The sequence below is a fragment of the Polypterus senegalus genome, chromosome 12, assembly GCF_016835505.1.
Source record: "Polypterus senegalus isolate Bchr_013 chromosome 12, ASM1683550v1, whole genome shotgun sequence".
In the NCBI taxonomy this organism is placed as follows: Eukaryota; Metazoa; Chordata; class Cladistia; order Polypteriformes; family Polypteridae; genus Polypterus; species Polypterus senegalus.
Window position 1 is genome coordinate 118,287,380 of NC_053165.1, and position 72,089 is coordinate 118,359,468.

Genomic DNA, 72,089 nt, shown 5'->3' on the forward strand with positions numbered 1-72,089 from the left:
CTCATTTCTGTTTGACTACCACTTAATGAAGAAAAGAATAAATTCAGAGGACTGAATCCTTAAAAACAGGACTATTAAAATGAAGGGAAAATAAGATAATTATCAGTGAAAACTGGTCACCGATTAAAAAAATTGTTAGAATGAAAACCTGTAGCCAATGCGGCCCTCCAGGACTTGATTCCGACACCCCTGAGTTAGGTGATGGGTGTCCAGAATTGTTTCTGATACAATACATATTACACCAACTACAGATGGACCATTTCCCTGTCTAGAGGAGTAGATGCATAGCACTTTGATTGGATGCGCCATAGGAAACCATTCTGACCCTGTATGACTCCATACCATGACACACATGTTCACTGTGCTCAAGCAGATGAGTCATCTCATATGTTAAATATGCCACTTTACCTAGTTGTATCCTGAGGTAGTTTTTCTCAATATATGACTATTCCATCACACTACATCTCCAATTCTGGATAATAAAGAAGATCTGACAATCTTACAAACTCTTCTCTAATATACAATCTTAAAAACTTCTCTAATATACAGTGTACTGCTCATTAGATTAACATTTAGCAAAATGTGCACTTCTGATTTATCCATTAAGTTTCAATTGCTTGTTTTTATCCTAAACAACCCAGCCCTTTGTTTGACAGACACAACTAAAGAACAACTGCTATACAAATGAGTTAACTGCTTAGCCACTACCTTCAGTGCAGACTTCAATAGCTACATTAGATAGATAGATAGATAGATAGATAGATAGATAGATAGATAGATAGATAGATAGATAGATAGATAGATACCCTAAAAAATGCATATATATTGTTAAATATAACACTAGTGAGATAGATAGATAGATAGATAGATAGATAGATAGATAGATAGATAGATCAAAGTGACTTTTATGTTAAAATTATTAAAAAATGTTTGTGATACAATTCTAGAAATATGCATTGTTTTACAAATTTTGCAGGTCATATTGTATATTCCAATAGTCATCCATTTTGATAAACATAGCTTAGATATGCTTATAAAATTTAATTTCGTATTGTGTTTTATGTATAACAAACAGCCATTCCTTCTTATAGTTATGGTCCTGTGAGGGCACTTTATTGGATTTTTTGGTACCTTGTAGAAGAATTGCATGACAAGGAACCATTTAATTCTGGGAAGGGTTCTTTGCATATGAAATTGGCAGCATGTATACTGTATACTATTTTAATACAGTATTGAGGATTACTTCTGTTCTGTTCTGTGTATTGTATTGTATTGTATTGACCCCCTTCTTTTTGACACCCACTGCACGCCCAGCCTACCTGGAAAGGGATCTCTCTTTGAACTGCCTTTCCCAAAGTTTCTTCCATTTTTTTCCTACAAGGGAGTTTTTTCCTTGTCTTCTTAGAGAGTCAAGGCTGGGGGGCTGTCAAGAGGCAGGGCCTGTTAAAGCCCATTGTGGCACTTCTTGTGTGTTTTTGGGTTATACATAAATAAATTCTATTGTATTAATTGTATAATCCTAAATGGAATACCTCCCCATCTGTCCATCTATATTCAAGCCACTGTATAGAATAAAGTTATAGAACCAAGGAAGGTGGCAGCTTATCCTAGTAGCATTATTTGTGAGTTGATACCAACACTGGATTTAGTGCCTGTCAATTGTAATGCATACACTTTTAAAAATAAAGGTTCTAAAACAGCGCTTTACTGGGTTGTGTGTTTCCTTTATATTGCTGGCCAAAGAACCATTTCATTTTCTGAAGGGCTCTTTGAATATGAAATTGTTTTTTTTTTTTGGGCGGGGGGATTGAAAAGGTCTCCAACATATGGATAAGACAGAACTCTTAAATGTATAGTAAGCTAATTAGGTGGACACTGACTGATCAGGAAAATATGACCTTAGCCTGTGCTATTGTATGCAGCGAGGGTCATTTAAAATCATGAACCAATTGATATTTTACACATATTTATGAAACCTGTTACGAATCCTTCATGTGAATGTTCTTTTAGGAACCAAAAAACTGCATTTCCTATGGCATCATTCTGAAGAACCACTTTGGTACTTTAATTTTTAAGAGTGCAGGCGCTGAGGTTCTGTGATCATTATTTCTACACAAGTCGGTTTTGTTTGCGCTGAACTTAAAACTACTCAAATTATAGTCACTTTGTTTCACAAATCTGCTTTTAAGTGTAGCAAATTAAAAGGAAATCCTACTTGCGTGCAGCTTTGTTTTAACGCATAATTAAGTCCGTATATACGATTAGCTGCTGTATTCTCCTCACTCTTTAACCACTTCCTGAGCAGTCTCCCCAACGATCATACATAAACGGTATACGGGCAGACAGCTGTTCTGTTCTGTAGTTTTTTTTTTCTCTTTTTTTCCTAAATTATCGTGCCAAACGACTAAACGGAGGTGTGTAGTCGTGCCCCGCTATGAATATTCTTAAAGACACTACGTCGGTAGCAGCTCATCAGGTTTGCAGTTTTCTCCCTATCCCGGGGGGCTGCCAGTCATCGCGTACCCCTGCAGCTTAGCATTCGGCGCTTTTACTATTGTGCTGCAAATGATGAGAGAGCAACGCGGTTACACCTCGCCTTAAACTTTGCATTTTAAGTACCCATTTCACTGCCTAAGCGGGTCGCTTATGACACAAATGGAGTGAGAGAGAAAAACTGAGAGTGAGAGAGCGCACCGCGGCCAGCTTTACAAGGCTCATTCTCGGCATGTAACATGCACAGCAACATGATTGGAAAGCTGACGATTTACTCATTAAAATCACGCCGCACCGCTGCATATCACGAACGAGGCGGCAACGTGGGCTGAATGAGTTGCGCAGTTGTGCCTGCTGTTTGTTTTTTGGGCAGCTGGGACCCCGCGATTTGTTCTGTCAGTGCAACAGATCAGAGCTGATAGTCCTGTCGTGTTCCAACACCTCGCGTAACTGAACCTGATCTGGGAAACCACTTTAATTTCACACCTAGCTGAAGAGACATTGCTTTGGACGAGAAATGCCACGAAGTGGCCGGTATTTTACACCTAGATGAAGAAGTCCACTTTTACGCTTGGGCTCTGGAATATCACATTTTTGCAGGGCATCTGTCATTCTTTTTCCTTTTCTGTCTGCCCTGGTGTATGAGGGTCCGATTGAACTACACCCACCCTAGATCGCGTAAGCAGCTGAGCACAGAGCGCAGCGGGAGTGGAGAGCCCCATGCAGCCGCCAAGGTAAGCGCACAGGAGGTACCAGTCAGTGAGCGCACCGATGCGGGCGAGACGAGCTCCGCTATGTGTGTTTGTGTGTGTGGGAGGGGAAAGAGGCACAACTTGGTCCATTTTCATTCCACCTTGTGTGCTTAGGTCTGAAAGTTCCGCGTTGACTTTGTACAGTTATTTTACTGTGACCCCATTCCTTACAGATTGGTACTATACGTCTTCTATAAATAAACGACTTCTCCACTGTCTTGCTGGGCTCCCTCGGCGAACGCAGGCGGCACTATACAGGCCGTTTAGAACGAAATGTGTAATTACAGATTATCCTTACAGATAATCGTGCATGATAAATAAGGGTATTGCAAGCTCTGGAAAGAAATCTAATAATTAATGGTGACATGTAAAGTGAAATTTTTATGTGATTAATATAGCTGCGAATACTCGGTTTGCTTTACACATAACATTTAATTGCCCATTAAAAATAAGATCTTTCACTTTTTAACCGATTAAATCCAAATGTTACATTTAACAAACGGGGAAGTGCACGCGAAGTGCCGAACGAGTATTAACAGCCTCGCACATATACACAACCTGCATAAACGAATAAAAAAAGGACAAAACAGTAAATTAAAAAAAAAACCTTGCGGAAATCATTTGAGTTGTCAACTTATAGTTTAAGGTTAGGACTGGGTGACATTTATTTGCACGTACGTAAATTTTTCACAGTATTCAGTGTCAATGCATTCGTACGTTTAATTTAGTTAGGTTTTAATCTGTGTTATGTCAGTCATTTTTATATCTGCACCATAGAAAAATATATAACTGAAAAAAGTTGAGAAAGGGTTAATATTGCAGTAGACAGAAGCACATAATTCTCTTAAGGGCAATGCAGTTGTTCAGTTTATTTAATATCGCAAAAGATAGTTTTGCTGGCAACAATTACAAGAAATACACTAGACACGTTTTTTCCCTCTCAGACTACAATAATCATAGATGGTCCACTTTTGTCCAACACGATCGCCATGAAATAAATTCTTCACCGCGTGAGAAATTCAAGCAAGCTGCAGATGATTTATGTCAGGTCACTAGCCATTATGTTTCAATTCCAATGCATGCATTGCTACTCTTCCGATAGACGTTCAGGATATTTTAGCGACTTTCTCGTTCCTTTCTTCTAATTGCAAGTGTAATAACGTGACGATTTAGTACATAAATTGCTTCTTTGTGGGTACAATGCAACAGATTAAACTCTAAAAGTGTTTTGATCCGGTTGGAATTGTTGTCGTAATTGCGATACAATTGCTCTGAGGTAGAATCAATTTCCCCAAATTGAGATTTTAATGTGAGCTCAAGTCGCTCCGCTGCAGAATGCCATGTGTATTTGTCATGGTGTTGAGTTTCACGATTTCAAAAATACAGGGGTAATCTTTATTTAACTGCAGATACCAAAAGCGCCACCTACTGAACAAAACTGGGCAGGTTGTCTGTTGTCTGATAAAATGTCTTTGTGTTGTCTTTCAATAAGCTTCACACGTCCCTCAGCCAGCGCCCTAACAAGTGAAGTGAATTGGCTTTACCTTACCGTGGGCGCTAAAACCTGGCATGACGTGAAGAAGAAGGCAGGCAGGCAGCCACCCGCGACTAATTTTGGTTCACACGCCCCTACCGCGCAGGTGCGTTCATTTGGCATCCAGCTGCAAGGACCAGTTTTGCATGGGAAGCAGTTTTGTCCTGATTTTCCTTAGGGACTTAAGCACGCCTGGGAAAAGAGCAGTTTCTAGACAAGAGTAATTTATTAACTATCTCACGAAGTATTGTTGTAATAATGCCCGATTTAGTCCAAGTGTCAGCTGCTCAAAATCTTTGATCTTCTTGCCGACATATAAAGTGGAATGTTCGAGGGCTTGACCGATAAAAAAAAGTCGAGTCAGAATTTCAAATTGGGTCCTCTATCGAAATTTGGAAGTTGTCTAATAAATCAAGTAAGGATCCCAATATGTCGGGATTATATCCCGGCAGCATTAGTTACAAGGCAGCACCGATCTGTGTCGAAGCGTCAGTCCATCGCAGAGTACACTCGCTCATTGTCTTTTAAAAACCAATCAACATGTCACAGAACTTTGTGTAATGGGACAGGAAAATAAAGATACGGGGAGAAAGGTGCAGATTCAGCGACGAAGCTGAGGTCGGAAGGTAGTCTCCACGAGGTGTGAGACAGTACGACAAGTCGCTGTTGCTTATGTTAATTTGAGAATGTCGTGCATATGAAAAAACGTAAACAGTTGTCTGTCTCAGTAAATGGTTTGTACTGGTTTTAACCTTATTTAGTCAGTATAGTTTTGCATTGGATCAGGGCTTATCTAAACCAGAGTGGATTCAAATTTAAAATCTAGCCGAGAATGTAATGTCCGTCCATTTCAATGCTCAGTCCCCAAGCGCATTAACTCAAGCACAGCCGGACTGCAGTTGCCAGTTAAGATGACAACCCACTAAGAATATGCGAACTCCACACAGAAAACCCTGTATTGCCTGGGAACGAAGAGTACAGGCCAAGGTCTGGACGAAAATATCAGTCAGGAAATTTAAAATCACAAGTTTTATAACTAAGGAAGAGTGGATGCTCGGCAAATTACTTAATCTTTCTTGTGTTTTGTTTTGACGCCTTTAACCAAGACAACTTGTGACATTTCAGAGTTGGTCCCATTTCTTTTGTTTTTATATGCGGAGCACAGGAAGGTGAAGTGAGTTGCTCACGGTCACACAGTGTCTGTAACAGGAATTGAACCTCAGGGTTTAAAATCCATAGATTTAACCACTATGTACACTGCTAGCTGGATTGGATGTTAATTTACCATGAACAGCTGTATAGTGCAAAGAATAAAAATGCAGTTTGATTAACGTCTCCAGAAATTTGTAATGCCCAGAAGCTGAGACTTTATATGAGTGTTTGTTGTGTATGTTATATAATTTTAGTCTATCAATATAATTTTCTCCAGTGAAATTAACAGATTTCCCATTTCCATTGGTGTACTTAAAAAATTAAACAAGCCAAATCCAATAATATACACTTTTATTGTTTTACATGATCTAATATTTTAAACATTCAAATTAATGACAGAAAAAACTTTCAAATTTCTAATCTGAATGTCATTTAGTTTTTTTCCTGGACAGTGTAGGGAATCAAAAAAAAAAAAGGAACAGTTTGACATTAGCATATATTTTTTACAAATATTTACTTTTTTGACATATAATTCTATATATATATTTCTATAGATAGATAGATAGATAGATCAATTTCAGAGTAGTGAACCATTGTGACATTCCTTATATCCTTATTATTTTTTGCTTTATTTGCTCCTATAATCTGTATAACATATTTTTAAAATATATGTGTGGTATTTTTAAGGCAAAATCATTACTAATATTTAATGGAGTTTCTAGGTGTACAACCACATTTTACAAAATCTACTTTATTCATGAACTCATTGCAAAATCTTTAAGGGAGTTAATAACAACATACCATATATTTTTAAAAAAAGCCAACTAAGGCTTTTACTCTTAAACATTACTGTGCTTCATTAATGTTTAAGAGTAAAAATGGTATTTATTCCCAATACCCTCATTCTTAATAGTGACACGTACTGTAAAGAGTTCTTCCTTTTGGTCACAATCTTAATTTACTAGTCTCTGCTATAAAAGAGTTACGTCAATTTAGCTTTATTTTATGTGATATATTTTATGATTTGCATGTTTACAAGCTTAATTGCAAACAAAGTAATGTTAAATTATAAGGTCATTTAACAACACACCAAATCTACATAGCAACAATGACACACAAAAAGGAGACAAATACAAAGATATATCACATTTTGCTGCTTCGCCACAGTATTTATTTATTAAAACGTTCCAGTTCCTCTACACTTCATTGACACATACTGTATCTGGAAGTTTGCACTCAGTAAAGAGACACAAGTTGCTAGGTTAATGGAGGAGTTGTCACTACTGGCAGTCTGGCACAGATGTTGATGGTGCTAAATCTGGCAGGCTGAGTGTCTGAAGGTGTTGGTGGTGGGACTCAGACTTTCCCGCCTTCTGGTTCTCAGTCCAAGCATTGTGTTCTTTATGGGGTCTGCTCAGGAGGTGTGTGTACGTGTGGGTGTGTGTGTGAGTGTGTGTGAAGTGTCCTTTCTCACAGCAGAATGGCATATAGGTACACTGATACACTGCAGCCTGCTAGGAACGCAGCCTGACTAGAGTCAGATATGCTTTGGGTGGGGCAGGAAAGGTTTTTATCGTACCTCCTTGGGGGAACAAACATGGTATCGGACTTTATTTTTCCACTTTATCACAGTTCAGTGTTCATTTGGGAGTTAACACACTTTTCTGTTGTTGTATTGAATACATTTTTATTTTACACTTTTGTACATCTGAGAGTTGTTTAAAACTTTGTTCTTTTGTGATCGCACAACTTTATTTCTTATTGAAATGAATGTAGTCCTTATGCACATACCATATTATTTATTTATTTCTATGCTATTATATTAAAATTGGGCCCAAAATGGGACAAGGAGGGACTGTACCTTTTAAGTGCGACATTACAATTTAATGGCCCATTGACCATTATCAGACTACAACACCGCTGCACTGAAATTGACTTGGTCTTTTTTTATATATGTACAGTATATGCTTAAACTTTTTGGCATTACTTAGGTAAGCAAAGCTTTGCATTCTCCGTGTCTGTTGTAGAGATGCTACTTCTCAAGTAACATTTTTATTGATTGTGTGTAGTGTGTTTATTTTAAATAAAAATGCCCTTACAAACTTTGAAGCATTACATGCATTCTTATGGCATTATCCATTTTTTATGTAATTTAATGGTATTAAATCTCATTATGCCCTCATTTGCAAAAATTCCTAATAAAAATGTATTCAACAGTGCAAAGTGTAACTGTAAGATTGTGTATGAGGCACAAAAACAACTCAAAAATTGTCAGTTTTCATGGCCTGAAGCTGGACTGCTGCCTCATCCAGCCTTGTCCACCTTCCTGTCAGGTTTGGCTGCAGCCTCTTTGATGCCAAATTGAATTAAATCAATTAAACCATTTAAGGTTTTCTCTGTCCTGCAACACATCCAATTTATTAACTGTGTTTGGTAGTACTAGGGTGTTGTACCGTGTTATCCATTATGAATGTAGTGAGAAGTCAAGCAAAATTACTCCTTTTATTGGTTAACTAAAAAGATTACAATATGCAAGCTTTCGAGGAAACTCGAGTTGTTTAGTTATCATTTTGCTTGACTTCGCACTACAATAACAGTGTTTGAAAAAATGATTAGTAGATGCCTGGTTCTTTTTGCAAATCAATTCCAGCAACAGTCATTTTTTCAGGCTAACAGCAGGATTTGAGTTTTAATTTATCTGTATATTGTACTAGACTTGAACAGAACAGATGTTACTGCTGTCACCTCACAGCTCCAGACTCCTGGTCGATTCTGCATACTCTTTATATGTCTGCATGGTATTTCTCTCAATACAACTGTTTTTCTCCCAGATTCCAGATATACTCAGGTTAGGTCATTTGTCAGTTCCTAATTATCTCAGTGTCAGTAAACGTGACCCAAGATGTACCAACATCCTTTTTGGGAATGGTTCATGCCTTGCACACAAAGCTGCTAAGGAACACGCCAGCCCCTGTAGCTCTGTAATCATGCAGTTGATACAAGGATGATAATACGGTCTTCTGTCTGGACACTTATTTTAGCAGAGAGTCATTGAGAGCCAGTGCCTGTCCTGGTAGTAAGAGACAAATAGCAAGAATTCATCTACACATGAATATATCAGTCCACCACGGGACACACTTGTCTCACCAAGCTAACTGTGAGTTGCCAATCAAATTAGCAAGGAGTTTTATCTGTGAGGACAAATCCAACAAACAACAAAAGAGGAATATGAAAACACCACAAAAATGGCATCTTATGATGTAATCAAATGCTATGTGATGAAGATGCTACCTACTACACCACAGTGCCAAGTTAATAGTGACAGTTTATAGTAATTAACGCTAAACTGTAGACCAACACAATCATCAAAAGATATGTAATAACAAAAAGAACATTATTTGCATTCACATTTAAATTTTAGTAAACAGTAAAGTAAACATCACACCGTTGCAGTATCTAATGGAGCATTTATTGTGTGTGAACAATGACTTTTGTGTTGCTCAAACAATGCAGAGTAATTTCATGACAGTGAACATGGCATGCAGTAATCAGCAGAGCAAGACAAGAGCGTGTTGTACCTGAATATGATATTAGTCACGCTTATGTAAACAAGGGTCATTCGGGATTGTTTACATTACCTTTCATAGTAATGCTAGTGTTAGAAATGATATATAGTCATTTTTAAATCTAAAAGTAATAGGGATTACTATGAAAATGAGTGCTGGTGTGTGTCTGTGAATACACTCTGAATAATAAAGGTGGCAGAGTGGCTCCTCTGAAGAGCATTATAGGGGAAACATTTTTGCTTCCCAAAACAACCATCCACAGGCTCCATAAACAACCTTTATTTTTGAAGATCCCTAACAGGTTCTTTCAATAGCCATGAATACTGTGGATGATGATAGATTTGTGAAATACCAATAAGTTCATGATTTTAAAAGCACTCTCGCTGTTTGCAGTAACGCAGGCTAAATTCAGATTTTCTTGATCTATTAGTGTCCTGCTAGGTAGCCTACCATACATTAACAATTTCTGTTTTGTCAACATATTGGGAACCTTTTCGAAACCCAAAAAATCAATTCAATATTCAAAGAACCCTTTCCAAAATTAAATTATTCTTTGCCAAAGTGGTGTGGAGTGGTGACTCTGAAGCTAGAGAACTACACCAGTAATCAGAAGTTTGTCAGGTCAAATCTTGTAAAGGTCAGAAGTGACTCTACTCTTTTGGGCCCTTGAGCAAGGCCCTTAACCTGCAATTGTTTCGTCTTATGTGTGACATTAATCTGCATCCACCCCTGCAAGCAGGAAAACTTGGAGGTCTGTGGCAGGATTGGCACTTCAGCCACTGTAAAAAACCTCAAATTGTTCCAGTGTGGTACCGAGGTGTCACCCACTGCACTCCGGTCTCAACCCAAGTGTGTGGTGGGTGTGGCAATGTGCCATCAGCACATGCTCTCAACCTTTGCCCAAAAATGATTCTATAGGAACCACACAAGCCAGTAATGTGCCATTTTATAACTTTTATTTTTAAGAGTGTATGCACTGTTATCTACTGGCACTCAACCCAGGGTTGGTATCTACTTGCAAAAAATACTGCGAAGATAAGCTGCCACCTTCTTTGACACTAGTACATAGACGGGCAGATAGGATGGTATTCAGTTTTGGGATTGTTTGAATTTGTGACTGTTCTACCGTTCCCAAAACTGAATTTAAAAAGGCAAATAAAACCGATGGATAATTGGATGGGTAAAACAACATTACTACACATCCTAGTTTGACCAAATTTAAGTTAATTAATATAATGTGCTGCAGTAAAATTGTGTCTAAAATATTGAAAGCATATAGTTGGATGTTGTATTAATTTCACAACAAACAAAAAATTTACTGTTAGTAATAAATTGTTAACTAGACCCATTTTTACTGCTAAGACAGGTAAGCCTGAAAGAAGCCTTTTGCAAAACACCAGGCCATGACACTCAAAGTTCCACACTGGGACAATTTAGACATTCTAATCAACTTTGCCCCCAGGTTTTAGATGGCAACACTGAACCCGAGTCTGTAAAGGAACCTGCAGTCGACACAGAAAGCTACAATATACACTCTTAAAAATAAAGAGTGGTTCTACGTAACAATGCTACAAAGAATCTTTATTTATTTAGATCTGTAATGGTTAACATATAGTAAATAACCTTTACTAGATGGTAACAGATTGTGTTGTCATTATTTTAAAGGGGCTCTCACTGTATATATACAGTAACACAGACTAAGCCCAGGTTTTCTTAATCTGTTAGTGTCCTGCTAGGTAGCCTGTCATACATTAAAGATTTAAGAGTTGTTTTTTTTTCCCACATATTAGAAGGTTTTTTCAAAGCACAAAGTACCGACTTCATATGCAAAGAACCTTTCTCAGAAAGAAATGGTACTTTGTCAAGTAATTGTTCTACGAGTAACCACACACCTGATAAAGAACCATAAAATACCATTAAAGAACCATTGCTTTTAAGAGTGTACTTGCATGAAACCATCCATCCATTTTCAAGTCTGCTTATCTTCGTCAGAGCTGGGGGGATCCTAAGTCATAGACAGAGTGGATGTTTACTCTAGAGGTGGCACCAGTCTAATGCAGGATATTACTCACACTGGGCTTACAGAGTCTTTGGGATATGGCAGGAAAGTTAAAACAGACACAAACTGGAGAAGAAGTGCAAACTCCACATAGCAGTGCCAGGACAAGGATCTGAACATAGGACTTGAGAACTCTGGTGCAGCAGCACTAACCATTGTGACAACATCAATTTAGTTGGCTGACACCTTTATCCAAGGTGACTTACACCATTTATGATACAATTGGTTTTCTAGTTGGAGTGCAGGCAGGTCAAGTGACTTCTCATGGCCACACAGTGTCATAGGAGGATTTGAACCCACAACCTCAAATTTTGAGATCCGAAGCCTTAACCACTACACCACACTACCTGCACACCCTTCAGTTAAAAAAGCTGTGTACACTCCCCTAACAAGTACTCATTTGTTATTATTGTATTAAGGCAAAAGAATATATGTAATGGTTGCTTAAGTTTTTTTTTTTCTTAAGTTTAATAAGTGTTTTCTTAAAATATTATTTGTTGTGCTTTTAAACTTGCTACATGTGAAATGATCAATGTGAAAGAAAGAAAGAAAGAAAGAAAGAAAGAAAGAAAGAAAGAAAGAAAGAAAGAAAGAAAGAAAGAAAGAAAGAAAGAAAGAGCACCCTGCTCTGCTGGAGAGTCAGCAGCAGCTCCGCAAGGTCGGCCGTGTAACCCGAGTCGGGACGGTGCTGCAGGAGAGCCGAGTCGCTCCTCATTCGCGCACTCGGAGGAGGAGGGAGGTGCCTTTTTGACACCAAGCGGGGTACAAGATCGATTGTCAGTTTTTTTCTGTTTTGTTCCAAGATTTCGCAGCTGAAGTACAGGTCTCAGACGATACTGTTTCTTTCTTTCTTTCACCTTTTTTTGCGTGCATTTTTGAGTATGTGTTTTTAAAAGATCTCATTGCCCTTCTCTTCTCCTGAGTCAAAGGGACGCGTTGCTGTTGCCCTTCAGTCGCCGTCGTCGGCGCTGGATTTACTTTTGCCAAGCAGCTTCGGATCTTTCCATGTGCTCGTTTTTATTTACTGTGCTTTCCCCACCTCTCTTCTTCTCTTGCCGTCAATAGGGAGAGGAGAGAGGTGCGATCCCGAGCTGAATGGATGGGCATGGGGAAAGGGCCGGGACCCTCAGCCCTGGGAATCGGCGAGATCCTTTTGGTGTTTGCTTGCATCTTCCCAGCAGGTAAGATTTCCTCAGTCTGTCCTTTCTGGGGCCTCTTGCTAGTTCGTCTCTGGTTAGTCATTTCCTCGTGCTGGGTGTTTTAAATGGGCTCATTGATGGGATACAGTATTCAAAGTAGATCGGGAAGGCAGTTTCATGCTAAAAAAAAAAAACTAGATTGGGTCTCTACTGGAGGGTTCTCCCAGAATTGAAATCAAGACACGAGCCCATATTTTTCTTTCTCCGCATCGGCCCAGGTAATGTAATCCCCTCCACCGTAACTCGCACTGTGTTCAGCCCGCGCTGTTCCAGTCGGAGGTGTTGGATACACACGTTATGGACTGAACGTGAAAGGCCAACGTGGGTTCGACTTCCAGATGGCTGTTTCGTTTTGCAGGGCGCTGCGGAAGAAGAGAGCACTCTTCTGTTATTGTGTTCCGTGTTGTGAGCTAATCACACTCGAACCATGCAGAAATGCATTGTTTAGCGCATTTCAACGAAAAGCTGCCCCTCAGCTAGATCACCTCGGGTAACGATTATACAGACTTATGTCATGCGAGTGTCGCGATTAGGTTGAACTGGCACCCTGTTATCTGCCGTCCATGAGAGTCTCGTTTCTTGTTAAGCAAGGTTCTAAAATTAGCGGCTTTTACTCGTGCACTGGGGGCAAAGTTTTGCACCCATTGTAGAGAAAATGTATTTTAAAACTTAGCGACTTAAAGGACGCCGAAAGCTTTGCGTGGTGTACAGTTTTCCTCATGGAAAATGACGACTGCGTACTCGTTCGACCTGCTGCTTCATTAAAACTAATTCGTATTGCAACACTTAAAGCTTATTAGTGTATGCCGTGTGTGCCTATTGAATGCCGCATGGCAATTTGACTAGTTGGTGTAGCCGCCAGTTGCTAAAACCTGCAATGTTCGATGTTTAAGACGGAATCTTCTTTTATTATTATTATTATTATTATTATTATTATTATTATTATTATTATTATTACAAAGTGTGCCTCGATAGTCTACAGCCTGCAGTGTCTTAATAAAGGAGACATTTACAGTAGGATGTGTGGAAATTTTAAAGATCGTGATATGTCAATAGTGGATTGACAAAATATCTTAAAAATAACACAAGTACTGTATTAGTATTGGTAAAGACAGAAAGAATGTAAGCATTGACTGATATTTCACACGAATGTCATCCTGTAGTTTAAAAGTATCCGAATTTAAGACGGACAAAAGAAACTCCGCACACATGTGAGCTCGCTAGTAAACTCCATAAATAAAGTTGGGAGTTAAAATGTTGGTGATTAATCATCTCCGTTAAATATCTATTTAACGACTAAACAGAACACAAGAATTCAACTCCGAAGGATAATCAATTACACAATTAAAAAGAAAAAAGTTTTTTTTTGGAAATAAAGAAATTAACTTGTAAAATGGACATGTAAGCATTAAATGAATAAAGAACTGCGCGTTATTAGCTAATGCTAGAATATATATGAAGAAGGTTACATACACATAGCGTTAATTTTGTGAAATTTCATAACTGCGATAGATACTAACTTCATTCAGATGCCCTTTCAGCTGTGTTCAAGTATTCGAAAACATAATTTAGCACAGTTTTAAAAGGAGTGAAAAAATTGTTTTATCATTGGGTTTCTCAAGTGAGAAAAACAGACTAGCTGTAAATTTCAGAGCAAGAGTCATCTGTTTCTAATGAATCCCCGCAGCTTCACACAATACTTTTGGCAGCACCCCTTTCTTCGCATTCCTTCGAGCCCCGACTAATGTTTTTTTGGTGGGGGGAGGGTTGTCTCTTTATTCACACAACATTGTAATTGTTGCCCATACTGTGATAAAAATTCCAATTTGTCATTTACAATTTAAAACTAATTTCTGTTCATTAACGTATCTATTGCCCTAAACTGTTTCATCTATAAAGGGTTTTTTTTATTAGTAATTAGATATCAATAGAGTTCTATAACGAGCCGTAAAAAATATGTTGGATAAGACTATCAAGAGAAATCATATAGAATTGTATACTTGTAACTCCTGTACTGGACAAGAAGCTTTAGCTTACTCGACCCCCAATCATTGCCAGTGTACCAACTTCTAAGGCGATTAAGCCGTAGAACTCGAGGGGCTGCCGATTTTTCAACTTATTATTATTATGTTAGCGCCTTTTGACTGTTTGAGAGTCGCCGGAAAGCCTTTGTTTTTTTACTGGGTATTTCTTATTCATTGAGCAATAATGCTATCAGTTGGACACCGAGAATGTTGTTTCTCAGCTTCAGTTCAAAAATATGCCGCCGCGGTTACTTTTAGTATATTTGTGTGTACACAGACTGATTGATTTTAACGTACTGTCAATGTTTCACTTCGTTATTTCTTCAGACACATCTATGCTGATCACTTCAGTGGTTCAAGCTGGTGGGTATTATCTTGAATTAGCTGCTGCCTGTTTAAATACATGTTTTACAGCAAATAGTTTAGAAACTATGCAAAGCAGCAACCGCGTGGCAAGAAAGCAATGCGCGTAAAAGAAAAAATATGAGTGATTGAGCCTTACAGAGCTCAATCGCTAGCGCAGTCCTTTTTCTGATTCTTTACCGTTTAATTCTGATCGAGTTAAGCTGGTCATTGAATTAACCGTGTGTATGAGATTTTGAGAAGTAGCTGTGGCCACTTTCAGTTTAAGAACATATGTTAGAAATAAACGAAGTTAACACATTTGGCTAGCTGCAGACATTTGTGACTTGCTGTGTACCCTCGGGCAGGCAGTCTGTGTCTTCAAACTATGTTGAGCTTCCTCTGTCCTTTCAGTAAATATGGGGCCGTGAAACTGTTGACCCTAATGGTGTGAAAGAGTTTACAGGAACAGCTCAATCATCGGAGCACCCCCTGTTGAGACTTCAATGGAACAAAAGCTCACTGATCGTGGACCCGTAGCGCCGAAAAAGCCATTGAGAAGCTGGAGTGTCGCATAATCGCGTTGTCACCAAACATTCTCATACCCTCTTAATCCAATACGGGGTCAGGTACAGCTGCGTGTATTTAAATGAAAACCTGCATTGTGTGACCCATGGTTTACGTGTATTTATTTGGCCGACGATTTTCTTCAAGGCGACTTGCATTGTTTTTTGAGATACAGGCAGATGAAGTGACATGCTAAGGGTCATATTCGAAACCACAACCTCAGGGCTTAAGAGCCAAAGCCTTAACCACCGCACCACACTGTCTACCGGTTTGCGTTTAGTTTTATTTATTGGTCTTTTAAAAGACGCGGTGCCTTTTAAAGTACAGCAGAAAGCAACACAATGCAACCGTTGACACATTAGAAGCAGACGAAAATGCACTTAAACAACTTCTCGTTTTTTTGTTGCAAACCCGTCTTCCGTTCACATATAGACATTGAAATGTCAAACTTTTTACTTTAGTTTTTATGTGCCTCTAAGAGTTTTTAACGTCTATTCAACGTCCGGTTTGCTCTTTAAACAACGACAAAGTTTTTTTTTTTTTTTTTGCATTCAGGTACGATTTAATTTATTAACAGCTCAGCTTGCCTCGTTTAGGATTAAGATTGTGGGCAAGTATGCAGTCGCCTACTCATAATAAGGCGCACTTCGCAGCTTCCTCTGGACTTTGACAGATTAGGATCGACACCACAGTTATCGTACTGCCCACTCGATATCCTTCTTTAGTAAGAAAGCTTTGGTGTGCAATTCAAATTTAGACGGAATCAGGCTTTATATCTGGGGGTTTGGGAACAGTCGGACAAGGGCAAAGAAAATTATCAGTGGTACCAGCCATCCGAACAAGCGTTTAGGTAAAGGCTGCTGCTGCCTAAAGTCCAGTACAGAGAGACCAAGGAGGAGCTTCTGACCACAATCCATCCGCATCTTGACTAAGGAAAGTATTTAGAAATACACGATGCCCTGTTATTAACACTCTTACATTATTATCTAATATTTAAAATTCTGTTAATGATTTTTTATATTTTTAATCATGTACAGTATTCTTGTTAGTGCCCTTTGCTAATTCTTTTTAAAGGCACAGTCATTGGAGTTGAGCAACTAAGCATTTTACTTCATATAGTATTGCATGTATAATGTGTATGTGACAAATAATATTTGATTTGATTTGATTTTGTCTAGTCAAATTACCTTTAAAAGAAATCAATTTGAAAACTAAAACATAGCTTCTTATAGCCTCTGTTCTTCAAGGGCTCTTCGCTGCAGGACACAGGTGGGATGTTAGTATTGCCACAAAAGAAAAGTATGACATTAAATGTGTATTTAATTATTACATTCCAGTGAATTATATTATTTTATTAACTTCAATAGTAATAATAGTGTTGATCATCATGTGAGGCAAACACAACCCTCTACTCTACCAGAATGCAGGGGTAAATCTCCTTACATGTTAACAGTCTCGCTTCTGCTGCAGCCCCATCACTTGTCCTTCAGCAAACAGCTAATCTTATGTGGTAGCACTTGGACATTCAACTACGCCTACATCTGACCACACCCACCCATAGCAAGGCTGCTCACACTCTCACCCCTGGTGACTTTAGAGTTTCTAACTTACAACAGGGTATAACTGCAGCCCACAATGCCTATGTAGTCAGTCCCATAACACCCCAATATCACATGACACCCATAACGTCAGTCACAAAACGCCCATTGAATGCCCAGTTACACTGTTTTTTAGGGTTGTAGGAGGGTTATCCAACTCAGAGGGTGTTTTGTGATGCTGTGGAAGTTATGCGACTTATGTATCAACTATTGCAGGCTGCAGTTAGACACATATCATAACATTTGATGTGGAAGGAAATCAAAGTACCCAAAGAACTAGCATGGTGTCACAAGACAACTGTTTAAACTCCACACACACAGTAGCCTAAAACAAAGTGGGGAAGCAAACTCAACAGCTGTGAGATCAACCTCCGCAACATAATATTAGACAATTGTCAGACCAGTTTTGAAGATTTCAGGTTGGCCGGTGGTCAACAGAATCAGGGTTCAAGGTGTGAAAATTTAGGCAAGATGCCAGACGATCTACTGACGTTCACTGGGGTCAATTACCTAATCTGTACGTCTATGTTGGTGTGAAATTAAAACCGATGCAAATATAGAGGGAACTTACCTGCTCCTCAAGGAGGACGAATGAGATATGAGCCCAGGACCTTGGAAACAGTGAGCTGCCATGTCTTCCCCCATACCAAAATATAAAAGAAAAAATAAATTAACAAAATAATTAATTAAAATTCCATGGAAGGTCAACTAGAAAAAGAAGTAACACACTTTTCAGAATCTCTATTGAGACAAAAATATAAGCATAGGTTTGGATTTATTCTACATATGGTTGTCTCACCATATGATCCAGCTCCATAAAACAAATGCTAGATAAACAGGTTCAAAAGACAGTTAGGTAAACACATGAAAATGCGACATTTAGACAATCAAGAAAAGTTGGTAACCAAATCAGATATTCTAACAAGAAAGGAAATTTAACATACAACAAAAAAAATAATTCAGGGAAAAATATACTCATCCATCCATTTTTTAAATCTATTTAATCCAATGATGAGGTGGAGGGCTTTGAGCCCATCTGGAAAATAAGGGGCACAGCAAAAAAGGAGAGTTTAAGTCCATCACAGGGCACAGTCCCACTTAACCAGTTTGTGTCTTCAGAACAGAGGGTAACTTGCATTCCCCTTAGGCTATGGTAGAGCCTCCATTCAACACCAGTCACCTGGATCTACAAGGCACCAGCAAGAATCACTATGGCTCCTACACTTTAGAAAAAGACAAGCACTTGAGTCATTGCTTACTTGGATATCACTCTGCTTGCCTGTTAAGATTAGTTTAAGACTACACAGATAACTAATACTGTAGTTACAAAGTTCCTCACATCCTATCCCTAATTTTTTTTTTTAGTTCTGCAAATTTGTTTATCTGTGCCATTTAGTGTCACCTCAAACAACAGTCTGTGGCGATTCAGTGTACCTCTCATAATCACTTTAAATGCCAGTTTCTTTAAATACTTGTACCTCCTTCCATGACTTAAAGTAGTGCAGTCCTGCCATATCTGTAGGACAGCACAATGAAATGGTCTGGGTTTCTGACTAACAACTTCAAGGACTTGGGTTTCATTTCTGCCTGTATTACCATCTCATGAGGTTTGCACATTCTGAGTGTGGCTTCTCTCCTAGGACTCCAGTTTCCTCCCAAATTCCAAATATATGTTGGGTTAATTAGGAGGCTGTAAATCAACTCAATGTCTAAATGTGCTTGTCTGCCCAGCAATCATCCAAAGCTGGTTCCTGCCTAGATAGAGTTCAATTCCCCAAGAGTGTGTGCCAAAAACAGATGCTTCAAAGTGTTCGTAGTGCTCATTGTTAAATATGTACCCATTATGAAATAAAGATTGCTTGAAGCTTTCTGCAGCACAGGTGGCAGTCTTGCTGCTTCACTGTTTATATATCCTGATTCTTTTCCTTGACTGTGTTCTCTTTTGTTTTGAGTTTGTGTTTTAAAGCATGCTGTTAGAGTGGCTAGTGTCTCAAAAGAGGTCCATTGTTTAAACAGTTATGAACAGTAATGAACAGGCATCTCATCCAGGATGGGATTCTTCATTGAACTGTTTAATTTTGGGCTGTAGCTCCCTGTGCAATGAGGCAATGAAAACAATCAGCAGTGAATAATGAACTAAAAAAAATATATATACTTAAAGGTCATTATCCTGTGAAGGGCCACATGGGCCAGAGCCTATCCCAGCAGCACTGGGCTGTACACCAGTCCATTAAGCCAGACTGTAATCACCAGTTAACCTAACTTGCACATCTTTAGGGGTGTGCTAGGAGAACCCATACAGATTTGCAGAGAATGTGCAAACTCCACGTGGGCGTCATTCAGGATGCTGTTGGATAACAGGGTTGACCACTGTGCTACTGTGCCACCCAACATTATCAATAGTTTAACTATAATAATTCATAAGCGTTATTAGCCAGGCCACAATAGAGACCCATCGTAGTTACTTCTGTTTGCACATTTTTTCAAAGACTTGCTGAAGTGTTTTGTTTTTTCTGTAGTGGACTAGTGTCATGTTTAGGGTTGGTTGTCTGCTTTGTGTTTGTTTCTTTGCAATATATTATGGTTCAGTGTGACCTTGCACTGGATTAATGCATGTTCAGAAAATGACACACAGCTACACAGAGGAATGTTTCCTTTTCTCCAGTTTGGTGCATTTCTCAACAAGCTATAAAAAACTTATGGAGTACAAAATAGTTTTTAATGTATGGCAGATGTTGACAGTGAGACTGCAGTGCATCAGTGTGTCTAATTAAAATGTCATCTCTTATCCTAAGAAAATGATAGCAGCCCTTAGTTATATTTTTCCACAAGCTGAATTAATTACATGGGCACATAACCAGTGCTGCAAACAAACTCTGTTTAATCCTTATTTTTATTTATTTATTTATTTTTGTACCATGATTATCTAAACATCATCAGCATGCTTCCATCGTGAGACCTGCTGGCCACGTAAACATTGGCATGGGATTTGTTAGAGGAAAAATGAAACATCTACTAGTGGATGAAGTCAGCAGGTTTTATTTATGATATCCACACTTGCAGTCTGTATAGATTTATCTGCTAATGTGTTAATCGAAACAGTTATATGTTCATTCTTTTCTTTCCTGTCTCACCATAAGTTGAAAAAAGAACAAAAAACAGGATGGGAATGATTGTGGAAAGCAGATTTTTGGACTTTCTTCCACTTGCTAAGAATTATTGTAGCAGACTAGGAAGTTGCATTGCTGTCATCCACAGTGACTGCTGTAATGCCGGTGATGTCCTGCACACACAACACCCATAATCATAAACTAACAAAGATAAAAATTAATGAATACTGAAGTAAGTTAGAAATAGCAATATGGAAAAGATGTATTATTTTAATCACAAATATACAGAAATGTTTGAAAACACTTTTGGAAGATTATTTTTTTTAAAATGAGTAATACGTAAGATGAACGAGTATCTGTATTCAGTGTTTGTGCATTGGATCCCCCCAAATTAGTAAGCAGGCCACATCTTTCTGTGATCCTTGAAGCTGTCCTTAAACGCCTTTTTATTATCATATGGCTCCCTTAACGTTAAACAATTCATGTCAGTGCCAGCCATACTGCACATTCTGAACAGGTGCAGCAATGCTTTATTCGATTCATCCAAATTTAAACACTTAAAGTGTGTTTTTTTCTTAAGGAACTGGATGGCAGTAAAGCACAACTAACTAAAGCTCGGGTAAAACTCAATCCATTACATGCCAGAATATGTGAAACAATTTGAGGAGACTGGCACTTGCTTTTACTGCCGTTGGCCAGTGATTATCTGTAAGCAGCCAACATTCCTATAATAAATGCTTCGTCTTCCACAGGCTCTTAAATTTTAGGACCTTGAAGAAATGAGAAATAAAAAATAAAAAATGAAATATAAATAGCTCCTGGAAAGACATTCATTTTTTTCAGATATATCTTATCTACCTTGCAAAAAAAACCATATAGCACCATTAATACAGCCTCTGAGTATACCTTGTGAGGAGATTTAAGTTCAACGTGAATTGGTTTTACTCAGATTTCACACACTCTCTTTTCTTACTTCAAAATGATGCCATAATGTTAGTTCCAGCCCAGTGTGAAATGTTAAACTTTTTGCACACATCATGTACACATCAATAAAGCATTACATATACCATGATGATTAACTAATCACTTTATTCATCCAGTAAGGTAAGCGGCAAGCATTTAAGCACAATACAGAGTAGCTACCTGTAGTGCTCACAGTGCAGTGACCTAAAATGTATTGTAACAAGATGGCAGCTTAACTGTTTCTGCATTTAGGTTTGCATTACAGCAGAAAATCTATTGCTTTATTACTTGTCTGAACTCTTTATCCAACGTTTAAGAGATATAATTGTTTTGTTTTTCCAGTTGGAACAAAAGTAGGTAAAGTGACTTTCTCCTGGCCATATAGTGTCAGTAGTGGGATTGGAACTCAAAAACTCAGGTTTTGAAGTCCAAAGCCTTAATCACTACATCACACTTCCTGCTAGATGCCTATGGTGTCTCTGATCACCTTCCTTTTCTTGAACAGGTGTCCTAGAAAGGAAGGTTCACCAGGTTTCCAAAATGCCACAGACTTATTCCTCAAGTTTATGTTGGTCAGACAATGGGCACTTTAACCACTGAGCAAAAAAGCAAAGGAATGAATGTCCATAAAGCCCATTAAGCTCTGGTGACCACTTTAGGCTGCACAAGTGTCTGCTTACAGCAGTCTATACACTGTAGCTTATTTTTTGTTTCTTATTAATATCTTCTCCTTAGTACTATTGTGCTATTTTCATGTACCAGTTTTCTATTTAATGTGAATTGATAGTGCTTTATGCTAATACATCTGGACTGGCCAATGGCGAAGAATCAAAATGTTTTATAACAGCCTTTAGTTTGAGGCATTTGGAATAGAGTGATCTCCTGTGATGTTTTTATGACATTTCTGTCATAACTGGTTCATTGTCACAGAGAAAAAGTGGTTATTATCCACTGGTGTGACAAGGTCTCTCTTTTTTTGCCAGTATTTGCTTGTCAAGGGGCCTTTGATTTGTTTTTTTTATATTTGGTTACTAATTCTTGCATAGACTGCCATTACTGGATTGATCCATCTATTCCATGTATGGTCAAATATGGTTTATGTTACTTGTGCATGAGTGGCAGAGACAAATACTACGCAAATCAGCCTTTGTAGGAAGTCAAGGGGCTAGTAGCAAAGAAGAAAGAATGTCATTCATCAAAATATGAAGGCAAGACAAAATAAATCAACAGTCCAAAAGCTCATTTCTGAACTTCTTTATTATTGTCCAAGAAATATTTATCGTCTGTTTATTAGAATTCCAATGGAATCTAAATTCACCGGAGTTCAGCCTAGGAGGCTTGACCTTAAAAAGATAACACTATGACATCACGTGCCAAAGCATAGGCACATGTATCCAGGAAAGATGGCCGAGTCCTGCTGCAGTGGTGGCAAAGAAGCTAAAGAGCAAAATATACTGTACATTAAACAAAGATAATAATTAATATCTAAAGGAATACTGAAAGCAAGTTAGAAGTAATACCATAAAAGACATCAGTTATTCCCAGAAGTTGATGCTGTGAGCCCGTTATAGCATTGCTACACCAGTCCTTCCATATTGTTTTCTGAAAAGGCAATAATCGACCGCATGTGTCATGTCTGAACATTCTCATGTTTTGAAATGAGAAGTAACCCTATTGAGATTTATTATAGCTGCTGTGATGTTGAACCATCTGAAATCTGCTCAAATGCCTTCATGCATACCTTAGCATTTCAGTGTCTAACAAGTAGCAAATTTGGGTGAGATTCTGGGGCTGTCTCATTCCCATGCAAAGCACTAAGCCCCAATCACCCACCCACCTTTACTCAAATATTCATGCTAAGTTAAGCAAGCTTGGTATTAGCATAAGGTTGATGGCTACTAAAGCAGCAAAGGCAGATTGTTTTCTTCAAAAGTTTATAAATGAACAGAAGGCATATTACTCAAAGTATGCACCTGGTAAGTGTGGTGTGGTGCACTGATGATGTTTTGTGTGGGACACGCAGTAGAATTCAGACATAAAGAGGTGTTTTTGCAGGGAGATGGTCAGCACGCCAGATTTTCCATGAATGACTGAACAGAAAGATGTTCTGTTGATGTCCTTTTTAGTTCTTTGAGAACATCAGAGGCGAACTGAAATGTGACATTTTTCTACGTCAATTTATGATGATTATCAGTGGAATGGAAATCAATCCTTCAGGTAGTCCTTGACACTCTCTGCAGGGTGTTTCAAGGGGCAGAGTGTATCCATAAACTACCTCTACAAAAACATGAATCATGGCATTAGATATTGTGAAAAATAAGCCTTGTTGCTTGCTTTTAAGTGGCTGGCTATAAAATGCCAAGGGTACTGCTGCAGATCCCCTTTCTTCATCTTATTGCCCCTTACCCATGAAATTAGTAAAGGTAGAAATTGTGTAGTCTTCCCTGCCATCAGGCTCCGTAGATCTTTTAAGGTAGGTTCAGTTATTTTGACCCAGGTGCACAACTGTCAAGCAGGGTCTCTCATCACTCTGGTACTTGGGAGCTTTTTGAACTGATAAGATGTCTGAAGTTTCCCACATTGAGCCTCAGGGAAGGACAAGTAAGTCCCAAGAAGCGTTAGGACTTCAGCTGTCAGATTCAGTTAAATCTCTAGGAAAAATCTGTGTGTGAAACACAAGCTAGTAGAAAAACGTTGTGCACAGAAAATGTTATGCAAGTGAAATACTCAGTAGCTTGGGTCATTTTCCCTGACATCTGCTGGTCAAATAATCTCAAGACTGTGAAGGAAGAGGATGGCTTTCATCCATCCTGGTAAGTATAGGTGCAAGAAAAGAAGTGGCAACATTCGCTATCGGAATGGTGCACCGGAGAGGATGGAAAGTGGATACTGAGTGATTGCATCCATAAAGCAGTCCCTGTAAGAGACCCACTGTGCCTCCATGTGTGACAGTAAAGATATTTGGTAAGTGTGACGTCTTCCAAGTCCTCCTTAGGTGACGTATCTTTGTGAAATTGTCCAGTTCTGGCTAAGAGAAAACACGGATACAATCATGTATGTTTTGCACAACTGATGAATTCACGGCTGAGGAAAACAATATGCCTGTTTCATTTTGTGATAACATGGCTGTTCTGAAGGCACATTATGTTAGCTTTTCCCTCCAGGGATATTATGACATTGAGCTGTTGCTGTGGAACAGAGAGCCCCTCGACTTATATAATAAAGCACATGTAACTACTGTACAATATTTTATGTGGCAGATTTTAAAGTATGTGTTAACAATGGATTAGCGTAGGAGGATTGATTTGTTTGAAGTTTCTACAAAAAGCGAACTGTGAACAAAATTTTTTTAAAAAATGCTGAAAATGATAAGAATTTAGGTGAAAAATGTAATTCTGAAACACTCATTAAACAATGGCAGTGACTGCTCTCAAAAATTTATTTTTCTTTAATATGATAGTAAACAACATACTACAAAACTGATACTTCAAGTCATTAAAATCCCCTATCCAATTTCTGAATCCATGTATTCCATTACAGGGTGTGAGAGCCTGTCTCCACAGCATCTGCTGCAAGGCAGAACTCGAGCCTGCGGTAGATGCTTGTCTATCGCAGGGCATATTAATACACACTTACTCATGCCGGGCCAATTCACAGTCATCAGTTAATCTAACCATCTTTATGAAGAGGGAAGGAATCTGTGTGAACAACTGGTGAATGTACAAACCAGAGTCAGTGACTGTGTGGCAAAGTGGACACGAGCCACTAAACGTGGTGCCACACACCAAAAAAATACATTCCTTTAAAATGGTTTTATTACACAGAAATTAGAAAAGGACTTTTGTACATACTGTACATTTTTGGTGGTTTGAAAAAGCAGTTTTGGATGATTATTTAATATTTGACATGCTCTATGATTTGAAGGAAATTATGTGGTATAATCTCCCAACTAAGAGAAATTGGGGTGGAGTGGTGGCTGTTAGGCTTGGGATCTGTGCTGGCAATTATAAAGGTTGCCGGTTCAAATCCCATAAATGCCAGAAGTGACTCTACGATTGCTTTATCCTGGGTATAACATTAATCTGCATCCAGCCCTGCATGCAGGTCCTCAAACTTGCAGGGAAAACTTGGGGGTTGGTGGCAGGATTGGCACTCCAGCCACCATTAAAAAAACTTCAAACTGTGTCAGTGGGGTGCTGAGGTGTCACCCATTGCACGGCTGCACTTGCGTCCCAGTCCAGGTGGTTTGACGTGTGGTGGGTGTTTTCAGCGCATGCTCCCAAACTACTGTATCTCTCTCTCAAAGTGAAATTGGAAGGAACTTTTACTAAAAGATTTCCAATGTGTGATTGGCTGGTAAAGCATAAAACATTGGCTTTTAAAATAATTAAAGCATTGCCTTTGTTAAGAATGTTGAAGGCTGGCTGTGAAATGTATGGCAGGAGAATGCTGTAAATAAACCGTCCAGTTCTTTTTAAGCAGAGAGCATATCATTGCTCTGTGCTAAATAATAAGGATGATAAAGCAGGTAATTACATTTCTGTGTATACAAGAAATTGACCCCAGTCTCCCTTGTGTGTTCAGGTTGTCTCAGAAGTGAGACAGTTCTTTCATTTTCTGGAACATGGAGCGGCCTGCTCCTCCTCCATCTTCTCCACCAGAATCTCTGAGCCATCAATCTCTTGGCTGGTGTTAGGTTTGCTTCTCCTCCTCTTTTGTTAATTTTGAACAAAACTGCAAGATTGTTTTCACAAGATTAATTATTAAGTTATGTCATTTTTTCTTTATTTCAGCCATGGTTAATCAATATGAGCATCCTGGGTCTGAGTTTCATGATCAGTCGTTGTATTTGTGAAGTTCTTATGTTTGCCCGGGTGTCTGTGTGGGTTTAGTTCCCAACACTCCAGTGTTGTTTCCATTTCCTCAAAGATGTGGATGTTATTTTAAATGGTCATTCTGAATTTATTTCATTTGGCCATTTTCTTAATCAGTAGCCAATTACTACTGATAACAGAACTGACTTTACACTTCCAAGGTATGGCTTCTAATTCAATAATTCTAATTTCAAAAACCTGAAACAATTACTGTCCTCCAGGAACCGAGTTTGACATATCAGACCTTTCTAATGTTTATTTGTTTTCCAAATGATTTTTGAAACAGCTCAGTACTTACTGTTAACAGACAGCTGACAACTTAGATTTTAGAATTTTTAAAAGTCTATCCATTAAAATCAAGTCTGTTTGATTAGCCATAATTGGCTATTAATGTATTCATGTAGAAACTGTCTGGAATAAAACCTCCAGCCTACTGACCCCCCCGCTCCCAGGAACTAAGCTTGATACCCCTGGTGTATCAAAGCTAAAATTTGACTTTGTATATTCAGAATTTAGAGATGGGGATTCTTCAAGGCATTATTTAGTCCTGATATCCGTCTTTGATCACAGCGTTTTATTCCCAGACTGTAGGCCCAGCTTTAATGGAAATATTGAATCTTGGTTTATGCTTTCCTACCCTTTTGTATTTTATATGATGTCTGTACTAAAGAATACATTTCAGGCTTTGTTTAATATGTCTTGCTTAGTGTTCAATTGTCCTAGAAACATTGCTATATTCCTGAATTGGCTCGTTTTATTCTTATTAATTTTTTTTCCAATATCATAAATGGGCTGTATGTGTTTGATTGATTGCCTACTCACAAGTAGGCACATGTGTAGGTGCATTTTCCCAATTGATGGGCTGTGAATGGTTCCTTGCAAACTGCATGAAGTGTATTCAGAAAGGTAGGAACAAACCCTGGACAGAGTTCCAGTCAATCACAGAATGACTGACACTGGATGTATGAGCAAAATCCAAGCCACAATGTCCAAGGAACTCCCTGTAGACCTCGAAGATCAAACTGTAGAGAAGCTTTGAGTATTCCCAGGAGCACGGTGGTCTCACTAATTATGAAGTTTAGAACCACCAGGATTCATCCAGCCAAACTAAGTAAGCGGACAAGAAGGGCCTTGATCAGGAAGGTGATTTAGTGCCTCCCGGCAATCTTCCACCGGCACTCCCCAGTGTGGCAGAAGTGCCGGCTGTGCAACCGGAAGCACTCCGGGTGTCCCCACTCCTCTTCCTCCCCAGCACTTCTGGGTGTGGCGGAAGTGCTGAGGTCCAGGGCTCCAAAGGCATTTGGGCGCCCCCTAGCTGTGACCACGGGTCCCCAGAGGGTTGAGCTTCAAATCTCTGTACCCGTGGCCCCCATAGGCACTAGGGGGCGCCCCCTCATGATCTGGAGGAGATGCAAGCCCTCCTCCAGTCTTCCTGGGCATCCCGGCTAGGTACCAGCCACATGCCACTATATATATATATATATATACATATATATATATATATATATATATATATATATATATATATATATATATATATATATATATATATATATATATATATATATATATACACTTAGGGACAAAAATCAGCCAAGAAATCCCTAGAAGTCAGCTAACTCTTAAGAATTACAAAGGGCAGAAGGCGTGGACCCACATTGCTGGCTTTCGTTTTTAGTGAAAACTTTAAACCTGGCCCCCCATTGCAGAGTTGTTTCACTTGCACTTTATTGAGCCTCGGTGTTTGCTTCCTTTTGATGTTGTGTCTCTTCATCTGTGTCATTAACACAATGTTGAGGTTGTGCTATGCCATTTGCTGCACACAGGTCTTATGTAGTGAGAAGTGAGGTGCATGCAAGTGTCAAAAAATGTGAAAGTGCATGCATGTGCCATCTAGTGGCATTGGCTGAGCGTGAGTAGAGCGGACTGCTACATACACACACACACATTATATATAAAATGTTTGTGTGTGTGAAAAAGGTTAATTCCATGCTAAAAGGAAAGAAAGTTAAATACACATAATTTCAGCGGTACTGCCTTTATCAGGTGTGCAGCCACAATATATATATTATGAGAGTAAACACAATAAAAATGTGTAATGTCTATTTTGTGACCTGGTTAGGATTTTAGAAAAGGTCCTAGAGCTGTTATTGTTCATCACTGTGCCTCAACTGTATCATTAATGAACCATATATTTTTTCTTTAAAGATGTAATATTTTATGTTAGCAGTTCTAATTGGAGATGGAGAAAAGACCGAATGTGTATATGGGAAGTTTTTTTTTTTCTTTTTACTCACTCCAGCCTCTGGGTTTGTTCCTGGGTAGTAATTTAAGTCACAGAAGAATGAACAGTGAAATTAAGTTGCCTTTAATTACAGTCCTGCACTACACAGGTAGATATCTTATAACCTGTTTGACCTATGAAACTCCAATGGCCTTTCGCTCATCAGTACTTAGATCTCAAGGTTCAGGCAAGACCACAAGGGAAAGAAAGGAAAGGATCTTGTTTCTTTAAGAGGGCTTTCAACCTCAAGCTCCCCCCATCATGCTTAGACATAGTAACCCGACCTAATCCCTTTACACATGGGTAATTTATTGCTCTGTCGGCCTCTTCTCAATGGCAAATTACGTTGTCTTCAATCACTGCCTTTACAACCCCCACTCCCTTCCCCTACCACCACCACCACCAAACTCTCTATCTCACTCCTTTTTAAGCAGTTCACTGTTAGTGTGTGTGTGTTTTTGGTTTTTTTTTTTTTGCTAGCAGCCTGCTCATACCCCTTGGAGGGTAATTCACCCACATCAAAAAAATCCTTTTGTTATGTAAATGAGCTTGTAATAATCAGCCTATTATTCTTAGTGATTACCTCTGATTAGCAGTTCAAACGCTGAACTATGTAATGTTAATGTATGGCGATCTTCCATTCAAGCTCTCATCTGTTGGGGGAGTTTTGTTCAGAACTTTTAACAGTTGGGTGCGTTCTTATGTTAAGAACAAAGAGACACTTTTGTTTTTGCAGAAGAAAAGAGTGAGGCTGAAGGACAGAAAAAAAGTGCTCCTGTGCTCCTACTGTCTACTCAAGCATGGATCTTATTGGGGGGGGAAGAGTGGTGTACAGAACAATGCTACTCATTTTCAGGTTGAAAGCGGGGGTCAGGGGCTAGGGGTTTGATGCTAAATCTACAAGACCTAGACTTTAATTTCTAATGAGTTACAATGCAGAATGCAGTCCTGTTGGTGTAAATCACTGACCAGTTAAATTAGTCTTTTTAGTGTCTGTCATGCTAAGTGAAGTGCAAGACTTTTATGATACAACTGTCATTAACTGTCAGAAAAACTATTTGAGGTCATAGTTAACCAGAAGAAGTTATGGTTAAGTGCTACAGAAAGAAATATTTCCAGTTCCCCATGACTGTAGTAAGACTGCAATGTGGCATTAAATGTTTAATTATGGGGTGACGTTGCTTTTTCCCATCCTCAGTGATACTGTCACCTCTTGAGATCCAAGAAGGAGAGATACACACAAATGTGATGATTTTTTCCTTAATCAATAACTTAAATAATAATTTGGAAAAATAAGTAAATGTAGACAAATTGTACATAAATTAAACCCTGACCAACCTATGTAGTAAGTAAGTAAATACAGCTTTTTTATAAGAAGTGCTTTCTTCCTGGCACAGTGATAGCAGTGTTGCCTCACATTAAGGAGCTCTTGGGTTCACATCCTGAGTCCTTCCTATGTGGAGAGCACTTTGAGTAGTGAGAAAAGTGCTATATAAATGTAAAGAATAATAATAATTATTATTATTCCTTCCCTTTCCCCATATCCAAAACCACTCTGCAGAGTGGACACATTTTCCATTGCTCCATAGAGCCAGCTGTCACTGTCCTGATCTAGGACTGTCAGTGGCATTATAGACTTTAGACTTGTGCCATGTCTGTAATCAGAGAAGAAGCTACTTCATGGTACTGTATGCCTTATTGTTGCAAAGGACAGCTGACTTGCTGTCACCCTGGTTTGATTCCTGCTAGCAATAACTTTGTAGGTGAAGTTTTGCATATTCTCCCCCGATTCTCCTCTAGGCACACCCATTTCTTCAGTTTTGGCACAAGCCTTGAGTGAACTCTTTATACTAAAATTTACATACACCAAAGATCTGATGCTGTTCAAAAACCTGATAGCTACAACACATTATATCGTGTTAATACCAGTGGCACTGTGCAATGTTGAAAGTAAACAAACCTGTAACTGATTTATTGCCACTGTCCATAGGCAAAAAATCAATTAAACAAACATCAGCTTATCCTGTAAAATCTGCACGGTTGATCAGACAAAGCAGACAGGAGTGTGATGAGCTGCATGTGCCTTGCCATCAACATTCAAAATACACTAATGACCTGACAGTAAGCATACAGGTAATGTGCTTAAAAAATTATCAGTATTTAGAGAATCAATATAAATGCCATCAGTAGATACACTGCTAATTCAACCTTACCCTTATTGCATAGAGGCAACCAAACCCCAAATAAAATTAAGCACAAAGCCTATCTTCGGCTCCATTAGCCTGTATTACTTATCACTTTTCAGGCATCAATGCTCACCATAGCCTAAAGCTTATTACTCAAGTCAGCAGTGAAAAAAACATTTTGGCTTCAAAATCCAATCTAAGCCTTCGCATTTGGATTACATTCTAAATGTCGGAATCATATTTTAAGAGAGATCCATGTTAGTTCCAATTTGGTGATCAGGTCCCATGTGTGTAAGCTAGTCGGTTGTAACTAAGTGTGCCCTATGCTGGACTAGCATTGTTTCAACATTCTGGGCTCTGTCCTCCTGCAAAAGAATGTAAATATTTAGTGTTAATAGTAATTGCGTAGTTACTAGTGCAAGAGCCTGTCATCATCAGACACAAGAATTTGTGGTAATTTGTTGCCTCTGTGATTACATCAAGTCATTTTTAAGCATTGATAAATTAAATCTGATAGTAAACTTCATACCTGTAAGCAGTACTTTAGACTAAATTAAGGCACTCTGTTATTTGTGATACTGGCTACCATCGATACTGTAAAAGTCTGTTTTTATACTATGTGGTGACACAGTGTATAGCTCATCTTTCATTCATCTCCGAACACCCGATCACAGTCTATCCGTAGTTTTTTATATTCTCACCTGGTTATTGGGTATATGGTATTGAATTCCTAATTATGTGAAAGCAATGGGTTGCTTTGGGGTCAGTGTTCCCATAAAGTCTCAGATCTCATGAAGTAACGACTCCCCGATCATGTCAAAGCAATGCCAAAAGGGGCTGCATAACCCTTGCCCTAATCTGATCTTGCCTAAGTGTGTAGTTTTTTTTCTTGAAGACTGCAAAACATACATTTTTCCACAACTGCAATTGCAAGTTTTGAGTCCAAGGCAGGTGATTGAGAGGGACCTTGCTGACGTTTACTTATGGCGCCAAAATTCCTGAAAGACTGCTACCGTACTGTTGTAAAATTTGGATTTTTCAGTACTTTTCCAGAACTGGTATACCACATAACCCTGGTCCAGAGTTAATTTCTGATTATTGCCTGATGTAGACTGATTAGGTTATGCCCCTCAGAATACGTATACTGTATGCTGTTATGAAGATAGTTGGCTAAAAAATGAATACATTAGTGTATTAATATTTTACTGCTAAATGGATACATCTATAGCATTTATATTTCATAATTACTGGAGTGAGCTTTGTTATTACAGTTCTAACAGTATCCCTGTTTTGTGCCTTTCAAAATAAGAAGCAAGAAGGAGAGCGTAAAAATCCATCAAAGCACCGCTTATGATTTCCTGGCTTATTCTAAGCCGCCCATGCTGTTTTTGGTTTTGAGTGTCTCCTCCCTCATTAGAAACAGGTTCGCTGGGCAATGCTGGCTCCCAGTACCATTGCTGTTTAAACGGGTCCAGAAATGGAAATGGTGAAACTTTCTGGTAAAATCTAGGAATGATGTTAAAGTTGGTCTGAATGAAGGAGATCTTAGCGGCCGCAGATCCTGAAACGCTTGTGACGGCGTACTTCCAGGTAGATGCTCTCTATGCACACGTGTAGAACAAGTTTTATTATCCACTGTTTGTTTGCTAAACCTGTTTAATTCACTTTCGTATTATAAGAAGCCATAAACTATTACAGTCTCATCAGAACCAGCATTGGACATCCATCAATTTATACACTAAAATTCTCATTATAGGGCAGTTTAGATTTGTTATTTAACATAAGCTGTACATCTTTTAAGTCAAGGAGTAAAGCCAATGGGACACTGGGAAAACATGCAAACTCCTCACCGAGACCAAGCTAGTATTCAAACCCCCATCAGTCTTCATTGTTTATAGCACATCTTTTAGAAGATAGAGGCAACTTGAAAATAAACTTTGAACTGTGGTACAAATGAGCACATGAAGCAAGGCAAACATTTAAGAGTCCTGCAGAGGAAATTCATTTTAAAATTGTTTCTAAATTTGTTGCTTCATATCTTTAAATTGACAGGTGGCTTGTCTGTGGACTGTTCAGTGGAAGGCCTCAAAACAACTGAATCCCCTGAAGTTCACTAAAATTGAATTGCAGGGTTTTTGCTGTCCTTTCTTTGCCAACTTGAGGAAAATTTACAGAAGCCCATAGTCTTTTTATGGAAAGAGCAGGGGTGCCACTGAGAAACATAAAATGTTCTGGTTGCTATTTTAAATGCATAGTTTATGCATTAGTCTTTCTGCAGCCACATTTTACCTTGACTGTTGGAGTGTGATTCAAAAGTGTGTGTCTCATTTCCTTAAACAAACAAGCTGATGGGTCTCATTTCCTTGCCTAATCCCCTTAGGATCCCTTAGGCGCTCAACCACTCACTGCTGTGACGAGGGTCACTGTGGATCCCCTGAAGCCAGGGCCTATAGCTGGACCTTACTGCTCATTCAGTTCTCTTTGCCACGGACATAAAGGAAATCTGTTTACTTTTGGTTAGTTTTGCGATGTTCAAATGCCCCAGGTTTACCTGCATGGATGGAGTTGCAGCAGGAAATAAACAAAACAAAAAAAAAAATCTAAGGACCCATGAAGACAAGGTATTGCTTTTCTAATATATTAGGCTTGTCGTCGTCATCGCTTCAGTAAACTTTTCTAAAAGAAGTGATGAGTGATTGAATTTCACCTCCAGGTTTTCTCGCTAACATCCTGTAAAGCAGGTTTAAAAGCAGTGCAACACAGTGGAAATTCTGTGTTCAAAGATGAACTTTCTGTAAATGGAAAATGTCTCGACAAATTATGCATCTGTAAAGCCAGACAGGTTGCAGCATTCAAGGCACTGATAAAGCTGGACGTTTGTAGTTTGACACACATTTTTAAGAGAGTACTTTCGGTTTTTGTAACGTCAGACAAGCAGTTTTTCTTTCCCTGTAACAAGTATAAAGAGCAGAACTTTCATTGCCATGAATCATATAGAACTGATTTACAGCCCCACTACTGCCTCCCTGTAACCTAACGGGAAGTCCCCCAACTCAATTCTCACACACATCAATTTAATGGGATGATTAAAAGCCAGTCCCTATCAAGGTCTGAAAGGCCCCATTTGGACAAGCAACCTGTCCAGCCCTTGTAGTCTTATATGTTTCAACTTCAAGGTGCATCACTTGGGGAAAAAAAAGAAGTTTATTTATATTACCTGCAGAATTCCTTTTGATAAGAAGAACATAGCAGGAAGGAAGGATTGAGTTCACAGGCTCAAATGCTTGGCATCAACAACAATATTTATTTATATAGCACATTTTCATACAAATAATGCAGCTCAAAGTGTTTTACATGATGAAGAAAGAGAAAAAAGACAGAGTAAGAATTAAAATCAGAGAACACTAATTAACATAGAATAAAAGTAAGGTCCGATGGCCAGGGAGGACAGAAAAAACAAAAAAAAAACTCCAAACGGCTGGAGAAAAAATAAAATCTGCAGGGGTACCAGGCCATGAGACCTCCCAGCCCCCTCTAGGCATTCTACCTAACATAAACATCATTCTGAATGTGTTTTCCCCACAAATCCCCTTTGCTATACCAATTTCACAAGATATTCTGTTGAAGTAAAGAAGGCATTCTTCCCAAGAAGTTTTATTTTCTAAGCCTGAGTAGGCTCTCAACCCTTTGTATCACTCAACTACCAGACCATTATTCTTCTCACAGTGATATGTTGAGAACCCATTATAAGACAAACTGCCAAAGATGTGTAGGTACTGCTTTGTATATGGGATTGAAAATTCCTGTAATAATTAAACTTTACTGTGGAACTTGGCCATTATGGTGCTGAGGTATCACCTGCTCCCAATCCAGGATGTTCATCGTGTGGTGGGTGCAGCAACGTGCTATCAGCTTATGCTCCTAACCTCTCTCTTGCATCAGTTCCATTTTAGTCACCTTAAAAGTACTCCACTTGCAGTGCAATGTACATGTCCTGGTGCTTCATCCATTCCTGGAAGCATTTCTTACACTCATCTTTTGTTAGTGTGACTTGAGCTCCAGTACGATTTTTTTCCCCAGGATTTCTTCAATGGTAGCAAGTGACCTCCCCTCAATTTGAATTTCAGGAACAAAAAGAAGTCACAGGGAACGAGAGCTGGTGAATTTGTGGGGGTGGTGCAAAGCAATAACCACATTGTTTTTGATCAGAAACTCTTTGACTGACAAGATGATGTGTGCAGGTGCGTTTTCATGATGTAGTGGTGTGTGCAAGTGCATTGTCGTGGTGCAAAAAGCAGTTTTGTATGCACCACTGCTCTGGATGTTTTTTTCCTGATGCTTTCACACAGACTCCTCAGCAGTTCAGTGTAATGTTGCTGACTAATAGATTGTCCACAGAGAACAAACTTTAATAGCAAGTCTGTCAATCCTGAAAAACATAATCATCATTATTCTTGATGTTCAGTATTACCGGCTTGTTAAAAAAATCTCACACACTCAATTGTAGAACAAATGTCAGAAATATGTACGATAATGATTAACAACACTGCAGACATACAATATCTAGCGACATAGTCGATAACTACTCCCTACTACCTGCAATTGACTGTTTCCAGGAACTTTTAGGTCTCCGCTCGTTCTTTTGGGTAATATGCTATTGCCTTGTTTCGGTGCTGTGTGGTAGCCATACTTGTAAAATACTAAACATTCCCTGGAGCGTTCACTTCCTGAATGAGTACTTGCCATATACAGTTGTCTTGTTTTCACTGTGTTTGTGTGGGTGTCCTCTTGTGGTGCAATTCAATCACATTCAGCTAAGTTGATTGGAAAATCTACATTGGTGAAGGCCTGGTCTTTCCATCCAGAGATGGACCATACCTTGCTGTCAGGATGGGCTTCTGTTACCTGTGGGTTTATATCAAAACTGGCTCGATGGTATTGTGTTATCTTTCAAAAACAGAAATACTTCTAAGTGGCCTTCAAATTCTGACTAGAATACAGTCCATACTAATACCTTTCTGCTGCCAACATTGTGAAACAAGTCATGTTTTAGTTTAATTACTCAGCCCCACAGACTGATCTTACGTGGTATATGTGGAGATTATTTGGTAGCGTGGGTCTGTACTTTCTCTTTACTTCATCAAAGTTAACCAGTGTTATCTTAGCAATGCATGTTGAAGGCATGTGTACATTTTGTTTTATACCTTTATTTTTGTTGCGAACAATTACAGATAGAATGTGCAGAATACCTTTGGCCATAGCTCTTGCAGTGTGAACAAAGTAAATGCCTAGGGGCAATGTGGCAATGGGTTAAGGCAAGGCAGTACAGTCCATTTCCGAGTGCCAGCTGATTTTATTGAACACTTGGCTTCTGTCTTCTTGCGCCGTTGCATATATTGATTTACTTTTATACAGACAGTACATCTGGTTGGAATGTATGCCAGAGCAGGGTTTAACTACCATAAATGGAGGATTTGGGATTTTGCAGCTGCAGAGATAAACTAACAGCAGCCATATCTCTGCTTCCTTTTGCAGTGAGTTTGCAGTGTAAGATCCTGAAGTGCAACGCTGAGTTCTGGACAGCCACTTCTGTCTCCCACAACTCTGGAACTGAAGAGGCCTCGGAGCATTGCACAGCCTTGCGAGCGTATGCTCACTGTGTTAGAAGGACGGCACGTACCTGCCGGGGAGACCTGGCCTACCATTCTGCAGTGCATGGGATTGAGGACCTCATGAGCCAGCACAACTGTTCAAAGGAAGGCCCCACATCCCAGCCCCGCACCCGCACTTCCCTGCTATCTTTGCCTGACAGCCAGGAGCGATCCGACGGCCCTGAGATCTGTCATTATGAGCGCAGTTTCCACAAGCACTCCGCACCTCCCAATTATACTCACTGCGGCCTGTTTGGGGACCCACACCTGAGAACTTTCAGTGACAGCTTCCAAACCTGTAAAGTCAAAGGGGCTTGGCCTCTCATAGACAATAAATACCTATACGTGCAGGTGACAAACTCTCCAGTGTTACCACAGTCGACGGCAACTGCAACAAGCAAGGTAAGTTTCCTACACAAAGTACAAGGCTGCAGCTGAAGGTGCAAGAGTTTCTGTAGTCCAGGTGTACCAATCAGCATATCCAGTGCTTTCCTGATATTGTATACACACACTGCTTCAAACCTGCAGGTTCATTTGTTTCAGCTGTGAAGGACCTTGCTTATACTCGGATGCTCTTTCAGTCAATATTATTGATAGTGCAGTATTTACTGTTAAAGTGAGGCCGGGTGGTCCTAACATGTCTTAGGAGAGCCCAAGGTTGTGAGGCAAATATACACCGACAAGCAACTTGCCACAGTTTACTTAAAGGCCTGTACTGCAACTCAAGATACAACAAGTTGAAATCCATGCCAAGCCGTAATATAGCTGAGCCTGCCGCAGCAGAAGTGGGAAATGAAATCTGATGAATGGCAGACTCAAGTGGCCCAAGCATCAAAGAAGCCTTCAGCCTTGGCTTACTTCACTCTTTGCCAGGTGCAGGCCTTTTACACAGAGACATACCTAATGCTTCCTCATTCTCGCACAGATCAGAACACCGAGCATTGGAATCAGGTTTCCAAAAAATGCAAAGCAAATCCACGCAGAGGCGGTGGCCACCTGAGTGCAGCTACTCTTTTGTTTCTAACTGGGTAGCTTTGCCTATGAGTGTTCCTTGTGCTGCAGGTTTTATTCATGGAAGCTTTTCAAACAAGACAAAGGCTTTTCTTCAGAGAACATTGGATTACCTTAGTTTTTATAGGAATCAATAAATTACTATGATGTTAAGTTTAATACATTCTTGAATGCAATGCCCAGAATTAGGTGGGGTGGCAGATTTAAATACTCCATTACATAACACATATTTTAAGGTTGGAAATAGATCTGTTAGGAAATTTTCGACTGTTATTTAAGATGAGGTTTTTGTTTTAATAATTTGTATGTTCCACCCTGCTGTTCATCCAACTTTCTAGTCTTTGGCCCAGTTGTCTCCATTACATGCTCACACTGAGTAAGCAGTTTTCCTTGGCAGTAATGGGCACAAGAAAGAAACCAACCTTACCCATACATCACTGAAGATCATAAGAATATAAGAAGCTTGACTTATCACAGGAGACAATCCAGTCTTTAATCCTCATATGGTTAGCTAATAGCTGACATGTCTGAATGTCTCACCGAGATTGCTGGTTAAAAGTTGTCGGGCTTTACACTTTAACTTCATGACCCAGCATTTTCTTTCAGATTCACTCAACACTTTGTGAGGAACAAAATGTAACTGGATGATTTTTTTCTGCTGTGTCATAGTCAATTCAGGATGGTACCAGAGTACTTCATTACACACTACTGTTAGTAAGATTACACGTGTTTGTTTTTAAGATGGTCACTAATGTTTCATAAAATGCTACGATCAACATGCTGTAGATCTTAAGATGTTCCTGTAAACTGAAAAAGCAACAGTTAACAGAAGCCCTCACAGTAAATGGATTTGGCAATGTTTAATATGAAATACTCCTAAACAGACAGTCCTTTTGATAGGGCTGGCAGGAACATTTGGAAATGTTTATACACATGACAAAACTATTTCCACTACTATTATTTCACCATGCATTTGAAATATTTTTAAATGTAAAGATAAGGATAAAATAAGTCTTGAAATTGCTTAGAACATCTCTCAAATGGGAAATCCCTTCAGAAAAAATATACACAAATTTGACCTGAAATACAAGTAATTCCTGAAGTCTGCCTTCATATATGATTTAAATTCATATTCAGAATGGCAGAGATGCAAACTTGTGTAGGGAATAATCTAAAAAAACATTGTCCCACAAGCAAGATTTGGTAACGTAAGTCAAAGGAACCAGATCACTAAGCTAAAACAAAAATCCAAGTAAACAAAAAAAAACAAAATTCATAATCCCAAATTGTTTCTTTTTATTGAAATGCTTTCCTAGAATATATAAAATTTGGACATCTCATATGGCAGCGGCACGGTGGCGCAGTGGTAGCACTGCTACCTCGCAGGTAGGAGACCCGGGTCCTCCCTGCGTGGAGTTTGCATATTCTCCCCATGTCTGCGTGGATTTCCTCCAGGTACTCCGGTTTCCTGCCACAGTCCAAAGACATGCAGGTTAGGTGGATTGGTGATTCTAAATTGTCCCTAGTGTGTGCTTGGTGTGTTTGTGTGTGTCCTGCAGTGGGTTGGCGCCCTGCCCGGGATTTGTTCCTGCCTTGCGCCTTGTGTTGGCTGGGTTTGGCTCCAGCAGACCCCCGTGACCCTGTGTTCGGATTCAACGGGTTGGAAAATGGATGGATGGATGACTTTGTGAAATAACAATAAAATAAATGAATAAACAAAGTAAAAAATATTTTTGCACAAAAACTGACACCAGTCAGTCCAGTTAGGTTGCTGATAGACTTGTGTTGTGGAACCGCTATTGGTTCCCTAAAGAACCATCCAGATGACGGTTCCAAAGAGGTCCTTTATTTATTTAGATCAGTAACGGGCTCTATAAATAACCATGAATAGTTAATTTTATGTTTATAAAATGCCAGTTTGGTTCATGATTGTAAGACGACTCTTGCTGCACACAGAAAAACAGGCTAAATGCAGGTTTTCTTGATCTGTCAGTACTCTGCTAGGTAGCCTGCTATATATTAAAGATATCTTATTTTTCTACATATTAGGAACCTTTTTAAAGCCCACAGAACCCATTTCAGATGTAAAGAACCCTTCATGGAATGAAATGGTTCTTTATCAAGCAGTTGTTTTATGAGGAGCCACAAAACCCAGTGAAGTACCATTTTAGAACCTTTGTTTTTAAGAGTGTAGTGTGAATTACATGGGAGTCAAGTCAATGCCCAATACTGACTTCCTTTGTAACCTTCAGGAGGTCATATACCCTACAAAAATCCAATTCCATGTATATGGATGATGAACAGTTATAATCTCTTTAAATAAAACTGTGATATTACAAATTCATGTAAAAATAATGTAGTGGTGTCTCCCATATATTAGATTTGATCCTGCATTTTATCCCTTTTGCCAGAATGCAGCATGAATGAATGTTGCTGTAATTAATATACTTTCATTTAATTATGTTATTCTGAAAAATACATTACAAAAAAAAATATCTATCATAACTAATCACTGATGATTATGTGACTTGCTTTACAACATTTTGAATTGAATGACCCACTAATGTATTTGGTCTGTTCAGCATTTTGAAGATCATCCCCTAAGCTATTGACCCTCAGCTTTTTATAGCACGATGAGTCTCTCTGTTGAATCCTTTCTTCTGAATGTATGTCCAAAGTAGTATAGGAAGAACTGACTAATCTTAGTACATAACCTCATATGGACGTTAACTCCATGTGGAGCAGAAACATTGGTGTACTGAGCTGTCCAGGATATTCTCAAAACTCCCCTATGAACCAAATGGCATTTCATGGGCATTTATTCAGGGCCCATCTGCCTGCTTTGTGGTCCAGTTGTATATGTAGTCATAGGGAAAATAAGCAAATTAACAAGTTTCAATTTGGATTTTTCAGTGTTTGCAGATTTTCCCAATATTTTCGTGAAGTAGCATGTTGACAATTTGGCAGTTATGAGGTGGTATATTTTTTCTTCTGCACCATCCCCATTGTTGGTGATGAAGGAGCTAAGTTAGTTTACAACACTTCCATGTTCTTGGTTATTTTTGGATTGATCCACTGTCATCAATGCATTGAGGTAACCCATCCAGCACATTCCCAGCAAAAGGGCATACAAAGTGTGGATTCGAAAGCAGCTAAGGATAATAAAACACTTCAGCTTTGACCTAGTCAGAGATTTCATAATCCTCAGGAGCACTAATAAGTTGACCGACCTGAATTCTTCCAGTAAATTATGTAATCAAGTACACTTCTGAGAATTAAGGAGAAAGAACATTAAAAAAAAAAGAAACTAGGAAGCACAAAGAGACATAGGAATCTGGAATACATTTCATGTGATTGAAGTTGAGGCCATAGCAATTTTTGAAAATGTACATTATGCAATTAGGAAACCCAACAAGCCTAATGGACTTAGGTGGAGTGCTCTAATTTGTAAAATGTCAGTAATGTCCCATCAATGTGCCACTGCTCGAGCATCATCCCACTATATAGAGGTGACAAAGCTCTCACGATTTTAATTGAATCCACCTTCTTCCGGCCCTTAGATGGATGATTTATCATTTCTAAAATGTTGGGTTTTGATGTTTCTGTGCTGTTTCTGTTGATGTTAATGATTTTTTTTATGACTTGACATTTTTAAAAATGTAGTTGATAGATAATGATGAGCATGTAGTGATGAATTACTGTTTTGTGTTTAAATCTATGTTTTTAAATTCATCATTAATAATTTAGCAAAATGTGTCATAATGGTAAGGGTTACTGAACTCTCTTTTTAATATTTTCTCCTTAGCTTACAATCATCTTCAAAAATTTTCAAGAATGTGTTGACCAAAAAGTCTATCAAGCAGAAACAGATGAGCTTCCTGCTGCATTTGTCGATGGCTCCAAAAATGGTGGTGATCGGCATGGGGCAAATACCCTGCGTATCCTGGAGAAAGCTCCCGGGCAGCATGTAGAGATCCAGGCACGTTACATCGGCACCACTATCGTCATTCGACAAGTAGGCCGCTACCTGACATTTGCCATCCGCATGCCTGAGGAGCTTGTTCATTCGACTGAGGACAAGGAGAGTCAGGGACTGTACTTGTGTCTTCGTGGTTGCCCACTAAGTGAACGGATTGACTTCAGGACCTTCCGGGCAAAAGCAGCTGAAAATGAGCCGGCAATGGGTGGAAGCAGGCCACCTGTTTCTGCTGAGGGATTCACATATGAGTCAGCCACAGCCAAGTGCAAGGAAAGGCTTCCAGTAGAGGATTTGTACTTTCAGTCATGTGTGTTTGACCTGCTTACAACAGGAGATGTGAATTTTACCATGGCTGCTTATTATGCCTTTGAGGATGTCAAAATGTTGCATTCAAACAAAGAAAAATTTCACATCTTTGAAAGGACCGGAGATCTGACACCAGGGAACTCTGCTCCTGGGAGGCCGGATGTGAGAAGCATCTCTTCCGTATGCATCCTCATGGTGCTGTTTTGGATTCAGTGCTGTTTAGTGTATCTTTAGTCATGTTTATTTTGTGTCCTCTAAACTAGGCGGTTTGCATCTGTGAGAGACACTCACACATTGGGATTGCACCTCCGCACTACAGACAGAAGAGGCAGGCTCTTGTGCCAGATCAGAGCTGGATTACCAGGCTCTTCTCCTCTTGAATCTAGCCTGATAGATGTCTGTTGTGTCGGTGGCAGGGATGGAAGATGCCTTGTCTTCCTAGACACAGAATCTTTGTGTGTTAACCTCCACCAGAAGGCCAGTGAACTAAACATGGAGTGAACCTGCAACTTTTTTTACAAGATGCACTTCCTCTCAAGTTGTTATTACTTCCTGTGTGTTACCTGAGCACGTTACCTGAGCCACATTCCCTCCCTATGTGATTACAGATATCTAAATACTATTTTTTATTGCAGATTGGTTCAAGTAAGTGATCCCTTTACAGAAAATCCCAAAAGAAAATTGACTCTGAGTAGAAGCTGGACTAGGCGCAGTGTGTACATTTGATCCAAAGTAGCCTTCTGCTTTACACTTATTTTAGGCTGTTAGGATTCCCACCAACACTTTAAAGTTGTGTCACTGACAGCCTATAATTCTAATCTTTGGGCTAGCCCATGTCTACTTATTGATGAATTTTCAAAAACAAACTGATAGAGCATGGTAGGGTCTGAATAGCTGTTGATTCCTTAGGTAATCCTAGTCATGCGGCCGATCGCACCCAAAAACTGTCTAGAAGTGTCAGCCAGTTTGTTGACAAAATATCAACAGTTAGACAGTATTCGAGCAACTAACCCTAGACACCAGCCCACCAGGTCACAGATGGGCAACTACTAATTCCCTAAATTGCCCATCTGTGACCTGGTGGGTTGTCATAATTGAGCGACAGCACTTCATCAGCAAGTTGTTTTAGGTCAAACCTTGGACTGTTGAAATGACTATAACTATTGGGCCAACTGGGTGCTTTCCAACATGGCATCTGAATACCAACTTTCCAGATTCTTCCAGAAGTGCCAGACATCATAAAATTATAGAATGAAATCCAACTGCAGGCTACCTGAACCATTTGATTGTGCAGTGATCTAACATGTTTGATGAATTTGCCCTTTTACTTTAAGAGCTGTGAGATGATTTTCTTTAGCTGAAACAGTCATGCCAATTCTAAGCTGAAACCTTCCACTGGCAGGACAAACTCTTTGCCGAGATTTGCTTGCCTGCCTCTCGTGTTTTTTCATAAAGAATTCTAATCTTTTCTGTTAGGGCAGTTAGCACACATAGATGTGTGCCTTGGTTGATATTGTAGGTTCACCTTGCTCTCCAAGCTCAGAGTGTTGGTTCAAGCTGCATTAGCTCTATTTAGAATTGAGAGTCATCACTTGTACAGGAGCTCACTGGCTTGAAAGAGGTGTTTGCTGGATAGGGCATAACTCGCCAGGTGTAGCATTTTAGTTTCTGTCCATACATATTTAAAATATTAACTGTACAGTATTATTATATTATGCTTTATTTTATGATGTATCATATTTTATTTAAGATGGAAACTAATCTGTTAAAGTGCTTGCTTATGGACTTGCCTTGGCTAAAAACAAAACCAGCCCCATATTTTGGGCTGTTGCAGTCAAGCAGCACTGAACCTGGCAGTGAGTGCAGACCGCACCTGTAGAACTGAGTCTGCCTCGAGCAAGTAGCTGACAGAGAGGCGGCACTGCAGGGCCTGTTTTGACACCTGTTGCTCCCTATACCTGGGAGACGCTGCTTTGTTCTTTGCCAAAGAGCAGGACCCGCTGCCAAGAAGTTCTGAAGCAGCTTAACCTTTTCCATTCCACCCATTAAGAAGCTTGGGAGTGTATTTCTCATCTAGAATCTCAGGATGAACGAATGGAAGGGGTACCAAGGCGGAACAGATTGCATAGGTCAATTCTGGACATGGCGTGTGCATTGAGAAAGCAGCGATGCTAATCATTGTGAAAGGTCTGAAAAGAAAAACGGTAATAACAGGTGGGCACTTTTAAATGTCAAGCCAGCTTTCTTTTATGGCCGAGAAGTTTCTCAGTCCTGTTTGTTCCCTCCATCTCAGTCTACTTCTGTTTAGAAATATTCACTTACTAGAGGGGGCTTGTTATGGGAGTTATGATTTGCCACCCAAGTTTCATGAATTGTAAGAAATTAAAGTAACAGGAGTCCAATCAGACCACACAGATGAAGTCATATTTGTCAAGCCTTTGTGGCAACATTGTAGGTTTCGCCTGTGTCTGTGTTCACTATCCAGTATTTTGATTTAGAAGTGATGAGCTAATCCATCCATCCATCCATTATCCAACCTGCTATATCCTAACCACAGGGTCACGGGGGTCTGCTGGAGCCAATCCCAGCCAACACAGCACGCAAGGCAGGAAAGAAACCCTGGGCACAGGTGATGAGTTTATCTACAGCTAAATCTCCACATTTATAGAAGGGTGTGGTTTTATCTGGCTGCATTTATAGCATTTTAGCTTTTTTAAAAAGTGAAATAATTTTATGATCTGCATGCTAAATGTATTGAATGGCCTTGATATGGCACCTTTCCTCACACTTAATCTATGATACGTGTGTAATATTATGTTATCAAACAAGGAGTTACGATTCAGGCCAGAGTTAGAAAGAGCTGTCCAGGAGATGTTGTAGTAAGGAAGTAATCAACTTTCTATTTTTTCTTTTTTTTCTGACACTTTAATGTGATTTCTGCCACATGGCATATAATTGGTGTAAGGAACCAGGCTCACAGGTTCAGCTCTGGGAGGAGTATGATAGATTTGAAAGTTCACTGATGGCTAAGCAAATTCATACACAGAGAAAGTTGAGAAAAGAATTTCTGAACACCTTATCTAGTAGATGATCATAGAAGCCAGGATGTAAGGTTTGGCTTATCAGGGTATCATTGAAAGTGTGCTGTGGGTCAGTCTTTATTAGGAAGGTGGAATAAGTGAGAACTTCTCACAACAGACAGCCAGAGACAGGTGGTCATGAAGGCAAAGGTTTCTTGTAACCTCTTCAAACATATCAAAATGTCTATCCAATTATTGTGCGCCCTTTTTTTTAAGTAGATCAATCCTGGCTGCACAAGATGCAGAATAAAAAACCAGCCTGGGAAATGGCACCAGCCCATCACTGGTGAGGAGCTGTGAAATATCAGTGCTAGTCACTGGGCCGCTCATTCACCAAATAGCTCTGATAGCATTTGGTAGAAAAGTTTTAAGAAAGGAAGTAAATGAATTACAACTGTCAGATTATCTCTCAGAACCACTTTTTTTTTGTCGATAATCACATTTTGCCAATATTTTTTGTATCTGAGTGGCTTTCAAAGTTAAGGTTTGAAGGCAGCTGTGGTTTTCATTGTTTGTTTTTGTATTACTAAGATAATTGGAACTGCATTTTGGAGGGCACGTGGATGCTCACCCCCAGTGGAATATCAGATTTCCCATTTATTAGGGAGCATCGCCATGTCAGCCAGACACACAACTTTTAATCGACTCTCTTCCATCGTATATTTCACCGAGTTGGGTTGTCTTGCACAGAAAGCAAAGAAAATGGTTAGCATTGCCCTGAAGTACTGGTGCATTCTACCAAACGCCGTTCTACAAAAAATGATTGTAATGTCAAGACTTGCTTCACTTGTTGTAACTTATATTATGGATATAATATATAAACCTCCCATGTGACTGTACATGAAAAAGTGGTAAAATTGTCCAGATGTATTTTTCTTTTAGAAACAAAATGTGTTTATCTGTTGTGTTCAAAGCTTCTATTGTGCAAAACTGATTTTGTGACTGTGGAGGGTGGGGAGAGGGAGGGGGGCTTTTCATAAAGGGAAATAAACAAATTGGAAGGTGACACAAGCATCCAGCTTGCGCCTCTGCAACTTTCTGTTGAGTTCTCTTGAGAGTGAGCTCTTTTGCCTCAGGAGGTGTTGTGGCCATATTTGTCTTGACTTGTATTCTTTTACTCCTTCCAATGAGGATGTCAACTTGTTGAAGAGGACTCATAATGTTGGAATTCACTTTATAATTAATGAAGACCCCAAATGCAGTTCAGCTTTTTGCAAATAATCCCTGATGACATGTGGCTTTTATAAGGGACAGATTAGTGTCAAACAGAAATGAATTAAAAATTCAGAACAGGTAAATAGTAGGCTACTTTTTAGTACACTCAGCCCTCTGTAATTAACCATCAGAGCAGCTACCCCACTTACCCGGCTATTATTTTAGTATCCGTGTCAGGGAATCCTGCTCCAGACCCAGAAAGCGATTGGGTTTTTTTATTCTTTTTTTCAGAATTAATTAGGTGTCTATATTGTCCAGACCACACATATTTGATCAGAGGACCTAGTCGTCATTAACGCTGGAAACATAAAGTCCCTGCCAGCATGTATATTCTCCTCAGCTTGTTCATAACATCCCTCAGCCAGTCATCAGTCTCTGTGTGAGGGATACTGAAATTCACTCTCAAGAAAACTCCGATTTTTTTTTTTTTTTATAAAGCTGTATGGAGTGTTGTTTGACATGTGTGGTGCACTTCACTGAAAACTGTACTGTTGGAAATGATCTCACTACAATTCTTGTGAGAAGGTGCTGCACTTCTGATCTATGGCTACCAGGGGCATTAGTCCATACTAGTGCACCCAGAATGGTGGAATTTTGCCATGTTGTTTTGCTTCTTTTTTATTGAAAAGCACTTTATTTGTTTCTTCTTTTTTGCCCATCATTGGGTTAAATTCTTTGTGTGAATAGTGAGCAGCAAATGACTGCTGAAAAAGTTCCATATGATTTATGGTAAAAATAATTAATGGATAAACACAGTGAAAGTCTGTCCCATGAAAGATCAAAATTGTGTTTGTATGTAGAAAAAAAGCGGACTGTGACCGCATGTATATAGTGTAAATTATTTATTGAGATGAAAATTAAAGTTTGTTTTTGGAACTACCATTCTTGTTTTATCTTATCTTATTTAACTTTTTATATTTGAAATTTGATTCTTTTTTTTTTTTTTCGTGTCACATGGAAAAAGTTTATTGGCAGCTGTCATTTTTGATGCCCTAGAGCTTATCAGACCTGCGTCAGTTTCAAGTTCTTCCAGTGACATCCAAGCAGAAATAACCAGGCTTTTAAATTAACTTCTTCTCTAGGTAAACTGTTCATAGTAACAGGTGTAGTTTTTCATTTTGGCATACCCACTTGTACTTGTTTTGCTTTAAGCAAAATTAATTATTTAGGAAGTATGGTTTAGGGATATGCAGCATTTGTTAACTTTTGGCGTTGGAGAATCAACACCATCAACATGCTTATTACTTGTATTTTTCCATCCATCCATTATCCAACCCATTGTATCCTATCTACAGGGTCACGGGGGTCTGCTGGTGCCAGTCCTAGCCAACATAGGGCGCAAGGCAGGAAACAAACCCCGGGCAGGGCACACACACACACACACACACACACCAAGCATACACTAGGGAAAATTTAGGATCGTCAATGCACCTAACCTGCATGTCTTTAAACTGTGGGGAGAAACGAGAGTACCCGGAGGAAACCCACGCAGACATGGGGAGATCATGCAAACTCCACACAGGGAGGACCCGGGAAGTGAACCCAGGTCTCCTAACTGTGAGGCAGCAGCGCTACCACCATGCCACCCTACTTGCATTTTTGTCATATTCAAATACCTTTCATAAAGCAAGAAAAAAATCCTAAAGCCCAACTACTGTGATAAGATGCCATCACTTCATATTCCACAGCATTTTGTTTGTTGAAAATGCTTGAGTGTTGATATTTATGCACATCTAAAATACAGCTGGGTTCCCGATAATTACTGGTTGATTGCTGGTCTGTGTGTGTTTACATATGAAATATATGTGCAGTATAAATCAATATAAAGTGTGGTCCAAATCTATAAGGTTAATACTCTTAATTTAACAAAGACAGCACATTTTGGACCATCTACTTAATTGGGCAGTGAAAAGATGCAGTTATTCGGTTTAACCATTTACCATTACTAGAACTTACTAAAGCTTCGGAAGATTAGAACAAATTTGAAGAGAATGGGCCATTCAATTCAACCAGCTTGCCAGTCCTATTTACCTAATTTCTCAAAAATATCATTATTAAAATTTAAAGGTCCCTAAAATTCTACTCTCAGCTACACTACTTGGTAATTTATCCCATGTGTCTGTGGTTCTTTGTATGAAGAAATCTTTCTTAACGTATGTGTGAAATTCCCTTTAATAAGTTCCCAACAATCTCCATGTGTTTTTTATTGAAGAATACATTTTAAAGTAGCAACTGGGATCCGCTGTACTAATTACCTTTGTAATTTTGAGCAATTCAGCCATGTCATCTCTTAACTTCTTTTTGCCTAAACTCAAAAGCTTCCTTCAAGCTTTCTTTAAAACTTATACATCTCTGTCCCAGAATCAGCCTAGTGGGTCTTCTCTGGAGTTTCTCTAGCTCCATCATGTCTTTTTTGTAAAATGAGACCGAAACCGAACACACAGGTGAGGCCTCACTAGTGCATTATATAATTCATGCATGCTCTCTTTTGTCTTGCACTCAGGACATCGTGATATATCCTTTAACATCCAATTAACTTTCTTGATCACTTCTGTACACTGGCTAGATGTAGATAGCAAAGAGTCCACGATGACTCCTAGGTCTTTCTCATAAGGTGTACTTTCATGTTTCCAATCACTCATTGTGAATTTGCATCTAATATTTTTCCTTCCTATATGTAATAATTAAATTTACTTACATTAAATTTCATTTGTCACAAATCTCCCCAGGCCTATAAGCAGTCCAGGTCATTCTACAATAACTTAGCTGATTCTATAAGGGCGGACCCAAACATTTCCAGAATTGTTTATAAAAAACTTTCAGTCAGCTTCGCTTTACTTGACATGCAATAAACTCATCCCAGTGCATCTCAAATTCCTGTTAACATATTCTGTGCTCCTATTTTGTTGCTGTGTCTAGAGCCTCTGGTATTTATTCCTCTATTTCTTCCACGATAGCAAATCTTCAGTCTCAATTTAATTTTAGGAACAAAAAGATGTAAGAGGGAGCAAGATCTAGAGAATACGAGATGTGCAAAGCAACAACAACATTGTTTTTGGTCAAAATCTCCTTGTCTGACAACGAAGTGTGTGCAGGTGTGTTGTCATGGATCAAAATCCAGTCTTGGGTGCTCTAGTGCTCCAGATGTTTTTTTCCTGCTGCTTCCCTGTTGCCTCAGCACTTCACGTAATGCCATTGATTAAGAGTCTGTACATGGAGAAACAAACTCTTTTATGAGCAAGTCTGTCAGAGCTGGAAAACGCAATCATCATTATGTCCTGAAAATCTGCCATGGTGGTTGGAGGAAGAAAATTGCTGAAGTCATAGATAGATAGATAGATAGATAGATAGATAGATAGATAGATAGATAGATAGATAGATAGATAGATAGATAGATAGATAGATAGATACTTTATTAATAAAGGGGAAATTCACATACATGTCATTCACATGTCATCTACGTGATTGTACAATAAATGGCAGAAATGTGATCAAATCAGCATGGTACCACTTAGTGGACAAATTAAACAAACAGTAGGCATACGAAACCTAGTACCATATTTAATAAGTACATCATGCTCATGCGGGTTCTTTTTGAGTCCCTCCTCGTACTTTATCTGCCATATCACCTTGTTTAATAAAATCTGCAAACATAACCAGTTTGTTATACGTATTCTTATCCATACCACTAATTTATAATAAAAAGAGCAACAGTCGCAGTGCTTATGCCTGAGGAACACCACTTTTAACATTGCTTAATTCTAAAAAAGTTAATCTTCCCAGTATTTTAGCCAACTTTGTACCCACTTACACACAGCACCCTGTATTCCTAATTCTTTTAGTTTGATCACTAGCCTCATATGTGGTACCTGATCGACAGCTGGCTGAAAATCAAAATAAATAATATGTGCATCTTTCTGGTGTCAGACAAACTAACGTGGAAGGCTATGAAATAGGCAGTACCACCTCCTAGCAGGACAGGGTGCTGTCAGTTACGTCTTCTTCTCTGCCACCACCCATCACACAATCACTGACATCCCTTTCTTAGACCGTACACTTGAAGTCCTGCCTCTTCCTTCCAGGATTGGATATAAAGAACTCTCACGCCAGAAGAAGGTGTTCAGTTGTTGAACCTGTGTCTGTGTGTGAACTGGTGTACCAGGAGCAAACTTTTCTCAACCTTATTTGACAGCCTAAATGGGCATACCTCTGGGTACCCCAAACCCTTTTCTCTGTCTCTCGTTTTTCATTACACTGGTCAAATACTTTTGTTGCTACTTCACAGAATTCCAACATTTTAGTGAAACACAAGCTCTCCCGTCTAAAGCCATGCTAACCATTGGCCAATACACTTGATCTTGCCTTCTGAACCTCAACCATTCCTTGATAATTCATCCTCATTTAGTCATATTTAGGGAGAAATAAAAAGAGTGGTAAAGATAATTCTAAGGTGTTTACAAACTTCTGTAAGTTAAAATAGTTTAACCCCAATGCAGTAATCCAATTGGCATGACAAGCAACAAACAATGGTGTATCGGTCTAGTTTGATCTACACTTGGACGTCGGCAATACTGAATAAACCTCTATGGTTGACAGTCAGTATGTGTCATGGCATGGAGTCAAACAGATGATGTACCCTGAGGCCTGTTCAACCAAGCATTGTTTGGTGTCTCATCTGTGAAGGGTGCACTGATGCCTTGAAACTTTGACACACACTCTGCCAGGAACAGCACTAGTCATGTTAGACTGCTGCTGTCACGTAACCTATCTCAGAAGTTGGCAGCCTTGTGTGGTAAGATATCCAGGTGTAAAATGGAATTACTGCCAGGGAAGGTCATGCAGTTGGTGACAGGATTTCCTTGTATTTATTGTTATGCATTAAGACTGTTACTAAAAAACAATAGATTTCTTTGGCTATCATAAGAGATGGTGGCTCACTATATAAAAGCTGCTGCTGTTCATGCTGCATTGTTGTTAGCTTTCCAGGTTTGCAGGGCTACTCCTGTGCTGCCAATAGGCAGGAACCTGAATGCTGCTTCTGTGTCCTGAATGGCTGGTGCTCCACTAGCATTGTCGTTGCAAGGTGCCTCAAAAATGTTATAGATCTTTCCTTAGATATAAAAGAAAAACAAAAAATGACTGATTCTGTAAGCATTCAATGAGTCAACATTTGGCAGAAATAGCAGGTATTTCAGATAAGTCTCTGCAAGCTTTGCACATCTGTACAATGCAATTTGCTTATTTATCTTTCAAAGCTGGATGAAGAACACTAATGACCTGCATTTTTGAACTTTTTAAATGCTATGTGATGTAGACAAGGATTCAGGCTACTCCACAACAATACCAAACAAAGTCGACCTCTACTGGCTGGTCATATGTTTTATATACTGAGCACAAGCTACCTGGTCAATCCCTGTGTTCATCTGCATGGTAAAACCAATCAAAGAAGTATGCAGTTTGTGCTCAGTATACTGTATAAAACAGATGACCAGACTATAGAGGCTGACCTTGGTAGGACCAAAGCTCCAGGGTAAGTAGGGTGCAGTATTTTAATATGCATCCCATATACTGTAAATAACTTAAAATCACTGTTTGGGAAGATTCTGGGATAGTAATTGCAGAGAACTGCGCATTTTTAATGATTGCACGGCACTGAATTGTTTTTTGGTACTTGTTGTAAACAAAAGAAATTGCGATTTCACATTTATTGGTCTGTGTCTCAGTTTCCACCATCTATTTGGGTACGTCTACAGATGCCTGGAGAATAAGTATCTGCAAGGCTGCCAGCTCATGAAGCATCATGATTATCACTTCTGTTCCTAAATCTTTGCTGAGTTTACTTCATAGGTAGACAAATTCTTCAGTCTGATAACTGTTGCCACTGAGCTGGATTTGAGCTTATTGTTTGTTGTTGATCTTCATTATTTCTGTCTTTCTGTCTATTTCTGTCTTTTTAGTATTAATTTTCAGGCCTATTTTTTCTGTGTCCAATTACCATCAGTTTTATTTTTATTGTGTGTGATGAGACATCAGTGAGTGTCATCATAGTCTAAATACTCTAGCTTTTATTTAGTTTGGTGAAGGTCTTCTGTATGGTCATGTTTCTAATCTTTATAGACTTTCTCATTATCACAAAAACTACTGATGGTCTCGTTCAACCCAGACACACCCATAGATGTGTAATCTTGCTGTTGCAGCTGACTTGACAATGTAGAGTTATCCTACAGTCATTAGATGATGGTAGTGAACTTTGATGGCATTCCATGGTGGTGTATCAGTGATCATTTGACTTCCCTTTTAAAGGCGTTTTTGAAATTAACAATAGGAACTGCCAAACCAATGGTTGTTCGACGATGTTGCACTAGTTGCCTGTGTGGTCAATGCATAAGTTGACAAAAACTTGACAGCGTAGTTCTTGTCAAAGTTTTACTAGGGATTGACAAAAGCATAATTCCTTGCAGGTTGTTGCAGGAGGAAAAGTCACCTTTTGTTGGCAGTTTCACAAGTTGCCCTTTTTTCCAGTGGATTGCGTTTAGTTTGTGTTTTCATCATATATATTAGGCCTGGGAAAGTTAATGTGTTAATTTTTGTGATTAATATGGCCTGTTTAATGCATTAAAAAATATTGTCGCATCCAGGGCTGGGGAGAGGAGGAAGTCCCAGGAAAAGGGTGGAAGGAGCACGAGAGACGGTTTTGAGCGTGAGAGGTGCTGGACTGGAAGCAATTTTTCTCAGCGTTGGTGACGGAGTTTAGGAGTTTTGTAGGACAGCTGTGGCACATGTGCGGACGAGAAGGAGCAGTACGGTGTTCGCAAACAGCAAAAAAGTGAGTATAGGGGAGCAACAGTGAAAGAGCGGTGTGCTTCTGGGCCGTAACACTGAAGCAGTGTAGGGGGGTTAAATGAGTTTGAGTGCAATTAAAGTTAAGGCAATCATAAAGTTGCTTTTATGTTAGCTTCTACCGGCAGTCTCACCCTCCTCAGACAGCTTTCAACCTCCTAAGGAGCATGTGTCTCTCAGGTCTGGACCCATTTCCATGGCACACCAGTGGAAAAACACTTGTGTAGAGTATAATTATGAAGTCGTTGATGGTGATGAACAATTGAGGAGAGCATTTATGGAGTTTTAACGTATTCCCATTTAAGAGACACTTATTCTTTCAATTAAAACAGCCTTTAGCAGTGCACCAGTCAACAGTTGTTTCGATCGTTTCATTTTTACTTTAACACGTCTGTGTCTCATATGCAATGCCAATTTGATAATTAATACATTGGTCTTGTTTTCTTTTTGCCTTCTTTTAAACTTGCTTTTTTAAAAAGTCTTTCAAATTCAGGTTGTACTTGCTCAAGTAGTATTTTGTTAAAAGTTCAGGTTTAAGGTCATTGTTTAAGTTTAAACTATCCATTTTTTTAATTCCCTTTGTTTTGATTCTACATTAAATTTGTGATTCAGTGTGTATTTACTTCATGATTTTTGTATTAATTTTATAATTACATATTTTAATATTAGATGTGATTAATTAATACATTTATTTGATTAGTTAGTTCTTTTTTTATTGATTCCCAGCCCTAATATATATATATATATATACAGTATATATATATATATATATATACAGTATATATATATATATATATATATATATATATATATATATATATATATATATATATATATATATATATATATATATATATATATATATACTGCTCAAAAGAATTAAAGGAACACTTTTTAATCAGAGTATAGCATAAAGTCAATGAAACTTATGGGATATTAATCTGGTCAGTTAAGTAGCAGAGGGGTTGTTAATCAGTTTCAGCTGCTGTGGTGTTAATTAAATTAACAACAGATGCACTAGAGGGCAACAATGAGATGACCCCAAAACAGGAATGGTTTAACAGGTGGAGGCCACTGACATTTTTCCCTCCTCATCTTTTCTGACTGTTTCTTCACTAGTTTTGCATTTGGCTACAGTCAGTGTCACTACTGGTAGCATGAGGCGATACCTGGACCCTACAGAGGTTGCACAGGTAGTCCAACTTCTCCAGGATGGCACATCAATACGTGTCATTGCCAGAAGGTTTGCTGTGTCTCCTGCACAGTCTCAAGGGCATGGAGGAGATTCTAGGAGACAAGCAGTTACTCTAGGAGAGCTGGAGAGGGCCATAGAAGGTCCATAACCCATCAGCAGGACCAGTATCTGCTCCTTTGGGCAAGGAGGAACAGGATGAGCACTGCCAGAGCCCTACAAAATGACCTCCAGCAGGCCACTGGTGTGAATGTCTCTGACCAAACAACCAGAAAGACTTCATGAGGGTGACCCAAGGGCCCCATGTCCTCTAATGGGCCCTGAGCTCACTGCCCAGCAGCATGCAGCTCGATTGGCATTCGCCATAGAATACCAGAATTGGCAGATGCACCACTGGTGCCCTGTGCTTTTTACAGATGAGAGCAGGTTCACCCTGAGCACGTGATAGAAGTGAAAGGGTCTGGAGAAGCCATGGAGAACATTATGCTGCCTGTAACATCATTCAGCATGAGCAGTTTGGTGGTGGGTTAATGATTGTCTGGGAAGGCATATCCATGGAGGGTCACACAGACCGCTACAGGCTTGACAAAGGCACCTTGGCTGCCATTAGGTATCAGGATGAAATCCTTGGACCCATTGTCAGACCCTACGCTGGTACAGTGGCTCCTGGTGCACGACAATTCCTGGCCTCATGTGGTGAGAGTATGCAGGCAGTTCCTGGAGGATGAAGGAATTGATACCATTGACTGGCCTCCACACTTTCCTGACCTAAATCCAATAGAACACCTCTGGGACATTATGTTTTGGTCCATCCAATGCCACCAGGTTGCACCTCAGACTGTCCAGGAGCTCAGTGATGCCCTGGTCCAGATCTGGGAGAAGATCCCCCACAACACCATCTTGTCATCTCATTAGAAGCATGCACCGATGTTGTCAGGCATGTATACAAGAACACAGGGGCCATACAAAGTGCTGCGTACAATTTTGAGTTGCTGCAATTAAATTTTGGCAAAATGGACTAGCCTGCCACATAATTTTTTCACTCTGATTTTTGGGGCGTCTTTGAATTCAGGGCTCTGTAGGTTGATCATTTTCATTTCCATCAAACGATGTGGCATCCTTTCGTTCCTAACACATTACCCAGTCTATATCAGTATAGATATCCAGGAGGATTTCTTTTCCCATTGAGATCTGATGTGTTTTCAAAGTGTTCCTTTCATTTTTTGAGCAGTTTATATATATATATATATATATATATATATATATATATATATATATATATATATATATACACAGTGGGTACGGAAAGTATTCAGAACCCCTTCAATTTTTCAATCCTTGTTATATTGCAGCCATTTGCTAAAATAATTTAAATTATTTTTTTTCCTCATTAATGTACACACAGCATCCCGTATTGACAGACAAAAAAAAAAAATTTGAAATTGTTGCAGATTTATTAAAAAAGAAAAACTGAAATATCACATGGTCCTAAGTATTCAGACCCTTTGCTCAGTATTTAGTAGAAGCACCCTTTTGAGCTAATACAGCCATGAGTCTTCTTGGGAAAGATGCAACAAGTTTTTCAACCTGGATTTGGGGATCCTCTGCCATTCCTCCTTGCAGATCCTCTCCAGTTCAGTTAGGTTTGATGGTAAACGTTGGTGGACAGCCGTTTTTAGGTCTCTCCAGAGATGCTCAATTGGGTTTAAGTCAGGGCTCTGGCTGGGCCATTCAAGAACAGTCACAGAGTTGTTGTGAAGCCACTCCTTCGTTATTTTAGCTGTGTGCTTAGGGTCATTGTCTTGTTGGAAGGTAAACCTTCGGCCCAGTCTGAGGTCCTTAGCACTCCGGAGAAGGTTTTTGTCCAGGATATCCCTGTACTTGGCCGCATTCATCTTTCCCTCGATTGCAACCAGTCGTCCTGTCCCTGCAGCTGAAAAACACCCCCACAGCATGATGCTGCCACCGCAAATCCAGGTGTGAAAAACTTGTTGCATCTTTCCCAAGAAGACTCATGGCTGTATTAGCTCAAAAGGGTGCTTCTACTAAATACTGAGCAAAGGGTCTGAATACTTAGGACCATGTGATATTTCAGTTTTTCTTTTTTAATAAATCTGCAACAATTTCAAAATTTTTTTTTTGTCTGTCAATATGGGGTGCTGTGTGTACATTAATGAGGAAAAAAAATAATTTAAATGATTTTAGCAAATGGCTGCAATATAACAAAGAGTGAAGAAACCATATACACAAGGCTTCATCCATGATTTCGCACACAGCTTTTTTTCTCGTACAATGGCTGCACAGTGTGATGCAGCAGGTCCACAGCTCAAGTCAAAAAGGCCACTTTTTAAATAAATAATCGCCGCACTCGCAGCTTTGCGAGGGGGCATTGTATGTGTGGCTGATCGGTTACGGAGCTAGGGCCTAATGCATAACGCTGTGCGTAGAATTCACACTTACGCACAAAAAAATCCAGATGCATAAATCTGTGCAAACGCCAACTTCCACGTTCTTCCTCTACATAAATCCCAGTCAGCGTGAAAATTAATGCACGTGCACGTGTCTGCTGTCCCGCCCCAACTCCTCCCAGAATTATGCCTCTTTGAATATGAAAATCACTATAAATAGTCCTTAAGCTCAGCATTCTGTGAAAAGGCAATGGCAAAAGCACGGGGGAAATAGAAGTTCAGCGGATACCAAGTGGAAGCAATGAAAAACATACTATTTGTTGGTTTAAACAGTAGTATAAACAACAAAAGGAAGCTGATCGCGTGACATAGAGTGTCGGAGAAACTCAAAAGCTCAAGTTCACAAAGTCGCATGGTGCCCAAAATAAAAAAACAAGTTGTCAGATATCAAAGTCGCCATGAAAAGGCAAGTTGTAGCCCACCGTCTGAGTTTCATATGAAAGCTTATTAGGGTACAGAGAAAAAAAAATAGGCACACAGTGGGAAAAAAGTACGAAATGTCAACTTTAATCTCGAAATTTCCACTTTAATCACGTAGTTTATTTTGTCATTAAAGTAGAACATCATAAACTTCATCTTAAAATCATTTAATTTACTAGTTTCTCAAATCCATTGTAAGTAAAGTTGCATGTTAAATACTTTGTTTTGTATTTGATCTTCTATGTGCTCTATGTGTGTGAATCACTATGTGCTTCTGGGCTTTCGCTTCCTCCGACAGGACACAGAATCCATTACATTCGTAATATTACAGCTTTCTGAATAATTAAAATACTGAGATGTATACTTGATATCATTTTCTTGATGAAAGGAGTAAAAGCATGTTATTAAACATGGGAACACGGTGGCGCAGTGATTGTGCGCAACCTTCGCTGAAATAATTTATTGCAGCATTACTGTCTCTTTCAAACGTACTAACCCCTAATTCCTGTCCTTACTTTTCTTTCTCCAAATACCCAATCGCCACACAATCAGCTCTGTAATAGACGTTAAGCCATCTGTAAGCTTAGAATGACGATTCTTGAAAACTTTTAAGGAATATTGAAATATCTTCGTAGTACATGTTAATTATTCTATCCTTCCAGCGTCACGCCAGTCCCAGCAAGCATAAAGTGCGAGGCAGGAACAATCCGTGAACGGAATACCAGATCCTTGCTAGCGCAGCGACGCCATGTCCTCACATGTTTAATTATTAACAATATATATTATTTAAATGAAGTTAAAGTTTTATCTGTATAATATAATAAACATATTTTGCTGCATTTCATCTTAAAAATGATATTGTCATCATATGTAAATACGCGGTTTATAAAGTGGCTCAGGTTGTGCAATATTATAACCGTAGTGCAAGTTTACAGTGAGGTGATTGTACTTGTGTACACCAGGGTATAAGCTACCATGAAAATGTGCGTGGCTTTATGCCAAGTTTAGGTTTTATACATCCCAATTTGAGCATGGAAACTTTCTTCCGCAACATTTTTGTGCGTACACACTGTTTATACATGAGGCCCCTGGAGTGACCGGTATTAAAGATGACTGGCCATCGAAAGGCAACAGCAGTCGTGGAGGCTTTGGGCTGGTTTAGCCCTAACATGAGGGGAAAGAACCCAAGTCTCGGTTTGGATGGAGCCCGATGTAGCCATGGATCGGAGGGCTACTGGACCAGTGTGGAAGGCAGCTGTACCTGCAGGTTTTTTTAGGATTTTTATAGACTGCTTCCAGCCATTGTTTAAACCTCATTTGTATTGTTTTTAAAGGAGTTGTTTTTTTACTAATGGATTTTAACCTCCACTAATTCACTCGTTTTAATGGATTATTTATTTAAAGAAGACTTTTGATACACTGCACTGTATTTAATTTGGACACTGTTTTGTTGTTTGCTGGTTTTAAAATACCTCTCATCTTCCAGGAAAGAAGGAAGTACATACATATAATAAAAAGAAGAATTCAGGATTAAAAAAATATGTTTATAATATATAGTATAATATAATATATATATATATATATATATATATATATATATATATATATATATATATATATATATATATATATATATAAATACACACAAAAACAATCATGCAGTGCTCAGTATAAGACTGCTCATTGACCTTATGACCTATCCCTGAATCTACTGGTGTAAGTAATAATGTTCTTGAACAGAGAAGGGAGAAAAGCAACTGTGCAGCATGGCTGACATCTTTATGCTACTGTTTATCTTTGTAAGGTAGCATGTGATCTATACGTCCTGAATAGAAGGGTGCTGTGTAAAAGTAATATTAGTGACTGAAATCCACTAGCCAGCCTCAGGTCCGCCTCAGTTTCATGTTTCTGCTCGTCTCTGCTTATTGCTTTGGCAGATTGACACAAATTGCACTCATAACAGCCAGGCTGTGTTGGAAACCACGAGGACCAGCACTCTCAGACGCTGTGTGCCAAATCAAATAAACACGCAAACAGTCTGCATGAATAGCGGTCATTCAAGCCAGAGAAGCCCTTCAAGATGATGTTTGCAGATCATTATTCTTTGGCTGGTGCTCAATCTGATGTTCATTTCTAGGTTTTTAATATGCAACCTGTTTATTTGCCAAATTGCCTTGCACTCTGTGTTTACTGGGTTTGCCCCGGTCCTGTGTGTAACTGACGAGAGTTATTTCAAGAAGCTTACAGCTGAGTGATCCCACCAGTACGTGTATGCAGTTTATTAAAGGCCAAAAATCTCACAAAGACAAACAAAGAAAGAAATCAATGTCCATAAAGTACAGCAATTTAGCAGTGGGAGATGGACTTGCCACTTTAAATCACATCCACTGGGGCCGTATATCCTCCTCAGACTAAGGTCAGATCATTGGAGGTCCACACAACAGCTAGGAAAATGAGCCTTTCTGTAGTGGAAAAGACTAATGGGTGGCATCCTTGAGTATCACTAAGTGCATTTTACACCAGGTAGACATGTCACTCATTCAATACAGAGATTCTGTGAAAACAAAACATAGTACAGGACCATCCCACTACCAACCCAAACAACATACCTTGCCCAAAAAGTCACACATCAGATGACTTCAGAACAACCAGAAAGAAAGCAGGAGCACAGAGTGGCAGGCAGAAGTGGCAATGCTCCCCATCTGTGCACCACTTCTATCATTCATAGCATTGCTTTAATAGTGTTTGCCATAAAGGCACTACAACCTTTTCTACAGGGAGGTGCATCTGCATTTTTTTTTTTGTCACCTTTCACTTTTCTTCCTGGGTCCTTCATACCATTGAAATGAATAGTTAGCAAATGCGTGCATTAGCAAAGGAAGATATTTTTAACTGCATATCTTAGCAAATTTTCATCTTGAAAAGCTGGCATCTGCAGAAGGACATTTTTGAAGACTGCGGTTAGAAATTGGCAGCAACAACAGCTCAGGATTTATGGCTTCTGTCATGACAGAGTGCAGTCTTTCACTGACACAGTATGGCATTTTTAACCCGTTTGTAGCGTTCACTTGATTCCAGTGGGAAAGTTAACTTAATTTTGAGGAATCTCTTTAATCCCAGCACACAACTGGCCCTCTAAAATTTAACCTGTAAAGCAGGAACCCATCCATGATGGGGCAGCAGTCCATCACAGGGTGCACCCACCTACACGGCTGAGCCAGTTTAGACCTGTCACACACACATTTATCTGGAATGTGGGAAGCAAATAAGAGTCCAGGCAGGAAAGTCTACCTAGATAGGGAGTAGAAGATACAAATTTGGTTTTTTTTTTGTTTTGTTTTTTTGTTTTTTTGAAGTTTTATTAATTTTATTGCAATCCATACAAATCAATCAATTTTTTTTACAAAAAGTAAACTTGAGTTAAGAACAAATCGATCCCCACCTCTGAGAGAGAGAGAGAGCAAGGTGCTTCCTCTGTGCTTTAAGAGCTTATTTTAAAATATTACTGATTAGATCCTGCCATGTTTTGAAAAAAGTCTGTACGGATCCTCTAACTGAGTATTTGATTTTTTCCAATTTCAAATAGTATAACACATCGGTTTCCCACTGACTTAAAAAAGGAGAGTATGGGTTCTTCCAGTTTAGCAGAATAAGTCTGCGTGCCAAAAGTGTAGTGAATGCAATCACAATTTGTTTGTCTTTCTCCACTTTAAACCCATCTGGAAGAACCCCAAACACAGCTGTTAATGGGTTAGGAGGGATTGTGAGACCAATGCTGTCTGAAAAGTAATTAAAAATTTTGGTCCAGAATGATGTTAATTTGGTGCAGGCCCAGAACATGTGACCCAGTGAGGCTGGGACTTGGTTGCAGCATTCACAGGTTGGATCATGCCCTGGAAACATTTTGGAGAGTTTTAGACAAGACAGATGTGCTCAATATATATAATTTTGAGTTGTATCATTGCTACTTTCCACTCCTTTTCTGATATATTAATTGAGAGATCTTTTTCCCAGTGTCCTCTTACATCTTTGAAAGGGAGGGATTATAAAATGATTTTATATATTGCAGAGATGGTGTCTGAGTCCTTGAGATTGAGCAATATTTTTTCCAGCATGGATGAGTGTGCAAGATGAGGAAAATCAGGAAGGTTCTGTTTAACAAAGTTCCTGATTTGAAGATCGTGAAAGAAATATGTAGCTGGAGTGTTAAATTTGGAATGTAATTGTTCATAGGATGCAAAGACGTTGTCTATATAAAGATCTCTAAGCAAGTTAATTCCAAATTTTTTCCAGATATTAAAAACTCTTTGGTTCTCTTGCAGAGGTGCCACAGATAGAAGCTTCTCTGTCTTAAAATGCTTTCTACATTGGTTCCATATTCCAAGTGAGTGAAGCACAATTGGGTTATTAGTGTACTGCCAATAACTTGTGTTTATAGGAGCACAGAGCTGGGAATATAAAGAAGTACTGCAGGATTTTACTTCTATTGTGGACCAAGCCTGTGTATGTTCTTCTATTTGTGTCCAGGTTTTTATTGTTTGTATATTTGCTGCCCAGTAATAAAATTGGAAGTTAGGTAGAGCCATGCCGCCTTCTGCCTTTTGTCTTTGTAGGGTCACTCTTTGGATGCGTTGATGTTTTGAGTTCCAAATAAATGAGGTTATTGTTGAATCTAATTGCTTAAAGAATGATTTATTAATGTATATTGGAATGTTTTGAAATAAAAAAGGAGCATGGGAAGAATATTCATCTTAACAGTGTTAATTCTTCCAGCTAGTGTAAAATGAAGGTTTGACCATCTATGCAAGTCTTGCTTAACTTTTTCCATGCAAACGGCGAAATTTTACTGATAAAGAGCTTTATGTTTACTTGTGATGGTTACCCCGAGGTATTTAAACTGTTCGGCAATGATAAAAGGTAGGGTGTCTAATCTAATATTATATGCTTGAGAATTCACTGGAAAGAGTACACTTTTATTCAGATTTATTCTGAGACCAGAGATCTTTTGAAATTCTGTGAGTGCTGCTAAGACTGCAGGCACAGAATATTCTGGGTCTTATATATACAGTACCATATCATCTGCATATAATGAAATTTTCTGTTCCAGTCCTTCTCTGATAATCCCCTTTATCTGATTAGTATTTCAACAATGTATTGCCAGTGGTTCAAGTAAACAGTAGCGATGACAGGGGGCATCCTTGTCTAGTACCACGTTCTAGTTTAAAGTAGTCTGAACAAATGTTGATACAAACTGAAGCTTCTGGGTTAGTATACAGTAATTTGATCCATGCACAAATGTTCAGGCCAAACCCACATTTCTCCAATGTAGTAAAAAGGTATTTCCATTCAATCATGTCGAATGCTTTTTCTGCATCCAATGATAATAATATTTCTGGGGTGTTTGATTTAGTTGGTGAGTATATTACATTAAACAGGCATCGAAGATTTGAAGATAAGTGTCGACCCTTGATAAATCCAGTTTGATCTTGTGATATTACTGAGGGGAGCACTTTCTCCATCCTTCTAGCTATGATTTTAGAGAGTATTTTAACGTCATTATTCAGAAGTGAAATTGGTCTGCATGATGCACATTGTAAAAAGTCCTTATTTTGTTTTGGAAAAAGGGTGATTAATGGGAAGATGCAAATTTGACACAGATCAGGTCAAGGTACTGTAGCAGTGTGGGTCCTGAAGTCTAAACCAGGTGCGCATGCCTTGTCATGGCTACATGGGGAGTCAGCAAGATGCAGGAATTTATAAATAGTGCTGCTTAGATTTGTGAGTGTTGGTGTGTTCAGGAGAGATGAGTGGCCATGGGGCACTTAATAATGATAATTAACTTAACAATTTAACATAATGGAGAATGGCAAAACTAGTCACTCACTTGCAGGGAAAGATTAGCACAGGCATCCCTCACTGATGGCTCCAATGTTTGCTTAGACAGATTCCTAAAAATAACTGCTTACATCGCTTCACTCAACTTTCCACCTGTGTTTGTCAGAGGCCACTACTATGTCTTTGGGGGAAAAAATCCAAACATGAGGGTAGGAGAAACAGATTTTTAAAGACATATTGAACTCAAGTGCTAGGCAGGAAAAAAGAAGCTTCTCAGCTAGTTTCTTTCAGGTTTCCACCTTTGTATTCCCAAGAAGATTGTGGCCGACGTTGATGGTGAGAGTTCTTTTACTGTTACTGTTTCCTTACCTGGTTAAGACAATGGATGGATCAACCTGGCCTTGTATATTTCTGTAAAAACCATTTCAACAACAACTTTCTCTCTCCTGGGCAATAAAAAGCATCGCTCTAATCCTGTAAACACACATTCCTGGCTATTTTGAAGGACTAAGGAAAGAGAAAATAAATAGTGATTGAGAGCATAAAATGTGTAGCAAATATTTTATCCTGGGTTGTTTCCACATCAAATAATGTTAATAACGAGGAAGACTTTCAACTCAAAATATAATTCAAGACACATTCTGAGCATGACACTTACTTAATGTATTATACCATAAAACAAACATAACTTATTTAAAAAAAAAATTACATTTTATTTTTAAAATGCCATTTTCCACTGACTCTAAATCTCAAGGAAACTGTTTGAAATTCCTAATTGAGAAATGGATTCAGAACACCTAAATCTATGCTGTACATTAATTGTTCTGTGCGGGAAGATTTTGGTGCAGACCACTGTGACCCTCCTCAATTCAGCATTAAAGAACTTTAACTCAGTTGTACTAGAAATTAATATATACGGAGTGTGGGTCAAAAGAGGTTTACAGTTATTTGTGTGGAAAAAAGATGTGCAGGTTATGATTAATGCAATTGATTTATTAACTAAATAGCTTTCTTAACTTTATTAACTCAAAAGAATGTCACAATGGCACCATGCACTTACGTACAATCTTGTAAGTGCTCAAATTGAAGGCCTTGAGTACTCACAACTGTAAACCTACTTTTGCCAACCCTATATATACAGTATAAAGCCTTGACATCTTTTTATTCTGAGTAAAGCCAATTCAAGTTAGCTGTATAACAGCAATGTACTCCAAGAATCATTTTATAGAGTGTACTTTTGTAACTGACACTCACCTTAATGCAGTTTGAGTGCAGGCCGTTGTATCCACCATCTTTAGCCCTTGCCATTCTTTGAGCACTAAATGTAAATACAATCTGAGAATGCAGTTACAGAGCCTATGCTGGCAGCACTGGGTACAAGGCAGTAACCAGCCCTGTGCCAGGCACCACTCCACTGCAAGACCCACTTCTGCGTACAGTCAGAATCACTTTGGGCCATCTTGGAACATCAGAGTACTTTTACATAATAGGGAAGCAAACCCACACAGACATTGGGATTACTAGCAAACTGCAGGAATGGAGTTGAATCAAGACTACAGCGATAACTGGCAGCTTAAACACAACAGAAAGAAAAGTAGTACTGCGTAGTACCTCCTCGCTGGATCGATTCTGTTTCAGCAGCCACTGAATGCGCATTTCAGTAGAGCTACGCCATTGCACTTCACTGTACAACAACAACTGAGCCATTTTAATAAGCAGTGACGTCCTCACACACACACACAAATTGAAACCTTATTTTACAATGCTTTTTTTGGAAATAGAAAAAGAAGTGGAAACACTGAAAGAACAATTTAGCCACCTAATCAGCTAGGCAGTGATGCTGGCAGCAAAGAAACAGTCAGAAGCAGGGATAATTGTTGGAGTACCACCCCTGGTAACCATGTTTAATTAACCAGAAAATAAAAGGGTAAAAACAGGCGCTTAAGCTGAAAACTAAAAAGACACTGACTTCAGGTCAGTCTTGCATGCAGTCTTTCTCTGGTACACGTCTCTGGCTCTTAGCCAACTCAGGTCCAGGTCTGTTTAAAGTTGCCCCCTTTCTATGCCATCACTTTATATGAGGTTTGTTCCGGAATGTCACGGGCAGGCAGGAATGCCCTGTCTGGGCATCTTCTCTGGGCTATGGAGAAAGGGCAGGGTACTGTTAGTAACAGCACCCTCTCTCGTTGTATCGCTTACCTCAGTCAAGTTTGTCTGGGGACCCTCGGACGTGCATGCATGACAACAGCTACAACATAAAAATGCTTTGAACTCTTCTTCACAAAAGATAAATTCCTAAAATGAGACAAACATTATCAAACTGTTTATGAAAACATATTGATGAAAGGAAAAACTATTATTTTGCACACTAAACACCACCATTATCACAACTGCTTGGTCAGTGCATTTATAAGCTGGCAGGTAGATCTTCAATCAATAATTTCTTTGCTGTTTGAGCAGTCACAAAAAAGCACAGGGCAAAGCCAGACTTCAGGTGTAAACAGACACTCCACTGGGGTCCACTGCAAAGTCAAGAGGGTCTCGTGACCTCCAGGGCTATCCCTGCTAGGCACCAATTCAAGCACGATGGAAGATCCTGATACAGCCATAACTGGATTATTTTAGAATAAACAGCAAAATAACAAAGCAAAGTGAATTTATTAATCCTTGCTAGTCTACATGGAGGATACCTCAACAACCTGATAAATCTGATGGTCAGCTACCACCTTAAAACTAAACCCAACTTCTTATTGGATCCATTAAGTTTTGTTCATGCACTGTGGGTATTTTCTGAGTTTCCAGTTATGACAGTTATGATGTCTCACCAACCTTGTTTCCTCATTGTGTTCACATGAGTCTTTACTTGACGTTATAGGAGAGACAGAAGGTTTCTGTTGATTTGCTACTTGGTGTGCGCAAAAATATTCAAACATAAAGTCTGTTGTATTTTTTTTTTGTAAAAATAAAAAGCAAACTACATGCATCAACTGTGTATCCACATTGCTCCAAATACAGTTCAACCACAAATGTGCCACGTTTATCTGAGCTGGTTACAGTTATGCTATTTGATGCTAGTAGTCATTAAGGCTTGTATTATGCAAGCCATTTAATCTTTCTAATGACATACTTATGAACTGCCAGCTAAATAATTGAGCAAGCACAAGTCAGACATGTGAACTAATAAAGAACAATGCAGGACAGACTGAGACAGCAACTTCTGATTTTGTACAGGACTTAGGTAACGTAATTAGTTTAAATTACAGAATACAGAGACAGGTAATGCAAAGGAAATCAAAAAATGTTATAATATCTCCTGAATATAAGATAATACAAATTAAATGCACATCTTTATACATAAGAAATTAGAGAGGTTATTGTGGACATGGAAGGATGAATTAGGCTTCAGCATTATATGATTATCCATCCATCCATTTTCCAACCCGTTGAATCCGAACACATCGTCACGGGGGTCTACTGGAGCCAATCCCAGACAACACTGGGCGCAAGGCAGGGACCAATCCTGGGCAGGGCGCCAACCCACCGCAGATTATATGATTATTTTTTTGAATAAAATGTCAATTCTTTGAAATAATATGATATTATAATGAGTTGCCCAAAGTTTTATGAAAGAAGATATGAATACATTATAACAGGTCTATGCATAACTGTATAGAATATTGTTGGAAACCTCTGGAATCCCTAAAGCCTACTGTATCTTAATTCTCTGTGAACACTGTGAGCTGCATTGGATTGACATTTAAACAAATGATTTTTGATATCACTTATATACTAATGATGATTATTGTTTTGTATTCAAAATGTAAACATGATTAACATAAGTGCATGTGTGGAACTTGGAACAATAATGCCATTTACTTGCAGTCGGACATGTTACACCTGCGCTATTCTGCATCTTGGATCGGCACTGAGATTGCTCTTTCCAACTATCAAATGCAAAACAGCATCACAGTTTTCTCCATTTTTATCACAATTTAAATTATTTTTCTGGCAAGGTGAAATTTTTGTTAGCTTCAGGGCCATGCCATTGATCAATTGATAAAAACAATTTTTAATTAGCTTGTCTGTAAATAGCCACAGATTTCTGGGCTGCCAATTAATATGTCAAGTGGAGACTTGTAGCTTTATGCATATTATTAAATAGACTGGCATAGCGAAACATCAATTTATTAAAATGGGTCTTAATGGTATAATGCAGAATGTCTGTCTCAATCACATCATCCTTTTACGAACTGATGTTCACCAGATATGCCTTACATACCTCTTTCTTTGTGCGTCTTGTTGCCATTCTTCGTCAGCCATTCCAGCCCTGTTGTGGATGCCAGAAGATGTGATGTCCAGACATACAGACTTACTTTGCATGGTTTACCATCTTATGCTGGCCACTTGCCTTTGTTCATCAGACATTACTGCCCTCTTGTGAATGCTGGGTGACATTACATCCAGGCAAGGGCCTGAACGGATGTTTTATCACTTTATACATAAAGAGAGATTACTGAAAAAGGTGATAAGTCAACATTAATTCAACTAATTCAGGTGACATTGTTTCCTATGAATTGTCCCACTATGAGCTTCCATTTCTGAAGCCATTCAAATGAAATGTCTCTCTGGCAAAGTTGCATTTAATGTCTGTACTATAGCACATCAATATAGCAATGGCCTGTGGCTGGACACACTATTTGGATACTGTTAGGGTAAAAATGTATAGAAGGAAAAGTGTAACTAATGCCACTATAACACATGATTATACAATTATAAATGCACAGAGTTAAAGTCAAAGTGGGACATCCTTGGAAATTGTTCACTTTATGTTAATTTAACTACATAGAAAAACCACTGATACCTTGTTACAAACTCTTCCAGAACTGCCCGAGCACTGACGAGGACTCCGTTTACACTGGACATAACCCCAGTTGCTCTTTAATGGTACTTACCGTGTCTGCAGATGAAATGCATCGGCAGATTTGCCAAAAGGTGGTGTGGGACATGTTAGTTCAGCCTGTCTTGACTGTTCACTCCAAACTGCCACAGCCTCACTATGATAGAAAGAACAGGATGACAAAAATCCAACCTCCAAATATAAAGCTAATTCCAGACAAGGGTACAATATCTTTAATATGAAAGCACAGTTCTTTGAGGATAAAAACAAACCTTACGAACCATACTCCTAGATGGTAGCAGGACTTGCTCCTAACAGCAATTAGTATTCTTATTACAGTTATCTTTATATCAGAAGATTGAACAATTTGTAATGACATCTCTTCAAAACTGAGGCTTAGGATAAATCTGGTGACTTTTACAATGAAGTTAAAGCTTATTTCAAAGCTTTGATTAGTTAGTTGTACTAAGACAACAAAAAGGAAGGAATTGACTGTGTAAAACCTTTTTTATATGAACTGCTTCAGATTATGCCTGCCTGTTTAACAAAAACATTCTATAACATTTGTACCTAGATCCGTTTTCAAGGGAACAGTAAAATAATGATAAATTAATACTTTTTATTTTGTTCTTTTTAATAATTTATATATAAGAAATCCTATTCAATGAACCAGGTATTTGCCAAAGACTTTTAATCTATTTAACTATTCTGGGACCTTTAAATAATATGAAGGCATAGATATGTTTAAAGATCGTAACATTTATCTTTAAGTTGATTGGTGTACATGAAAAATGCTTCTTGACTGTGTTATACAAATGAGCCAAAATTATTTTAGATTGCTGCTTTGTTAGATTATTAAGTCTTGTCTCGGGACACTGAACAGTGTGTGTGGCAAGCTCAATTAGCTTGATGTAATAAAGGACATTCATCTTGGATTCATTTGTAACAGTGACTCACAAGTATTTCCTTATTTACAAAGTATTTTCAATAATAAACACACATATTTTGTATTGAAGGGTGTAGAGAAATCAGCCCACATCACTTAGTTTTCCTTTACAATTTATTATATTATATATAATTATGTTATATTATTTTAACAATATTTCTAAACCAGCCATACTTTTAAATGCAATAAATATAATCTCTTCAATCTGAAAAAATGTTAAATTCAGTTTAGAACACATCACAATTTCAAAATGAAATAAACATTAACTTAGAGAAAATAGTTTGTTGGCAAGGGTGGCTGAAGTGTAGGCCTACACTGTCCTGTGTGGGTTATTTGCTCTCATCTCTCCTTCACTGTTGCAAAGTGCTAAACGTCAAAACAGTTATGTGGAGCTTGTGGACAGGTCGCTTGTGCTGAAGTATAAGTCCAGGGAAGATAAATACATGAGGATTAACGTCTTTTCACTTTCTAATAAAGCCTAATAAAGCTTGGGTACTTTCAAGGCTAATTCATTACAGTGCATGGATCTTCTACTTGCAGAAAATGATCCAAGTTATGATGCGGAGATATTAGTATGACTGCGGTGGGCTGGCGCCATGCCCAGGGTTTGTTTGCTGCCTTGCCTGTGCTGGCTGGGATTGGCTCCAGCAGACCCCTTGACCCTGTAGTTAGGATATAGCGGGTTGGATAATGGTTGGATGGATATTAATATGACAGTCATCTTCTTGGTATTGAACTCTTGAAGTGAATGATGGTAATTATTGGATATGGCAGCTGAAGCAATTAAATTAATTCAGACGAGGAGGCCACACACCAAATTGTTTATTTATTAGGTCTCACGTGAAACAGATTTCATGTCATTGTGGATGGGGTTTCTACTGCAAGTGTCTCCTTTTCTAAGGTTACGGGAAGTGACTTGGGCTTCAGCTGTTGTTCAGGGTTGGGAGTGTGAGCAATGAAGAGTCCACCAGTCCTTAGCTGACTGTTTGGTTTTATAATACCCCTTGCAGTACAACTTGGACTGGACACATCATCAGTGTTGAACCTAGCATCTTGGGGTGTTTCAAGTGTTTGATCATCATTCACCTACTCCCAGGTGACTCAGCAGGGAACAATCAGGCCTCAGCTTGTGTCCAATTAGTGTGCTACGCCAAGGTACAGCCCTCCTGATCCAAAGCCACCTAGAAGCCTTTTCAGCAGCTTCATATACTGTATGCCTGGGAGGTTCAGAGTATAATGAAGAGAGTGGTTTACAAAGGCTTTAAAGCCTACTTCCATAGGCTTACACTTGGCCTTCAATCCCATCTGACAACAGCACTTCATATCTGGCCTTCTTTCTTTCATGTGTTTCTTCAATCTGGTCTAACCAGGGGACTGTGAGTTCCATCAAATCACCTCTTTAGTATATTGAGATGTAAGGACCAAATATGACTGAAGTGTGGATTCCAAGAAAATGTCATGGAATTTCAGTTGTCTACCTAGGTCAGCCTGGAGCTGCCAGATGCCAGTAGACTACCTGATGCCCTAGGCTGTTGCTGAGTCTTCTCCCTAACTTTAATAAAAGCAATGGCCTGCGTGGTTGGATGCTGTTGCTTATATTGGTGCATTTCTCTGGCAATGGCATCTGTCACTGCCCTAAGCACTTGGTCAGGGCTTGTCTTGTCTGGCCCAGACCTCAAATAGTCCCCAGCCCAAGATTAAAAACTGCCTTGGCTTTCAAACTCTTGCCAGAAGAACTCAAGACACTCATAGCAAGTCTAGATCCTGCTACATTTAACAATGTAAATATGTTGCAGAGGGAGAAATTTCGCAAGTACACCAGGAAGTCTAACTTGAATCTCCTAGGTCAGTGGTTCTCAACCTATGGGGCGGGCCCCCTAGGGGGGTGCGAAGTAACAAAAAGGGGGGCGCGAAGATGTGAAAAAAAGAAAACAAGAATCAAAAATATGAAAAAAACATCTGTTGAAACCAAAACAAATGAACGTAAACTACATTCTGATACTAGAAAAATAAATATAGAGTTAGATAAATGTCAATAAAAGCTAAGTAGGTATAATAAAATATGCATCTACATTTCACAAAAATGTTAGGGGGGGCGCGATTAAAACTGCTATGAAAACTCGGGTCGCAAATACTTAAAGGTTGAAAAACGCTGTCCTAGGTGATGAACTCCTAAAAGCCACCACCCAACGAGTCAAACAGGCACAATAGAGGTCAGAGGGCAAGAATAGTCAGACTACTCATATATGGAAAGAGAGGGAGACTGAGAAAGAGGTAGAGGGTTAGACAGAGGGAGAGTTGGTCCACTAGCATGACAACCAGTTGTTTTAACACTATGACCACATACTGAGTGTGTTAACATGTGCTTTAGTAACTGGGTTATTCAGAGAAACCCAGTTTCTAAAATTTCATTTAAACTCCTACTTCGGTTAGAAAAACGTGGTTATTGGTCTCTAAGAAACCAGGATAACACAGTAGATTTCTCTGCAAGTAGCTCTGCTGTTTGGCCATGTAAACACTTAACTGGATAACAATTGATAGTTTTTTAGTCTGAGCAGGTCCATTGCTCTCTGTGCAGCTACACATGAGTTAGCTTCAAACATGTATCCAGTAGTCACGTGTCATAAACGGTGGCACCATCCACAAGATCAATTTCCTGAGGCAAATGCTCCAGTGATCACATTATTCCCTGTCGTGGCTGAAATAATCTGTCTCAAAACTTCAAAAATTGCTAAATTTATGTTGATGAGCTGAATTTAGAAATGCTCAGCAGCACAATCTCAGGAGCAGTGTTGGGAGTAACATGTTAAAAGCAACATGTGTTATGTAGTCCAATTGCTTTTTAAAGCAATGAGTAACCTAATACAATACTTTGTTTGAAGTAAAAATACCTGCACTATTATTATCCCAACAGCACTAGATGTAAGGCATGTGACCAGAGGCCAGGAAGCAGGGGAGACAGTGTAGGGGCACCACTACTTCAAAACTCAAAAAAATATGGTGAAAAGCAACAACAGAAACAGACATGACAGTAAAACATATAAAGCTTTAAAGAACTGAAATGCTATCAAATCAAATCTGCACAAATGCATTTCAATCACTCATCTGAGCTCCTCTCTCCTCCATGTGTCCTCCCTTCCCGGGGTTCTGCTTTTTATGTTGCCATTACAGGAAGGGGCGGGACTTCCTTCAAAACCTGCCATCAGGCTTGGTTGCCCTCACTGTTGGCGACAGTGCCCCCTCTAGCCTGAGAAGAGGACCTGCTTAACTCAGCAGAGCTGGTCCAGGATCCTTCTGGCATGTGTAACAGCACGGACATGTAAACCGTACATGGCTCCTTTGCAAGATTCAGTTACACTGCCAAGCAGAAAAGAGAGTCCTGCAGGCAATTTATTAACAGAAACCTATAAATAAAGCATCAGTTTAGTTTTAATCCTGCTATTTGCTTAAGATATGTTGAAACAGCGTTATCGGCTGATGCAGAGACCATTGTTCATACCGCGAATCTTTGGTGGCTCAGGGTGTGCATGTGAAAAGTGGATGAAT

The 72,089-nt window shown here is 39.0% G+C and overlaps 1 protein-coding gene across 1 annotated transcript; it reads left to right on the top strand.

Moving 5' to 3' along the window:
* The first annotated feature begins 2,546 nt into the window (after positions 1-2,546).
* Positions 2,547-45,158, top strand: rgma (repulsive guidance molecule BMP co-receptor a). Its single transcript, XM_039773297.1, has 4 exons — positions 2,547-3,227; positions 12,622-12,737; positions 36,239-36,756; positions 41,171-45,158. The coding sequence occupies exons 1-4, from the start codon at positions 3,214-3,216 to the stop codon at positions 41,882-41,884; spliced, it is 1,362 nt and encodes a 453-aa protein (XP_039629231.1). The 5' UTR covers positions 2,547-3,213; the 3' UTR covers positions 41,885-45,158.
* Positions 45,159-72,089: the final 26,931 nt, after the last annotated feature.

Bases quoted from the DNA above. Each gene is read 5' to 3' on its own strand.
- rgma (XM_039773297.1), top strand. The intron at 12,738-36,238 runs GTAAGATTTCCT...TTCCTTTTGCAG, and splicing joins TGCTTGCATCTTCCCAGCAG to TGAGTTTGCAGTGTAAGATC. The intron at 36,757-41,170 runs GTAAGTTTCCTA...TTTTCTCCTTAG, and splicing joins CGGCAACTGCAACAAGCAAG to CTTACAATCATCTTCAAAAA.